Below are 72089 nucleotides of genomic sequence, written 5' to 3'. Positions count from 1 at the left end.
TGGTCTTGAGGAAGCTACGCATTATAGAAAAACGCATTGACCTGTAACCAGTGGAGGTTTCCTGGTACATTACATGCCCCCCACATTGTGTGGAATACTTCACCCGGTATATGGGAGTAAGGGATATGCTGCACTAGGACCTCATCCTATGTTTCACTGTTCTCAGAGTGATTTTATTATGTTTATGTCTTTGAGTTGATGTTATACCAACATATGTTTATAAAATAACATTTTTGGGATGTGAGGGTGATTTGGTGTGACATCTGTCACCTCATTGATCGCTAGTGTTTGTATGGGCTGATCTGATTGGCTAGGCGGGTGTCTCTTTCCCCCCTCAACTGTATAGCTCTCCTGAAGGCTGTGCGCTCAGTGGCAGAGCAAGGCTGAAATCCCTGTAGAGGAGTAGAAAAAAAAAATGTTTTGACATTTTATGCTACAAGTGTGTTAGGTCTCAGGCTTGTGCCACTAAAGTCCGCCTTTGGCAGAACTGGGGTTCTGAATACTTTGTTTGTTTCAACCTCTCACCACAGTACCCCCTACCAAATGATTTGGAGCAGTGCACAAAGCAAGGTCCAGAAAGACATGTATGAGCGAGTTTGGGGTGGAGGAACTTGACTGGCCAGCACAGAGTCCTGACCTCAACCCAATAGAACACCTTTGGGATGAGTTAGAGCAGAGACTGCGAGCCAGGCCTTCTCTTCCAACCTCAGTGCCTGACCTCACAAATGCTCGTCTGGAAGAACGGTCAAGCATTCCCATAGACACACTCCTAAACCTTGTGGACAGCCTTCCCAGAAGAGTTGAAGCTGTTATAGCTGCAAAGGATGGGCCAACTCAATACTGAACCCTACGGACTAAGACTTGGATGCCATTAAAGTTTATGTGTGTGTAAAAGCTGGTGTCCCAATACTTTTGACAATATAGTGTACTTATTTTTTTTTTTGCTGAACACCTAGCAGTATTTGAAAATGTTGGGCAGGGGATGGGGATGTTGTCTCCCATTAGCATGTGGCCACCAGAGCAAGAAGTGAGGGAAAAGTCTCTCCAATGTGGACATGGGTTAAGAACGTGAATTTCCAACCTTTCCCTACTCTACCGAAGCTTAAAATAAAGTTGTTACCGATAATAAAAAAGTATGTTACGTACTGTACCTAACTATTTGTAAAGATATTTTTAGCCTCTACATTGATAGGCCACCTTCAGCGCTTGCCTAAATAAATATTGAACATGTGTACCCAAGGTGGAACGCTCGCGGTGACTTCACAAGGAGTGAGTGGAACGCATGCCGGAAGCCACACCGCCGTCCACTCTATCTCCGCCCCGTGATTAGTCATGAACAGGGTTTTTAACTACATGTTATAAGCCCATGGATGGGCAATAAAGATCTTACTATAATACACTATCAGGAGCTTCTCTTCTTTTGCCTTTTACCCGCATTGCGAACGAGGAGGATTGGAGAGGCTGCACAGCAACCATTGTCTCTGGATGGAATGACCACATTGGATACAACAGATACCATTTCCGGTCAGCGCTGCATGGTCTTGATGTTACATGGCAGTCAAGATCAACATCTTCTGGTGAGTGGCCCATTCATAACCACCTTTGGATTTATTTAGTCGGTGAAGCCTAGTCAATAGTCATTGCATGGCTGGAGGGGAAGACCATCTGTAGCACCTGCACTTTATGTTTGCAAGGAACTTTTTCTATTTTGCACAAGAAATTTATCATGTCTGCATTGGACTAATTTTTTACAGACTTTTATTCACTTCCTTTGCCTATATATTTACATCAGCATGATTTATTAATATATATATTATAGACGCCCTCAGTGGAAGTCCTTGATGACGAAACGCATCAGGGCGTGAGTGCGCGGTCGCCATAGTGACGCTGGATGCCAAGCCGAGCCATGCTACAAGCTCCGGACGGTTTGAGGCAGCACGGTTAGCGGTGCAGAGAGACAGCGTTCATGCATTTGCAATGCCTCCATTACTTGCCCTCTTGTAAGTAGATTTGGGATGGGAGCAGGGAATGGTGTTTTATCTGTGGTACCCAATAAATATACAGAATTACGCTATGTGTCCCCGCTCTACATTTGTTTTGATTCCATGACACGCTCTCTGTGAGTGGATTCTAAGGAGGCTGGATCTGGATACCACAGCATAATAGATGTGATGCCGGTGTAAAGAGGTTTCTCAGAGTTTGACAGGCGTCAGTTGTACTACAGTCCGGTGAGTGCGCATTGTGAGGGGGAGCACGGTGATTGGTGGAGGTTGTTAGGGAGACTTGGGATCCCTTCACACCCTCCCTCCTGCATGTTCTCTTATTACTCGGACTGTGGTTGTCTTACTATCTGGAACCGTTAAACACTCTGGCGGTGATGCAAGTGGCATCATAGGAGAATTACACTGATTCATGTATGGTGTAACAAGCACATTGAAGCGCTGCTAGTGTCATAGACTCATTCATGCTCTCTAGAGTGATTCTGTTACACCTTTTTTGCATATATATGTATATAATTCATATATATTTTCATATATTATACATGTATTTTTCTCACCGTATACTTCTTTCTCAACCACGGAGCACAGGAATAAGTATTGTCACGGTTGTTTTATTCATTTATGCACATATGCACTTTATATGCAATTTATATTCTATGTAATCACATTGAGTACACACGCTCAATATTTATTTAGGCAAGCGCTGAAGCTAGCCGTTCAACGTAGAGGCTAAAAATATCTTTTCATGCACCCTTTTTTACTTCAGCTGCTGCACATACATAGGAATATTTATATAGGAGATCACTTTTCAGCTTTTATTGGTCTTAGTGGCATTTTCTAGTGGCGCGAGGGATATACCTAATTTCAGGTATATTTATATATCACTATTTGTGCCTATGCGGAAACTATGTCACATACCTACATACCAACTGTGAAATATATTATTGTACCATTTTGCCTTCCTATTGAACAAAATAAATAATTTATTTACACACTTAAGCGCTGGAAGATTTTACCCCCCTTCATGACCAGGCCATTTTTTGCTATTCAGCACTGCACTACTTTAACTGGTAATTGCTCGGTCATGCAACGCTGTACCCAAACCAAATTTATGTAAATTTTTTCACACAAGTAGAGCTTTCTGTTTGTGGTATTTGATCACCGCTAGCTTTTTTATTTTTTACGATATAGATGAAAAAAAAATAAAATTTGAAGAAAAAAAAAAAACATTGTTTACTTTCTGCTATAAAACATATCCAATAAAAAAGATTTAAAAACTTGACATTCTTCTTAGATTTAGACCAAAATGTATTCTGCTCAATGTTTTTTTATGAAGAAAATCCCAATAAGTGTATATTGATTGGTTTGCGTGAAAGTTATAGCACCTACAAACTATGGGATATCAGGGATCCCCAAACTATGGCCCTCCAGCTGTTACAGAACTACATGTCCCATGAGGCATTGTAAAACTCTGACATTGACAGACATGACTAGGCATGATGGGAATTGTAGTTCCTGAACAACTGGAGGGCCATAGCATGAAGAGCCCTGGTATAGATACTGGAATTTGTATTTTTGAATGTTTTTTATACTATGGCGGCGATCAGCAACTTATAATGGGACTGTGACAGTGTGGCTGTCAATCTGACACCTAGTGACCCTCCTAGCCAGTGTCTGTTAGCGCCAGATTGCCTGACACCCTATCGAAGTCACACTATAAGTCGCTGATTGCCGCCATTAAAATATAGCGTCTATAGCTGCGTAACTTCCAGTATGTATCCCAGAGTTTGTAGACTGCATAACTTTAACACAAACCAAATAATATACACCTATAGGTATTTGGGACAGAGAAAAGTGCAGCCCTATAAATAAATAAATAAAAGTCCAAAGTCTAATAAGAATAAAAGTTCAAACGTAGAAGGGAATGCGTGGGTTGATCAGGTAGAGATCCAGAAAGAGCCACCACCAACACCAAACACACTGCCTCTTACCCCAAATAGTGGACCTCCTGTAAAGAAGGTCAAACTGGCTGGTAAAATCTCAGCAATTGGAGCCCCGAACTCCATTTATTCCTCAGAGATCCCTCTCAGATAGCAAAGAATCCTCTTTGTTTTAATCCAGAGACTTTGGTGTCTCACTGACGAAACGTGTAGGGAGGAGGTTAGACATGTGACGTCATCGCGCACCTGGACGTAGCTGCCTTTTTCTACTTTGGAAACGATTGGTTTCCTGGAAACCATCATGTTTTTATTTCTACTGCAATGTGAGTTTATCTTCAGATTACTTTTAATAAATTCCACATGTTTGAACGTACTACTCCATAAGGGGTTCGTTCCCTTTCTGAAATGGGAATATCCTCAGCGATTGGAGCCCCAAACTCCATTCATTCCTCAGAGATCCCTCTCAGATAGCAAAGAATCCTCTGCATTCTAATCCAGAGGCTTTGGTGTCTCATAAATGCAGAAAGGGAACACTCATGGGGTAGTACGTTCAAACCAGTGGAATTTATTAAAAGTAATCTGAAGATAAACTCACATTGCCATAGAAATAAAAACATGATGGTTTCCAGGAAACCGATTGTTTCCAACCTAGAAAAAGGCAACTACATCCGGGTGCGCGATGACCTCACACGTCTAACCTCCTCCCTACGCGTTTTGTCAGCGAGACACCAAAGCCTCTGGATTAGAACAAAGAGGATTCTTTGTTATCTGAGAGGGATCTCTGAGGAATAAATGGAGTTTGGGGCTCCAATCGCTGAGGATATTATAATGCCAGTTTGACTTTCTTTACAGGAGGTCCACTATTTGGGGTAAGAGGCAGTGTGTTTGGTGTTGGTGGTGGCTCTTTCTGGATCTCTACCTGATCAACCCTCGCATTCGCTTCTACATTTGAAGTTTTAATCTTATTAGACTTTTGACTTTTATTTATTTATTTATATAGCGCTGCACTTTTTCTGCAATTGTTATCTTATGCTAGTAATCCTGCATACATGTGCTAGCAGCTTGATTATTTGAGATATGAGATATCTATGGGATCATTTGATATATAAGCCAATTATGTCAATCTAGCGCAGCTTTTTGATAACTTTATTGGTATTTTTGTTTACCAAACACATGTAGCAGAATACATTTTTGCCAAAATTCATGAAGAAATTGGATTTTATTGTATATGTTTAATATACAAAAATAAAATTTACAGCATTTTTGGTCTTTTTTTGTTCATTTAATAAAAAAGCCAGTGGTGATCAAATACCGCGAAAAGAAAGCTCTATTTGTGTGGAAAAAAAAAATTATATAAATTTAATTTGCATACAGTGTTACATGACCGTGCAGTTTCCAGGTTTTTTTTTTTTTTAAATCAAGTAACTTTTTTAATGAAAATAGGAGACATCTTAATACACAGATAGCACAATGCCCAGTTAAAGCAGCATAGTGCTAAATAGCAAAAAATACCCTGGTCATGAAGGGGGTAAAACCTTCCGGGGATCAAGTGGTTAATGTGCATTAAAGCACAATAAAGAATTCTTGTTCTCTTATTCTGAATTTCCCCTTAGAATAGTGGAATAGACTTTGTTACATAGGTTTACTACCTCTCATTTCTCATTAATTCCCTTTGCAATTTATTATCATCTAGAAAAACATAATGATATACAGTATATATGACATGTGCAATTTTTTTTTTTTTATTTATTTTTTTTTTTTTTATGTGTTCGTTTTTAATACCACAAAATTAGAAGGCAGGTTTTGATGAATTGATGGATGCATTTGTTCTGTTATTTTCCTTTTTTTTTTTTTTTTTTTTTTTATTTATTTATTTATTTATTTATTTATTTTTCATCTGATAATTACATTCTAGCTCTGGGGTTTAGATATGCTTAAGCCTTGTTTTTTTTTGTTTTTTTTTTTATAATATGGTCTTCCTTAAGACTTCAAAAGCCAAAACACTCCTACAAATTAAAGTGACAAAAGAAGTCATTATTTATTGTCTAGTGCTAAAACTCGCAAATGATAAGAAGATTAGCATGACAATAAATATCATTCCATTTTCCTGTCTCCTGCAGCTCTACGCAATGCTCCGGTGTGCCTTGATAATTGTTGGGTTCATTTTCTTTCCAGTTGGTGTAGTAGATCACCCCACCAGAAGGATATCTGTAAATCCCCTTTGTCTCAAGTTCATTAATTCCGAGATAGGCAGGTGAGATATCGTATTGGTTTCTGATGGACGTTACGGCTTCATTCTCTTCAGCATTCCTTGGAGAGGCCAATTGACCTCCTGCCTTTTCGCACCTTGATTTAGCATTATAATAAGGGGCGCGGGTGCCATCTGAAACGTAGATCTTGTCACCACTTACAGCTCTTCCCTTGAAAAATAAAAATGCTGCAATAGAAAAAAAAATGAGAAAAATTATATTACCACAAGGCCTACTATGATGTCCAAGTATCTTCACTATGCGTAAAATATCAAGTGTTGGAGGTGATAGGCTGGCATTTAAGTCATCCTGTTGCTATGCCCTGCTTTTAGGTCATGGCCCAACACATCATTAACAACTTACCGACCGCCCACAGTATACATTCCTCTGAGGACGTCAGATGTGACAAAACACATAGGGCGGAGCCACATACACACCACTGCGCATGTGCAGCGGCATGATGCCCATCTTTGTTGTGGGAAGCCTGGCCTGTTGGCATTTGCCGCATCTGATACATGCCTGATATCTCGGTAAATATGCGAGTGCGTCTTTTTATATTGATAGGAGGAATTGGTTTTTACAACATCACACTCTTGGAGTGCTTCTCTTATATTGGGCCCGGTGCCACTTTGGAACAATTGCTGAGCCACCGGTGTTTGATTGCTATAGCTGTTTGTTCACCATTCGTAAAGTGACCTTCCTGCCTACCTAGGATGTCGGATTGTCTTTGTAAGATAAGTGATGTTGACCACTCTTATCAGGGGGTCACACGATATCTGGTAAGCAGTACATAAGAGTGAAGGGTATGACCAGGCTTTTCTAAGGATTTCTTTTCCACCACGGTTGTGGGATCACTGAAACTGGAACCTTCGGGGCAGTGCTGGGACAAGGTCATCCAGCGCCAAGGGCAGGGATGCCAACCTGCGCCCTCACTTCCCTTAGGGTTAGGGTCAAGGCGCCCCCCCATCTCTGCATAAAACCATTGCGCCCAGGGCAACCGCCCCACCTGCCCAACCATTGTCCCAGGCCTGCTTCGAGGTTTCTTTTAGACTTTATTTGATTACTTGGGAGTTTATTTATTTATATATGTTGTATAACACTTAAGCGCTGCACTGTTGTTTTTATTATATATACATAATATGTAGAATTAGTTTTTCAGTGTTTTTTTTTTTTTGTGTGCTTTTTAGCTGTAGCATTTTTTATCTTTTTTTTTTAAAAAAATTTTTAGCAAACTATACTCCTAAAAAAGCTTATGGCTCGAAAACGCTGATGAACGCATTATAGCCACGTTTTCAGCGTTTTTAACCCTTTATCAGAGTTAGAGCATTTTTTATAGCTGAAAATCTCACTCAAAAACCAACTAGTTAACAACAAAAATATCCAGAAAAATGCTTTTTAAAAAAAGTTATAAATTGATGTGCATTTAATGAGTGAAATAAGTATTTGACTCCTTCCCAAAACATTACTTAATACTTGGTGGCAAAACCCTTGTTGGCAATTACAGAGGTCAGACGTTTCTTGTAGTTGGCCACCAGGTTAGCACACATCTCAGGAGGGATTTTGTCCCACTCCTCTTTGCAGATCCTCTCCAAGTCATTAAGGTTTTGAGGCTGACGTTTGGTAACTCGAACCTTCAGCTCCCTCCACATATTTTCTATGGGATTAAGGTCTGGAGCCACTCCAGGACCTTAATGTGCTTCTTCTTGAGCCAATCCTTTGTTGCCTTTGGCGTGTGTTTTAGGTCATTCTCATGCTGGAAGGAGGTTCTCACCCAAGATTTGACGATACATGGCCCCGTCCATCGTCCCTTTGATGTGATGAAGTTCTCCTGTCTCCTTAGCAGAAAAACACCCCCAAAGAATAATGTTTCCACCTCCATGTTTGACGGTGGGGATGATGTTCTTGGGGTCATAAGCAGCATTCCTCCTCCTCAAAACACTGCAAGTTGAGTTGATGCCAAAGAGCTTGATTTTGGTCTCATCTGACCACAACACTTTCACCCAGTTCTCCTCTGAATCATTCAGATGTTAATTAGCAAACTTCTGACGGGCCTGTACATGTGCTTTCTTGAGCATGGGGACCTTGCGGACGCTGCAGGATTTCAGTCCTTCAAGGAGTAGTGTTGTACCAATTGTTTTTTTGGTGACTATGGTCCCAGCTGCCTTGAGATCATTAACAAGTTTAACCCGTGTAGTTCTTGGCTGATTCCTTACTGTTCATATGATCATTGAAACTCCACGAGGTGAGACCTTGCATGGAGCCCCAGACCAAGGGAGATTGACAGTTATTTTGTGTTTCTTCCATTTGCGAATAATCGCACCAACTGTTGTCATCTTCTCACCAAACTGCTTGGCGATGGTCTTGTAGCCCATTCCAGCTTTGTGTAGGTCTACAATCTTGTCCCTGACATACTTGGACAGCTCTTTGGTCTTGGCCATGGTGAAGAGAATGGAATCTGATTGATTGCTTCTGTGGACAGGTGTCTTTTATACAGGTGACAAGCTGAGATTAGGAGCACTCCCTTTAAGAGAGTGCTCCTAATCTCAGCTCGGTACCTGTATAGAAGACACCTGGGAGCCAGAAATCTAGCTGATTGATAGGGGATCAAATACTTATTTCACTCAATAAAATGCAAATCAATTTATAACTTTTTTGAAATGTGTTTTTCTGGATATTTTTGTTGTTATTCGGTCTCTCACTGGTAAAATAAACCTACCATTCAAATTACAGACTGATCATTTCTTTGTTAGTGGGCAAACGTACAAAATCAGCAGGGGATCAAATACTTTTTCCCCTCACTGTAGGATAACATGCTGGGGAGTTTTCTGGCTGCAGAAAAAAACTCCCGAAGCCAAAAAAAAAAACAGCTGTAAAAACATCCAGTGTGCATGAGGCTTAGTGGTAAATGAGAGATCTGGGGTCTTTTTGACCCTAGATCTGTCAATAAAGAGGACCTGTCTTACCTGTTCTATTACAAGGAGTGCTTACATTCTTTGTAATAGGAATAAAGGTGATAAAAAAAAAAAAGAATAAATAAAGGGACAATGTAAATATAAAATAAATAATAATAAAAAAAGTAAAGGGCCAAATCCCTCCGTGCTCATGCGCAGAAGCGAACGCATATGTAAGTCGCGCCCGCACATGTAATGTATCACTATGATTGTTAGAGCGAGAGCAATAATTCTTGTACTAGACTTCTTCTGTAACTCTAAAAAGGTAACCTGTAAAAATTTTGAAAGCTATGGAGATTTTTAAGTACCGTCGTTTGTCGCTATTTCATGAACGTGCGCAATTTTAAAACATGTCATATTAGGTATCTATTACTGGGCGTTACATTATGTCATCTTTCATATTATACAAAAAAAAATTGGTAACCATTGTGTTTTTTTTTTTTAAATTCATTAAAATAGATTTTTTTCCCCAAAAAATTGTGTTTAACCACTTGCCGACCGCCCGCCGCAGTTTTACTGCGGCAGGCTGGTTCGGCTGCGCGAAACGACGTAGCTCTACGTCAGTCACGCACGTGGTGCTGAGGGGGTGATCACACGCCTTCGCTGGCGCGCTCCTGCCCCCACTAGGCAGTGGGGATGCCGATCCATGGGTCTTGAGGCCGCGATTCCCCCTGGGCACCCGCGATCACTCCTCACTGAGAGAAAAGGACGGTCGGATGTTGTAAACACAGCTGACTGTTCTTCTCTCTGAAATCATCACAGAGCCCCTGTGATCCTTCTATATAGGATCGCAGGTCTCTATGCTCATTTCACAAGCCCAACCCCCATACAGTTAGAAAACACCCCCTAGGCTCACACTTAACCCTTTGATCCCCCCTGGTGTTAACCCCTTCCCTGCCAATGTCATTATTACAGTAACAGTGCATATTTTTAGCACTGATTACTGTAGTAATGTCACTGGTCCCCAGAAAAAGTGTCAAAAATGTCAGTCAGTGGTCCGATCTGTCCGCCGCAATGTCTCAGTCTGGCTAAAAATATATAAATAAAAATGACATAAATCTTTCCGCTAGTTTGTAGACGCAATAATTACCAAAAATATATAGCAGAAAAAAATTAAAAACCAAAATTTTTCATCCTTTTTTGGCCAATTTGTAATTGGCCAAAAAAGGATGAAAAATTTTGGTTTTTAATTTTTTTGGGGGATGTTATATAGCATAATGTGAAAATAAAATTTGCAGAGGTGATCAATTACCACCAAAAAGAAAGTCCTATTTGTGGGGAAAAAGGGACTTCAATTGTATTTCTGTACAGCGTCGCACGACCGCACAATTGTCAGTTAAAAGAACGCAGTGCAGAATCGCAAAAAATGGCCTGGTCATTAAGGGGGCAAATCCTTCCAGGCCAGAAGTGGTTAAAAGACTGCTGTGCAAATACAGTGTGACATGAAATTTTGCAACAATCACCATTTTATTCTGTAGGGTCTCAGCTAAAAAAAATATATATATATATATATATATATTTATTTATATATAGATATGGATAGATAGATATAATTTTTTTTCTTTTAGCTGAGACCATAGAGAATGAAATTATATATATATATATATATATATATATATACTGTATGTATATTATACATATATTATATGTTTATGTTATATGTTTGGGGGTTCTAAGTAATATATAGGGAAGGCATGGTGGGGAAGGTAATATTGGGCGTATGCTATAGGCCCCCAAACCAGAGGGAGGAGGGTGAGGCGGACCTCATATTACAGATAGGATTGGCAGCAAGGATGGGAAATGTCATTATAATGGGGGACTTTAATTATCCTGATATAGACTGGGCAGAAGGAACCGCGCATTCAGCCAAGGCTAGGCAGTTCCTAAATGTTTTGCAGGACAATTTCATGGGTCAGATGGTGAATGCACCGACAAGAAACAATGCGGTACTTGACCTACTGATTACCAACGATACAGACCTGATCACGGATATAGAAATACGGGACAACTTAGGAAACAGTGACCATAGGTCAATAAGTTTCAGTATTAATTACAGTAATAGGAAGCAGAGGGGTAATATAAGGACGCTGAATTTCAAAAGAGCCAATTTCCCTAAACTGCGCTTGCTGCTAGAAAATATCAATTGGGATAGAACCCTGGGAACAAAGAACACGGAGGAAAAATGGGAGTGCTTCAAGAGCAAACTAAACAGGGGGATTGGCCAGTGCATTCCAAAGGGAAATAAATTTAAAAGAGGAAAAATAAACCCTGGGTGGCTAAACTCCAACATAAAAATGTATATTAGTGCTAAAGAAAAGGCCTTCAAAAAATACAAGACTGAGGGGTCATTGGCAGCATTTAAGCATTACAAAGAGTGTAATAAGAAATGTAAAGATGAAATCAGGGCGGCTAAAATAGAACACGAGAGACATATAGCGGAGGAGAGTAAAAAGAACCCCAAGAAGTTCTTTAAGTATATAAACAGTAAGAAAGCGAGGCCAGAACACATTGGCCCCATAAAAGATGATAAAGGAAAAATGGCCACTGAGGACAGAGAAAAGGCGGAAGTGTTAAATCATTTCTTCTCTTCAGTCTTCACAAAGGAATCGGGGGGCTACACGAACCCAGCTTGTAAGGCCGAACTAAATAATACACCTCAGGAAGTGCCGCCATGGTTAACAGAAGATAGACTTAGAGCTAAACTAGAGAAACTTAACATAAATAAATCGCCGGGACCGGATGGCTTGCACCCGAGGGTTCTTAATGAGCTCAGCCAGGTGATTGCCAGACCATTATTCTTGATCTTTAAGGATAGTTTACAGACGGGTATGGTTCCAGCTGATTGGAAAAAAGCCAACGTGGTACCAATATTTAAAAAGGGGCCGAGATATATCCCGGGTAACTATAGGCCGGTCAGCCTAACATCAGTAGTCTGCAAGATTTTGGAGGGGATGTTAAGGGACCACATACAAGACTTTAGTAATGAGAACGGTATTATAAGTAGTAATCAGCATGGATTCATGAAAAATCGTTTGTGCCAAACCAATCTATTAACCTTCTACGATAAAGTGAGCTGCCACCTAGATAAAGGTAAGCCTGTGGATGTGGTGTATCTGGACTTTGCAAAGGCCTTTGACACCGTTCCCCACAAATGATAAGGTGAGTACCTGGATAGAGAACTGGCTCCAGGGGAGAGTCCAGAGGGTGATGATTAATGGGGAGTACTCGGATTGGGCGGGTGTGGAAAGTGGGGTCCCCCAGGGTTCTGTCCTGGAACCAATCCTGTTTAATTTGTTCATAAATGATCTAGAGGAGGGGATATCGAGTACAATCTCAGTATTTGCAGATGATACTAAACTAGGCATGCCAATATCTTCTATGCAGGATGTGGAAACCTTGCAAGCGGCCCTGAACAAAATAATGGGGTGGGCAACTACATGGCAGATGAGGTTTAATGTTGAAAAATGTAAAGTAATGCACTTGGGGGCCAGAAACCAGAAAACAAGCTACTCACTAGGGGGGGAACCTCTGGGTGAGTCTAGGATGGAAAAGGACCTGGGGGTACTGGTAGACAACAAGCTTGGCAGTGGCATGCAATGCCAAGCTGCCGCAAGCAAAGCCAACAGAATACTTGGATGTATAAAAAAGGGGATTCACTCCAGAAATAAAGAGATTATTCTTCCACTCTACAAGACTCTGGTCCGGCCACATCTGGAGTATGCTGTCCAGTTCTGGGCACCAGTCCTCAGGAAGGATGTGCTGGAACTGGAGAGAGTCCAGAGAAGGGCAACAAAAATAATTAGGGGAATGGAGGACATCAGCTATGAGGAAAGACTACAAGCACTGAACCTATTCTCTCTGGAGAAGACGATTGAGGGGGGATATGATATCAATGTACAAATACTGTACTGGTGACCCGAGCATAAGGAACAAACTATTCAGAGAAAGGAGATACAATAAGACACGTAGCCACTCACTAAAACTTGAGGAAAAGCGGTTTAACCTTAAAGTGCGTAAGGGGTTCTTCACTGTAAGAGCGGTAAGGATGTGGAATTCTTTTCCACAAGCAGTCGTATCAGCAGGGAGCATTGATAGTTTCAAAAAACTGTTAGATGGACACCTTAAAGACCACAACATACAGGGGTATACAATGTACGGCTAAAAGCAAACACACACACACATCATAGGCTGAACTGGATGGACTGGTGATGTCTTTTTTCAACCTCACTAACTATGTAACTAAGTAACTATATATATATATATATATATATATATATATAGAGAGAGAGAGAGAGAGAGAGAGAGAGAGATAGATAGATAGATATGTAGAATTTTTTTTTCTTAGCTGAGACCCTAGAGAATAAAATTATATTTATATATATATATATATATATATATATATATATATATATACTGTATGTATATTAATGTTTGGGGGTTCTAAGTAATTTTCTAGAAAAAAAAAAATTAAAATTGTAAACTAAAAGTTGATGTTTTCAGTCTGTACCTATCTACGTATACTGGAGATTTATGGATCCACGTAAAATTCCCATGAGATGTCTAATGATTATATGCAGCAAAATGAAAGTCATCCAAGCATAAAGAACCTGACGTATTAACATATTCTTACTAAGAGAGAAGTCTCCATGGTACAATTCAGATTCAGTCTCTTGGCTCAGACTCAAACCTGATTGGTCTCTGAGGAAGAAAGTAAGTTGGTACAATCAGACCCTAAAGTGCCCATCTAAATTGTTTCCAACTCTTCATTTTGTTCTTACCCGATTGTTGTCTTTTTAGCTGTCTATCCATGGCTTCGAGTCTCCAATTGTGATCTTCACATTCTGGGGAAAGAGAAGTTGATACTGTTGAAGGATCATCATCATAAGAGTAATAAAGTCTTCAGTTGTGTGTGTGTGTGTGTGTGTGTATATATATATATATATATATATATATGTATATATATATATATATATATATATATATATATATATATACAAATTTTTATTAAAATAGTTTAAATAATATATCACTAGAAACTGCTGTGCACTATGTCATGATACTTGATATTATAATACAGAAGTGTCAAACTCATTTTCATTGAGGGCCACATCAGCAAGCATTAATTGTTGCCCTCAAAGGGCCGGCTGTATCTGTAAAACTAGATGTCCAGAGCAACCCACCCACCCCCCCTTACATCAGATGTCAAGTGACCCTCCCACCTCAACCATCAGAAGTCAAGAGTCCACCACCCTCCCTTACATCACAGTGCACCCCCCTTACCTTGTGCTGCTGCCGGGAGAGAGCTGGAAACCAATAATTGCAGGGTATGGGGAAGGACCGGAGGAGAGCAGGAGTCAGCTGAATGTGGAGACCAGGGGAGGCCGAGACGAGGGGGTGCTGAAGCTACAAAGGGGCGCAGGATCTGTAGGAGGAGTTCTGTCCTCTCTACTGCCGACTGCTGAGACGGGGGGTAGAGCAGTGCTGTATTTTGGCCTAGGCCAACAAGGCCCAGGCCTAGGGTGGCACTTTGCAGGGAGGCAGCAAAAAAACCACCCCCCTCCACCTGAGATTCTATTGGCCCTTGGTTGCTAGAGCTGTCTCTCTCTCCCTCTCTCACCCATCCCCCCTCTCTCTCTCTCACCTCCTCTCACCCATCCCTCTCTCTCTCTCTCCCATCCCCCCTCTCTCTCTCACCCCTTCTCTCTCTCTCTCTCTCTCTCACCCTCTCTCTCTCTCTCACCCCCCCCTCTCTCTCTCATCCCCCTCTCTCACCCCCCTCTCTCTCTCTCTCTCTCTCTCTCTCTCTCTCTCACACCCCCTCTCTCTCTCCCATACCCCTCTCTCTCTTATCCTCTCTCTCTCTCTCTTTCATCACTCCCCTCTTTCTCTCCCTCGGTCCCTCACCCACCCCCTCTCTCTCTCTCACCCCCCTCTCTCTCCCTTCCTCACCCACCCCCCCTCTCTCTCTCTCCCTCAACCACCCCCCTCTCTCTCTCCCACCCCCTCTCATCCCCCCCTCTCGTGAGATCTCATGAGTTCATGCTGGGACTTGTAGTCCTTCGATTTTGGAGGGAGTCACATCCATTAAAAAAAGGAGTGGGGCAAATTTACATAAGAGGAGGTGGGGGGCACCCAAGTCTTGCCTAGGGCAGCACAAAACCAAAATACACCACTGGGGTGGAGATGAGCCTCTCCATGGCTGCACAGAGAAGCGCAGTTCAGTCCTCCCCACTGTTTCTGGCTTCTGGAACAAGGTGGGGGCGGGAACAAGGGGGGTGCCACAGCTGTACAAGAGGTGTGAGGGCCACATGAAACGGCCTGGAGGTCCGGATTTGTGTTTGACACGTGTTATAATACATGGATAAAAAACAGTGCAGCACTTAAATATCTCACACAAAATAAGTGAAAAACGAACAAGAAAAATAGGATTCATTTCCTTTGTGATAACAGTGACTTTTGTGTCAAAATAAGTAAAATGAAAGTTCCCAAGTCTCCAGAGTCCAAATGGTTAGGTAAGAACTGAAAGTCCCACAAGCCGTGTTTGAAAGAGGAAAATCACAGGAAAGAGAGGCCCGGAGTAAAGGAAAGAAGAGACATGGACGGAGGGCCGGCATGACAGGGGTTAAAGGGGTTTGGGACAAGGAGGAGTTTTCAGCCCAGTACGATAGAAAATATAAGTGGTGGGACTTTTAATTGGTGTTTTGGACAGGAAGGGGTGGAGCTACAGGGAGAGGTCAAGCTAGGGACCTCAGGAAGTCTTCAGTCGGAGGAAATCTGCATTGGAGAATATTTCCCACCCTCCCTCCCATTTTCTTGTATTTTCTCAATTTTTCTGACTTTTGGTTGTGCGGTCCACCGCCCTTGTTTTTGTTTTTTGTTTTAACAGAGGCTTTCTTTTTTTGGGGTGGTTGTTTGTCATGGCAGCAAGCGGGGTACAAGGTTCTGGTAGGTTAGTATGGTGCAAACTTATACTTGGTAGGGACCCGTCTGAGGTACGGCTCCCAGATGGTGCAAACTTATACTTGGTAGGGACCTGTCTGAGGTACGGCTCCCAGATGGTGCAAACTTATACTTGGTAGGGACCTGTCTGAGGTACGGCTCCCAGATGGTGCAAACTTATACTTGGTAGGGACCTGTCTGAGGTACGGCTCCCAGATGGTGCAAACTTATACTTGGTAGGGACCCGTCTGAGTTTACGGCTCCCAGATGGTGCAAACTTATACTTGGTAGGGACCCGTCTGAGTTACGGCTCCCAGATGGTGCAAACTTATACTTGGTAGGGACCCGTCTGAGTTACGGCTCCCAGTAGTTGGAATGTTGGTACCTGCGACTGGTTGTCTCCGAGCCGGTGCTGTGGCCGCTGGAGGCCTAATTAAGTCGGACTCAGGTACCTCCTTCTTTGATGCCTACCGGGACCTTGGGGCTCCAGTAAAAAACTGGGTTTAACATGTTATTTACCTGTTATGTATACAGTTTATTAATAAAAGGCTGCTATGGTCATTTAACTCCAACCTGTGGTCATGTGGTTATTTATAATGGAGAAGGAGAGTGATGGTCAGAGCAGAATGGAGAGAAATCATCTTTAATCCCCTAGTCAAAAGCAGGGTGTCACCAGAGAAAGCTCTTACCAGAACTCGTGCGACCAATTCAAAAGTGGTCAAATCATGCCCATAATCCAAGGACATAGGTCCACCATCAAGGTTGAAGAAAGCTTCTATCCACCTCCTCCTCCAGGCAACCAAAGAGGGATTGATATCCACTGTCACTAACCCACTGGGACTCCAGTATCCAGGTGCATTAGTAATCCATACGTCATTAAAAAAAAAAGTGGATCGCAGCCATAGTCCACCCCATGTGAAAGGGGCCTTACTGAGTATCTAACTAAATATGAAATTCCTATTGCAGGGGATGGCACATTGTACTTGTATTTTAGTGCAGACTTCTGAACAAAATCAGTGAACCAATAACAGAGGTAACAATAGACTTTTTTTTTTGGGGGGGGGGGGGGGGTTGTGGAACACTGTACTGGACACCACCAGTTTGCCAAGTTGCATTGAATTTTTGACAATTTTACAAATGACAGGGCATGAGTTCACTAGAGCTTCACATGTTGCCACTGGAGTCCTCTTCCACTCCTCCATGATGACATCACGGAACTGGTGGATGTTAGAGACCTTGCGCTCCTCCACATTCCGTTTGAGGATGCCCCACAGATGCTCAATAGGGATGATCGAAGTTCGGTTCGACCAGAATACCCGAACTTCCCGAAAGTTCGGCCCGGATTTCAGAACCCCATTGAAATCAATGGGACCCGAACTTTGGTAATCAAAAAACACCATTTTGAAGCCCTAAAACCCAATAAATGCCCCTAAAAAGTGCCTAGGGTTCTGGGTCATGCCCCAGGGACTATTAATCACACAAAAAAGTTCTTAAAAATTGTCATTTTTGATAGAGAGCCAATTATTGAAAAATTATTGAAAAAAAAAAATGAGATTTCTTTGGATTTAGTGTCTGGGGGGTGTCTAAAAAGTGTACCTGTGAAGTGTCAGCTCTGTAGCATGTCCAGAACCTGAAAAAAAAGTTTGTTTGTATTAGAATTAATATAGAACAGGGATATGGCTCCGCTATTTTCACACCTTGCCGGTTTTGTAGCAAGCGTTTTTTTGGGCATTTTTTGGGGGTCTTTGGAGGCAGGCATAACATCAGAACTTCTGTGTAAGGGTATATATACACACACACTTATATGTATATATACACTTACACATATATAGGTGTGAAAGTAGCAGAACACTATGCTTGCGCTAATGAAATAATTAACACCCATATAGCTTTTCTGCTATAACACCTATATATATGTGTATAAATACATATGTGTGTGTGTATATATACCCCTATACAGAAGTTCAGATGTTTTGCCTGCCTCCAAAGACCCCCAAAAAATGCCCAAAAAAACGCCTGCGCCAAAAACACACCTGGGCGTTTTTGTAGCTGGCGTTTTTTTGGGCATTTTTTGGGCGTCTTTGGAGGCAGGCATAACATCAGAACTTCTGTGTATGGGTATATATACACACACACATGTATGTATATATACACATACACATATATAGGTGTGAAAGTAGCAGAACCCTATGCTTGCGCTAATGAAATAATTAGCACCCATATGGCTTCTCTGCTATAACACCTATACATGTGTATGTGTATAAATACATATAAGTGTGTGTGTATATATACCCCTATACAGAAGTTCAGAAGTTTTGCCTGCCTCCAAAGACCCCAAAAAAATGCCCAAAAAAACGCCAGCTACAAAAACGCCCAGGTGTGTTTTTGGCGCAGGCGGTTTTTTTTGGGCATTTTTTTGTTCAGATGTCATGCCTGACTCCAAACATGTCCTCAAAAAAGCCCTATAAACGCCTGCAGCAAAAAGCAGGGTGACAGGGGAGAAGCCATATCCCTGTTCTATATGTGTCCTAAGAGAAACGATCTTTTCTCTATAGCGGTCACCCTGACATGGAAGGGTTTGGTCACCCTACCATAGCAGTCAGAGTCAGTTAACCCTACACTACACTACGGTCACCCTGGCACTTAACACTTTCCCTACAGAAACTAGATTATTAAATCTAACTATATTGGAAAATAGTACCCTAACTACACTAGATATCCCTTTCCTCACACTAATAATTGCTAAATGACACTTTGAGAGCAGAAGTAACAGAACTGCTTCCCCTCTCTTCCACGTCCCTGTATTACAATGCTAGGAATTTGGCGGGGGCTATCTTATATACTGGGGGTCGTATTCACTAATGATTGGCCTCTGGACCCCCTAGTCACTCCAATCACATTCCTAGCATTCTCCTGCCCCCTCAATTGGCTTTTACTGATGGTTCTGGTCCAATCACAGGCTTTTAAAGCCCATTTCCTGTCCCATTGCATTTTGGTCGTTTCTGGTTGCCGAATTCTGAACTTTTTCAGCAAAAAGTTCTAAATTCGGCCGAACCTCGAACAGTCAATGTTCGGGTCGAACCGATGGTCGACCCGAACCGTTCGATCATCCCTAATGCTCAATAGGGTTTAGGTCTGGAGTCATGCTTGGCCAGTCCATCACCTTTACCCTCAGCTTCTTTAGCAAGGCAGAGGTCGTCTTGGAGGTGTGTTTGGGGTTGTTATCATGTTGGAATACTGCCCTGCGGCCCAGTCTCCGAAGAGAGGGGATCATGCTCTGCTTCAGTATGTCACAGTACATGTTGCCAGTCATGGTTCCTTCAATGAATTGTAGCTCCCCATTGCCGGCTGCACTCATGCAGCCCCAGACCAATGTTTCTCAACTCCGGTCCTCAGGGCCCACTAACAGGCCAGGTTTGCAAGAAAACTGAAATACATCTCAGGTGATATCATTTGCTGCTCAGTGATTGCAGTATTCTAGTCTTCATCTCCCCAAGGTAATACTTAAAATCTGGCCTGTTAGTGTGCCCTGAGGACCGGAGTTGAGGAACACTGCCCCAGACCATGACACTCCCACCACCATGCTTGACTGTAGGCAAGACACGCTTGTCACTCCTTACCTGGTTGCCGCCACACACGCTTGACACCATCTGAACCAAATAAGTTTATCTTGGTCTCATCAGACCACAGGACATGGTTCCAGTAATCCATGTCCTTAGTCTGCTTGTCTTCAGCACAATTTTTTAAAAAAAGAGAGGGGTGTACTCACTTTTGTGAGATACTGTGTGTGTATATATACACAGTATATATATATATAAAAATGCTCGACATAAAAAAGGTATGTAAAATGTTAAAAATATTTCTTTCAATCGATAAATAAATCCATAAATTCAAACAAAAAGTCTATCAAGGGATAGAGTGCAAAAAAAAAATCAAAACTCGGTGCCAGTGATTTGCAATCTTCAGTGATCAACCAATACCATGAGTGTGGGCACACTAGTGCTCCCCCTCTCTCCAAGGTCCACACTCACCAAAAAGAGGAACCCCTGCAGGGGTCATAGGCATCGATCACAGAACTCTATATCTTCTCCTATTAATGCCCAACAGTGGAGACCTCTGATACAGACCACAGATGCCAATCTCTTAAGGTACTCAGTTCCAGTGAATTACCGCAGGTATGCAGAAATGGAAACAGATGTCTCATAGTTTGAATCCATAAAAAAGACTTTTTATTCCAAACCAAAATGTAAATAATACTCACAAACAAACCAGGGACAGAAAGGAGCTGCTGCTCCTGATGATGTCATATCGACGAAACGCGTAGAGCTTCATTATGTCACTTCGTGTTCCGGAATCAGTGTTGTTTCTGTCCCTCTTTTGTTTGTGAGTATCACTGATATTTTTTCAAGGTAGCTGGAAAGCAGATTAGGCATTTTCCTCCCTCCGGCCTGCAGGGGGTTAACTAACCTTAGTCTCAACGGCATCGCCGAGGCATAGAGACGGGATCCCTCCTGCCCGATCCTGCCAGGAAGACGACACTGCACACAGCCAATCACAGGCAGTGAGAGTGTGAAGCTGCGGATCGGAAAATGTCTCACTGCGTGTGATTGGTGGAGTGCAGTGTCCTCTTCCTGGCGGGATCAGGGAGGCAGGATCCCAAACAAGCCCGAGCCCATTCCTACCGAGGAATAAAAAGGGTCTGGAGAGAGGAATGAGGAGCTTTTTTTGTAGTTTGTGATCTGTGAGTACAGGGATAAAAGGGGGACTCTGATGGGGACACCTGATGTAAGGGGGGACTCTGATGGGGACACATGATGTAAGGAGGACTCTGATGGGGACAACTGATGTGAGGGGTGGAATCTGATGGGGACACCTGATGTAAGGGGGCACTCTGATGGGGTGCACAGATGTAAGGGGGGACTCTGATAGGGACACCTGATGTAATGGGGGACTCTGATGGGGACACAGATGTAAGGGGGGACTCTGCTGGGGGACACCTGATGTAAGAGGGGACTCTGATGGGGACACGTGAAGTAAAGAGGGAATCTGATGGGGACACACGATGTAAGCAGGGACTCTAATGGGGACACAGATGTAAGGGGGGATTTTGATGGGGACACCTGATGTAAGGGGGGACTCTGATGGGGACACATGATGTAAGAGGGTACTTTGATGGGGACACCTGATGTAAGGGGGGGGACTCTGATGGGGACACCTGATGTAAGGGGGGACTCTGATGGGAACACAGATGTAAGGGGGGACTCTGATAGGGACACCTGATGTAATGGGGGACTCTGATGGGGACACAGATGTAAGGGGGGACTCTGCTGGGGGACACCTGATGTAAGAGGGGACTCTGATGGGGACACGTGAAGTAAAGAGGGAATCTGATGGGGACACACGATGTAAGCAGGGACTCTAATGGGGACACAGATGTAAGGGGGGACTCTGATGGGGACACCTGATGTAAGGGGGGACTCTGATGGGGACACATGATGTAAGAGGGTACTTTGATGGGGACACCTGATGTAAGGGGGGGGACTCTGATGGGGACACCTGATGTAAGGGGGGACTCTGATGGGAACACAGATCTCAGGTGGGACTCTGATGGGGACACGTGATGTAACGGAGGACTCTGATGGGGACACATGATGTAAGGATGGACTCTAATGGGGACACAGATGTAAGGGGGGACTCTAATGGGGACACCTGATGTAAGGGGGACTCTGATGGGGGACACAGATGTCAGGTGGGACTCTGATGGGGACACGTGATGTAAGGGGGGACTCTGATAGGGACACATGATGCAAGGGTGGACCCTGATGGGGACACCTGATGTAAGGGGGGGACTCTGATGGGGACACATGATGTAAGGGGGACTCTGATGGGGGACACATGATGTAAGGGTGGACCCTGATGGGGACACCTGATGTAAGGGGGGGACTCTGATGGGGACACATGAAGTAAGGGGGTACGCTGATGGGGACACAGATGTAAGGGGGCACTCTGATGGGGGACACTTGGTGTAAGGGGAGACTCTGATGGGGACACTTAATGTAATGGTGGACCCTGATGGGTACACCTGTTGTAAGGGGGGACACTGATGGGAACACAGGTGTAAGGGAGGACTCTGATGGGGACACATGATGTAATGGGAGACTCTGATGGGGACACCTGATGTAAGGGGGACTCTGGTGCAGGCACCTGAACTAAGAGGGGATTTTTATGGGGGCACATGATGTAAGGAGGGCTCTGATGGGGGCACTTGATGTAAGTGGGGATTTGGTGTGGGCACCTTATGTAAGGAGGACTCTGATGTTGACACCTGATGTAAGGGGTGACTCTGATGGGGACACCTAATGTAAGGGGGGACTCTGATTGAGACAGCTGAACTAAGAGGGGATTCTGATGGGGACAACTGATGTAAGGGAGACTCTAATGGAGGCACCTGATGTAAGAGGGACTCTGATGGGGACACCAGAACTAAGAGAGGACTCTGATGGGGACACCTGATGTAAGGGGGGACTCTGATTGGGACATCTGTACTAAGCGGGGACTCTGATGGGGACATCTGAACTAAGGAGGCACTCTGATGGGGACACAGATGTTAGGGGGACTCTGAGTGGGACACTAGATGTAAGGAGGCACTCTGATGGGGACACAGATGTTAGAGGGACTCTGATTGGGACACTAGATGTAAGGGGCGCTCTGATGGGGACTCCTAAACTAAGGAGGAACTCTGATGGGGACATCTGATGTAAGGGGGACTCTGATGGGGACACAAATTTAAGGGGGCACTCTGATGGGGACACAGATGTAAGAGGGACTCTGATGGGGACACAGATGTAAGAGGGACTCTGATGGGGACAAAGATGTAAGGGGGCACTCTGATGGGGACACAAAATGTAAGGGGGACTCTGAAGGGGACACCTGAACTAAGGGGGAACTCTGATGGGGACACCCAATGAAAGGGGGGCACTCTGTTGGGGACAACTGATGTAAGGGGGGACTCTGAAAGCAACATCTGAACTAAGGGGGACTCTGATGGGGACACAGATGTAATGAGGACTCTAAAGGGGCCACATGATGTAAGGGGGGACTCTGATGGGGACATGTAAAGTAAGAGGAGAGTCTGATGGGGACACCTGATGTAAGGGGGGACCCTGATGGGGACACAGATGTAAGGGTGGACCCTGATGGGGACACTGATATAAGGGGGGACCCTGATGGGGACACAGATATAAGGGTGGACCCTGATGGGGACACCTGATGTAAGGGGGGACTCTAAAGGGGACACAGATGTAAGGGGGGACTCTGATGGGGATACAGATGTAAGGAGGGACTCTGATGGGGACACCTGATGTAAGGGGGACTCTGGTGCAGGCACCTGATGTAATGGGAACTCTAATGGGGGCACATGATGTAAGGGAGACTCTGATGGGGACACCTGAACTAAGGAGGCACTCTGATGGGGACACAGATGTAAGGGCGGACTCTGATGGGTACACTAGATGTAAGGGGGCACTTTGATGAGGATACAGATGTAAGGGGGACTCTGATGGGGACTCCTGAACTAAGGAGGGACTCTGATGGGGACATCTGATGTAAGGGGGGACTCTGATGTGGACACAAATTTAAGGGGGCACTCTCATGGGGACACAGATGTAAGAGGGACTCTGATGGGGACACAGATGTAAGAGGGACTCTAATGGGGACACAGATGTAAGGGATTACTCTGATGGGGACACCTGAACTAAGGGGGCACTCTGATGGGGACACTGATGTAAGGGGGCACTCTGATGGGGACACAGATATAAAGGAGCACTCTGATGGGGACACTGATTTAAAGAGGCACTCTGATGGGGACACAGATGTAAGGAGGCACTCTGATGGGGACACAGATGTAAGGGGGCACTCTGATGGGGGCAGAGATGTAAGGGGGCACTCTGATGGGGACAGAGATGTAAGGGGGCACTCTGATGGGGACACAGATGTAAGGGGGCACTCTGATGGGGACACAGATGTAAGGGGGCACTCTGATGGGGACACTGATGTAAGGGGGCACTCTGATGGGGACATCTGATGTAAGGGGGCACTCTGATGGGGACACTGATGTAAGGGGGCACTCTGATGGGGACACAGATGTAAGGGGGCACTCTGATGGGGACACTGATGTAAGGGGGCACTCTGATGGGGACACAGATGTAAGGGGGCACTCTGATGGGGACACTGATGTAAGGGGGCACTCTGATGGGGACACTGATGTAAGGGGGCACTCTGATGGGGACACAGATGTAAGGGGCACTCTGATGGGGACACAGATGTAAGGGGGCACTCTGATGGGGACACTGATGTAAGGGGGCACTCTGATGGGGACACTGATGTAAGGGGGCACTCTGATGGGGACACAGATGTAAGGGGCACTCTGATGGGGACACTGACGTAAGGGGGCACTCTGATGGGGACACAGATGTAAGGGTCACTCTGATGGGGACACGGATGTAAGGGGGCACTCTGATGGGGACACTGATTTAAAGAGGCAGTCTGATGGGGACACAGATGTAAGGGGGCACTCTGATGGGGACACAGATGTAAGGGGGCACTCTGATGGGGACACAGATGTAAGGGGGCACTCTGATGGGGACACTGATGTAAGGGGGCACTCTGATGGGGACACAGATGTAAGGGGGCACTCTGATGGGGACACAGATGTAAGGGGGCACTCTGATGGGGACACTGATGTAAGGGGGCACTCTGATGGGGACACAGATGTAAGGGGGCACTCTGATGGGGACACTGATGTAAGGGGGCACTCTGATGGGGACACTGATGTAAGGGGGCACTCCGATGGGGACACAGATGTAAGGGGGCACTCTGATGGGGACACAGATGTAAGGGGCACTCTGATGGGGACACAGATGTAAGGGGGCACTCTGATGGGGACACAGATGTAAGGGGGCACTGATAGGGGAATTGCAGTAGTCAAGGCGCGAGATGACCAGGGAGTGAAAGACCAGGTTTAGGTACAAAGTATCTTTCATGCTGATCCCTGTATCAGACTTTGTTTGTAAAAGAAAGTAAAGTTTTTTCAGAGTAATTTTAAAAAAGGTTTTGTTAAAAAAAAAAAAAAAACGGAAATAACTTTGCCAAATAATATTTACATTGTTTACATCAGATAAAAAAAAAAACAATGTACCCACCACGGGGCTTAACCACTTACCAACCGCCTAACGACGATCCACTTTAAGACCGCTCACGTTGCTGCTACTGCAGCACAGTGGCAGCCCTGGATTCCTCCCTGTCTCGGCGGCGCGCGTGCGCCGCTGGAGGCTCGCTCTCCCTGTGTTTAGACACAGCGGGAGTTGAGCCGGAGGAGTAGAGGTGACGAACGCCATCTCTCTTCCCTCATCGTCGGGGAAAGAGTGAGAAAATCCGCCCGCTTGTGTAAACAAAGCAGGCAGATCTTCTCTGTGACAGGCAGGGACAGATCACAGGATTCAGCATAGCTGAACCTGCAATCTCTGTCTGTGTCACACAACCCCCTCCCCCCACACACGTCAGTAAGCATGAGGCATACATTTAACCCCTTGATTACCAACAGTGTTAACCCCTTCCCTGCCAGTGTCATTATTACAGTAACAGTGTATATTTTTAGCACTGATTACTGTAGTAATGTCACTGGTACCCCCAAAAGTGTAAAAAATGTCAGTTAGGTGTCCGATCTGTCCACCGCAATGTCGCAGTCCTGCAAAAAAATCGCAGGACTAGTAAAAAAAAAAAAAAAAAAAACAATAAAAATGACAAATCTTTCCCGTAGTTAGAAAACGCGATAACTTTTGCGCAAACCAATCAAAATACGCTTTTTACCAAAAATATGTAGCAGAAAACAAATTGGCCTAAAATGTTGATTTTTAATTTTTTTTTGGGAATGTCATATATCAGAATGTGAAAAATATTGTTTCTTTTTTCAAAGTTGTCGCTCTTTTTCTCAAAAATGTAAAATCGCAGAGGTGATCAAATACCACCAAAAGAAAGCTATATTTGTGGGGGAAAATGGACATAAATTTCATTTGGGTACAGCGTCACACGACCGCTCAATTGCCCGTTAAAGTAACGCATTGACGAATCGCAAAATATGGCCTGGTCAGGAATAGGGATGATCGAACGGTTCGGGTCGACCATCGGTTCGGGTCGACCATCGGTTCGGCCCGAACATTGGGTGTTCGAGGTTCGGCCGAATTTAGAACTTTTTGCCCAAAAAGTTCAGAATTCGGCAACCAGAACCGACCAAAATGCAATGCTTCAGGAAATGGGCTTTAAAAGCCCGTGATTGGACCAGAACCATTAGCAAAAGCCAATTGAGGGGGCAGAAGAATGCTAGGAATGTGATTGGAGTGACTAGGGGGTCCCTAGACCAATCATTAGTGAATACGCCCCCCAGTATATAAGATAGCCCCCGCCATATTCCTAGCATTGTTATACTGGACATGGAAGAGAATGGAAGCAGTTCTGTTAATTTTACTTTAAAAGTGTCATTTAGCATTTATTAGTGTGAGGAAAGGGATATCTAGTGTAGTTAGAGTGCTCCTTTACACTTTAGTTAGCTTCAAAAATTTAGTTTCTGTATGGAAAGTGTGAAGTGTCAGGGTGACCGTAATGTAGTGTAGGGTTAACTGACTGCTATGGCAGGGTGACAGAACCCTTCCATATCAGGGGACCGTAGTGTAGTGTAGGGTGAACTGACAGTGACTGCTATGGCAGGGTGACCAAACCCTTCCATATCAGGGTGACCGCAATAGAGAAAAGCTACTTTCTCTGAAGTCACTTTCGTTTCTGTAATATGGCTTCGCCGCCGACAGCATTTTTGGCTGCAGGCGTTGCTAGTGATTTTTTGAGCACATGTTTCGAGTCAGACATGACATCTGAACATGTGTATAGGGTGTATATATACACACCCATGTCTGTATATATACACCTGCACATATATAGGTGTGAAAGGAGCAGAAAAAACTACTTGCGCAAATGAAATAATTAACACCAATATATTTCTGCTCCTATCACACCTATATATGTCTAGGTTTGTAAATACATATAAGTATGTGTGTATATACACCACTATACACAAGTTCAGATGTTTTGCCTGCCTCCAAAGAACCCAAAAAAATGCCCAAAAAACGCTAGCGTCAAAAAAAAAAAAAAAAAAAAACGCCCAGGTGTGTTGTTGCAGGCATTTTTTGGGGGTTTTTTGGAGGCAGGCAAAACATCTGAACTTGTGTATAGTGTACCTGTGAAGTTTCAGCTCTGTAGCATGTCCAGAACCAGAAAAAAAGATAATTTTTCATTAGAGCAGGGATGGTGGGACCCAACTTTTACACCTATATGATCTTTTTTTGGGGGTTCTGGACATGCTACAGAGCTGAAACTTCACAGGTACACCTTTTAGACCCCCCAGACACTAAATCACACAAAAAAAAAGTTCTTAAACATTGTCATTTTTGATAGATTTTTGATAGAGAGCCAATTATTGAAAAAAAAAAATTCTTTGGATTTAGTATCTGGGGGGTCTAAAAAGTGTACCTGTGAAGTTTCAGCTCTGTAGAATGTCCAGAACCATAAAAAAAAGATTGTTTGTATTAGTGCAATTATAGATCTGGAATATGGCTTCTCGCTTTTCACACCTTGCCGATTTAATAGCAGGTGTTTTTTTTTTTGGCATTTTTTTGGGTTCTTTGGAGTCAGGAAAAACATTTGAACTTGTGTACAGTGGTACTGTATACACCAGTTCAGATGTTTTGCCTGCCTCCAAAAACCCCCAAAAGATGCCAGCAAAAACACACCTGGGCGTTTTTTTTTTTTTTTTGGCGCTAGCGTTTTTTTGGGCAGTTTTTTGGGTTCTTTGGAGGCAGGCAAAACATCTGAACTTGTGTATGGTGGTATATATACCACTATACACAAGTTCCGATGTTTTTCCTGCCTCAAAAGAACCCAAGAATTTTTTTTTTTTAAAAACAGTGTAAAAATAAAAAATATTTAAAAAAATAAATAGAAAAAAAAATTAAAGCGCCCTGACCTGTTAGCTCGCGCGCAGAAGCGAACCCATATGGAAGTCCCGCCCACATATGTAAACCGTGCTCAAACCACACATGTGAGGTATCACCGCGATCGTTAGAGCGAGAGCAATAATTTGAGCCCTAGACCTCCTCTGTAACTCTCAGCTGGTAACCTATAGAAATTTTTAAAATGTTGCCTATGGGATTTTTAAGTAACAAAGTTTGTCGCCATTCCGCGAGCGTGCGCAATTTTGAAGCACTACACGTTGGGTATCTATTTACTCGGTGTAACATTATCTTTCACATTATGGGAAAAGATTGGGCTAACTTTACTGTTTTCTTATTTTTAATTAAAAAAAGTGATTTTTTTCCAAAAAAATTGCGTTTTGAAGATTTATAAGAGTATATATATAATGTTTGGGGGTTCAAAGTAGTTTTCTAGCAAAAAAAAATTGGTTTTAGCTTGTAAACACCCCGTGTCAAAAATAGATCCGGTCTTAAAGTGGTTAAACCTTTCCCAGTACTTCAAAGCAAGAAAATAAATAAATTGTTTAAGCTTCACTTTAACCATACAGTTCATATCTTCCATTTATAGACATGATCTCAAAAAGATAATTTAAAATTCAAAAATCTTGAGCACAATGCTCCTTCCTACCTGAATCTGCACAGTCTCCTGGTAGCCCTAGGAAATCTCGTCGTCCACGTCGACCTGAAAATTTAGGATTTCCAATCCTTCCTGTTTAAATATAGTATAAAAATTAGCAAAGTATGAAAGTGAGACGACCCTGGGCACCGTTGTTTAGTGCCCAGACTCACCAGCCTGTAGGTGGGGTGCAGTGTAGTGCGGAGGAAGGAACTCACACTGGCAGGTGGAAGGAAAACTTGCACTGAAGTAATGCAGTAACAGCTCACAACAAACCTTGGTGGGTAGGCCACTTAGCCAGGCACACTCACAGGTCCAGTAACATGACATGAGCAGATTTCAGCTTTAATGACAGCATCTGTTGAGAGGGGCAGAATGTGGCCTGGCCTTCCAGCACCCAATCTGAAAGATGTCCAGAGAAGCAGAGTCCCTACTCTTTCCCTCCTCATCAGGAACCTTTTCCTTAATCTAGTACTGTCCCTAGCAGGCAGGGTTTTGTGTAAGTCAAATATGTAAGCAATAAATAGGCTCTGCCTGACCCAAGATGTCACATGGGGTGGCAGCATCCAGTAGGAAAGCTCCCCTATTGACCCAGAAAACCATAGAGGAACCTGGTACCTCCTGACTTCCTCTCCAACAACAGTGTTGCGGTGAGTGCCACCTGCTGTGGAAAACATAAACTGCACCTGTCTACAAGCCCCTCATTACCCCCCACCCCCTTTCACATTCTCCATGAATTTAAAAAAATCTCTCCAGGTACAATCACATTACTGATTCTCTCAACCATTTTATGTAAAGAGTATATAATATATACAGTATCTCACAAAAGTGAGTACACGCCTCACATTTTTGTAATTCATTTATTATATCTTTTCATGTGACAACACTGAAGAAATGACACTTTAAACAATGTAAAGTAGTGAGTGTACAGCTTGTATAACAGTGTAAATTTGCTGTCCCCTCAAAATAACTCAACACACAGCCATTAATGTCTAAACCGCTGGCAACAAAAGTGAGTACATCCCTAAGTAAAAATGTCCAAATTGGGCCCAATTAGCCATTTTCCCTCCCCGTTGTCATGTGACTCATTAGCGTTACAAGGTCTCAGGTGTGAATGGGGAGCAGGTGTGTTAAATTTGGTGTTATTGCTCTCACTCCCACACTTTAAGTTCAACATGGCACCTCACGGCAAAGAACTCTCTGAGGATCTGAATAAAAGAATTGCTGCTCTACATAAAGATGGCCTCGGCTATGAGAAGATTGCCAAGACCCTGAAACTGAGCTGCAGCACGATGGCCAAGGCCATACAGTGGTTTAACAGGACAGGTTCCACTCAGAACATGCCTTGCCATGGTCGACCAAAAAAGTTGAGTGCACATGCTCAGCTTCATATCCAGAGGTTGTCTTTGGGAAATAGACGTATGAGTGCTGCCAGCATTGCTGCAGAGGTTGAAGGGGTGGGGGGTCAGCCGGTCAGTGCTCAGACCATACGCCACACACTGCATCAAATTGGTCTGCATGGCTGTCATCCCAGAGGGAAGCCTCTTCTAAAGATAATGCACAAGAAAGCCTGCAAACAGTTTGCTAAAGACAAGCGGCCTAAGGACATGGATTACTGGAACCATGTCCTGGGGTCTGATGAGACCAAGATAAACTTATTTGGTTCAGATGGTGTCAAGCGTGTGTGTTGGCAACCAGGTGAGGAGTACAAAGACAAATGTGTCTTGCAGTCAGGCAAATTGGTGGGAGTGTCAGGGCCTTGTGCTGCCGGCACTGGGGAGCTACAGTTCATTGAGGGAACCATGAATGCCAACATGTACTGTGAAATACTGAAGCAGAGCATGATCCCCTCCATTCGGAGACTGGGCCGCAGAGCAGTATTCCAATATGATAACAACCCCAAACACACCTCCAAGCCAACCTCTGCCTTGCTAAAGAAGCTGAGGGTAAAGGTGATGGACTGGCCAAGCATGTCTCCAGACCTAAACCCTATTGAGCATCTGTGGGGCTTCCTCAAACAGAAGGTGGAGGGGTGCAAGGTCTCTAACATCCACCATCTCTGTGATGCCATCATGGAGGACTGGAAGAGGACTCCAGTGGCAACCTGTGAAGCTCTGGTGAACTCCATGCCCATGAGGGCCCAATTTGGACATTTTTACTCAGGGGTGTACTCACTTTTGTTGCCAGCGGTTTAGACATTAATGGCTGTGTGTTGAGTTATTTTGAGGGGACAGCAAATTTACACTGTTATACAAGCTGTAACTATTTTACATTGTAGCAAAATGTCATTTCTTCAGTGCTGTCACATGAAAAGATATAATAAAATATTTACAAAAAAGTGTGGGGTGTACTCACTTTTGTGAAACTGTAAATATTAAACCATATTGATGTAAAACCCCAAACTATTCAAGAGTCCCTTTAAGATATATGCAATTATACCTTGTTGTTCGGTCTCTCTATCTGTCTCGGCATCACTAAACACTTCCGATTCCGTGTCTATCTTTAAGTTCGGCATCCCTAAAACCATGTGGATAAAAAGTAGACCGAAAATCTGCAGCGTTTTCATTTTCCAAATACAGCCAATCTACAGAGCAGGGGAAAAACAATCACTCAATTAAATGTATGCAAATATGCCCACCTAATTATCAAACGAACTTGCCCTTGCTGTGCCCATAAAATACTAATTGCTGTCATGAGAAAATTATTGGCAAGGATGTGTTCCAAGTCATTGACCAGTTGGGGAGTTTTCACTTCCTGTCCTGGAGACAGACCAGAAAAACTCCCCAGTGTGATAGGAAATCCCCTCTTTTGGCAAAACAGGTGTCTCCATTAGAGTATCTTTTTTTTTTTTTTTTTCGGATCTCATATCACTTTAAGTGGCGGTTCACACTACCGCGGAACGACTTCGAAGGTGACCTGTGAAGTCGCGTGCACTGCGACTTGCACGGACTTCATATAATGAATGTCAATGCAAGTCGCTCCAATGTCGCCCCGAAGTAGTACAGGAACTATTTTCTAAGTCGGAGCGACTTGAGTCGCTCCTATTAGAACGGTTCCCGTAGCACTGCATGGACCGCAACATGTCAGGCTGACCAGTCGCCTGACAAGTCCCGGTAGTGTGAACCGGCACTCAGTCCTGGTGACGATGGCCACCATGGCAAATAGACTGAATCTCCCCAGGGGGAGATACAGCAATAACACATGAAAGTGGTTTTCACCCTTCCCGACTCTATCCAAAACAAAAAATAAAATGAAAAATATTGTCATGGAGAATTGAAGCATATTCCCATCAACCAAAAACTGGTCAACTGAAAAAAAAAAAAAAAAAAGATCTGAAATAATTTTGGCAGCTAGACTTACCAATACATAGAAATAAATGAATTAAGACATATAAAAAAGGTGCTCATTCAAATGGTACCTGATCTTAGAGTGGCACTCACCAAGGTAGACACAAGAGACCTGACCAAGGCAGACACCAGAGACTTGACCAAGGTAGACACAAGAGACCTGACCAAGGTAGACACAAGAGACCTGACCAAGGTAGACACAAGAGACCTGACCAAGGTAGACACAAGAGACCTGACCAAGGTAGACACAAGAGACTTGACCAAGGTAGACACAAGAGACCTGACCAAGGCAGACACAAGAGACTTGACCAAGGCAGACACAAGAGACTTGACCAAGGTAGACACAAGAGACTTGACCAAGGTAGACACAAGAGACCTGACCAAGGCAGACACAAGAGACTTGACCAAGGTAGACACAAGAGACCTGACCAAGGTAGACACAAGAGACCTGACCAAGGTAGACACAAGAGACTTGACCAAGGTAGACACAAGAGACCTCACCAAGGTAGACACAAGAGACCTGACCAAGGCAGACACAAGAGACTTGACCAAGGCAGACACAAGAGACTTGACCAAGGTAGACACAAGAGACTTGACCAAGGTAGACACAAGAGACCTGACCAAGGTAGACACAAGAGACTTGACCAAGGTAGACACAAGAGACCTGACCAAGGTAGACACAAGAGACTTGACCAAGGTAGACACAAGAGACCTGACCAAGGTAGACACAAGAGACCTGACCAAGGTAGACACAAGAGACCTGACCAAGGTAGACACAAAAGACCTGACCAAGGCAGACACCAGAGACTTGACCAAGGTAGACACAAGAGACCTGACCAAGGTAGACACAAGAGACTTGACCAAGGTAGACACAAGAGACCTGACCAAGGTAGACACAAGAGACCTGACCAAGGTAGACACAAGAGACCTGACCAAGGTAGACACAAGAGACCTGACCAAGGTAGACACAAGAGACTTGACCAAGGTAGACACAAGAGACTCAACCAAGGTAGACACAAGAGACCTGACCAAGGTAGACACAAGAGACCTGACCAAGGTAGACACAAGAGACCTGACCAAGGTAGACACAAGAGACTTGACCAAGGTAGACACAAGAGACTCGACCAAGGTAGACACAAGAGACCTGACCAAGGTAGACACAAGAGACCTGACCAAGGCAGACACCAGAGACTTGACCAAGGTAGACACAAGAGACCTGACCAAGGTAGACACAAGAGACTTGACCAAGGTAGACACAAGAGACCTGACCAAGGCAGACACAAGAGACTTGACCAAGGTAGACACAAGAGACCTGACCAAGGTAGACACAAGAGACTTGACCAAGGTAGACACAACAGACCTGACCAAGGTAGACACAACAGACCTGACCAAGGTAGACACAACATACCTGACCAAGGTAGACACAACATACCTGACCAAGGTAGACACAACAGACCTGACCAAGGTAGACACAAGAGACCTGGAGCAGATGAAGCAGAAGACCCAAGGTGGTCATCTATATATACTGATTTATCTGACTACGTGCCCATTTCTACCTGAAAACTAAGTAAATCAAAAACAGGAAAAGTAAAAGTTTAATGTTTCCAGAGAAATGTTTTGGGTTTACCATAAAATGGAGAAGATCTACAATTATTAAACTTTATGTACATAACCTTATACAAAGAGGACAATACCAGAGAAATGGACTTTAGGAAACTTGTCACTGTGAAAATTTACTTAACAGTATTGCACAAGTAATCACTTTTTTGGTAACATACAAACTGTCATGCAGGACAGATAGACAACAAAAAAGAAGAAGAAAGATAGGACCAAAAAACATAATTGAGCATGCAAAGTTCCTTATATAAATGGATAAATCACTTAAAAATGATGGTGTAATTCTTTAAACATTCAGTTTAACCACAGTTGGCATTGAAAGCAAGATACTTAACAATAAGCACCACATTGCATCAAATTTGTGCATTGCATTGTGGGGGAGGTACTTATGCTTTCTAAATGAAATACATCTATTTAATTTAGATTTCCAATCTTTTTTGGTTGGTGGAATAGCAGATACCCATTTTGGAGCTAGCATATTCTGTGCTATAAAGAGTGATCTTGAAACCTATAAGGTTAAGTTATCATCCAACACAGTGGAGTCAACATGGCCTAGGATATATGTTAGAGGATCAGGATTCAGGGTAATACTATAAAGGCAATTTAAAGGAGAACTCCACAGCTAAAAAAAATGTTCTCATTTTGTCTAGGGGCATACTGAAAGGCTATACTTACCCAATCCTTGGATCCTCTGAAAAAGCGTGCTCCCCCGTGTCCAAAGGTGGACTGTTTCTGCCGTCCTCACGTCCATAGCCGATCTATGGGCATGATGACTTCAGGAACAGTCCATTCAAAAGACCCTAGTGTGCAGGGGGGGGGGGGGGGGGCAGGAGAGGTAGGGACTGGTATTGTGCTCAGGAAATTGATGGATTATGTAAGTATATCTCTGCTCTAAAATCCCCAGACAAAAACCAAAAACAAGTAGAAAAACTGCATGGGAAAAACATTTTTTTGCTCAGAGCTTTTCTTTAAGGTTGTGATGATCTTGCCCCAATACCTCCTAAATTTTGGATATCTCCATAATAAATGTATAAGGTAGATTCCGTTTGAGTTAGAGTATCAAATAGGGTTGAGCGGACACCTAGATGTCCGTGTTCGACGGGTTCGGCCGAACTTTAAAAAAAAGTCCGGGTCCGTGTCCCGGACTTTTACCGAACTTTTCCCGGACACCGAACCCCATTGAAGTCAATGGGGACCCGAACTTTAAGGCACTAAAATGGCTCTAAAACACCAAAGGAAAGGGCTAGAGTGCTGCAAATGGCAGCAAAACGTAATTAAGAGCATGGCAAGTGCTCTGCAAACAAATGTGGATAGGGAAATAACTTAAAACAACAAAAAAAAACAGAAAAATAAAACAATGTTCTTCTTCATCTCTGAAGGACGAGGCCCATATGGAGTAGGAGGGAGGTTGAGGTGGTGGTGGATGTGGCGGTGACATAGGCGTGCGCACAGGGTGTGCTGGGTGTGCCTGGGCACACCCTAATCACCTAGGGCACATAGCATTGCCAGTGAGGAGATGGGAAAGATCTCCCTGGGACCTGCTCTGCTCTATTTCTCCTTGCCTACAGGTACATGGCCCCGATACATTACTCTCCCTGCTGGCAAACACATGCATGTGTATTTCAACTTTGGGGTGCACACCTTAATGCAATAGGCTGCGCACACCTATGGGCGGTGTAGGTGGAAGCGGCGGTGGAGGAGGACCAGGGCCGGATTAACAGCATCATGGGCTTGGTGCTGAGGATTTTGAAGGGCCTTAGGGCCGTGCCTTGCCATGCACCCAGAGGAGGAAGGGTGCAGCCATGCATGCCTAATTCAACATGGGATGCTGTCTCTGAAGCCCATAAACACATCCATGCATCGCCAACTGTCCCTCCTTGTCCGGCCTTCACGCTGTGTGGGGAGGTTCTGAGGGTGCTGCCTGGGGAAGCGAGCATAGAAGCCAGACTTCTGTGTTTACAAGTGACAGAAGAGCGGTAACAGTGAATATGGCCAACCCGGGGCCTATATAAAAGGTAGGGGCCTGGAGCTGCAGCTCCAATAGACCCTACATTAATCTGGCCCTGAGGAGGAGGACGAGGTAGCCAACACTGCTTCTTTTCACAAATTTTAAATGAGGGTACACCCCAAAAGAGTGAGAAAGAGCAAAAATGGAACAATGGGTGGGTAAGGTCGGTATCCATTGCTATTCTGCATAAGGTACGGAAAAGTCCCGTGGGATCCATGCCTGGTTCATTTTAATGAACGTGAGCTTGTCCACATTGTCTCTGGACAGGCGGCTGCGCTTGTCTGTTATAACGCCCCCAGCCGTGCTAAATACCCGTTCAGATAATACACTGGCTGCAGGGCACGCCAGCACCTCCAAGGCGTAAAGGGCAAGCTCAGGCCATGTGCCCAATTTGGAGACCCAGAAGTTGAAGGGGGCAGACCCGTCATTCACTACATGTAGGCGTGTGCACACATACTGCTCCACCATGTTGGTAAAATGCTGCCTCCTGCTAAGACGTTCCATCTGAGCTGCTGGTGCTGCTGTTTGTTGTGGCGTGCTGACAAAGCTTTTCCACATTTCGGCCATGCTAACCCTGCCTTCTGAGGTGCTGGCGGTGCCCTGGTTGCGTTGGCGACCTCCTCCTCCTCCTCCTCTGCCTTGTGCTTCCACTGTGGCCCCGCTGTCAGATGGGAATGCCAGCAGCATGGCGTCTACCAGCGTGCGCTTGTACTCGCGCATCTTGCGATCGCGCTCCAGTGAGTGAATTAAGGACGGTACGTTGTCCTTGTAACGGGGATCCAGCAGCGTGGCCACCCAGTAATCAGCACAAGTTAGAATGTGGGCAACTCGGCGGTCGTTGTGGAGACACTGCAGCATGTAATCGCTCATGTGTGCCAGGCTGCCCAGAGGCGACGAAAGGCTGTCCTCTGTGGGAGGTGTATGGTCCGTGTCCTCTGTATCCCCCCAGCCACGCACCAGTGATGGCCATGAGCTGGCCTGGGTGCCACCCTGCTGTGAACATGGTTCCATCTCCTCCTCCAGCTCCTCCTCCTCCTCATCCTCCTCATCCTCCAGAACTGTGCCCCTGCTGGACAATTGCGTCCCTGGCGTTTGCGTGTGCAGGAACCCACCCTCGGAGCCCCTTGCGAATGACTGCCCTGAAAGCCTTGGAAATGTTACCTCTTCATCCTCCTCCTCCTCCTCATCCTGTGCCACATCCTCTTCCATCATCGCCCGAATTGTTTTTTCAAGGAGGCATAGAAGTGGGATAGTTAAGCTGAGAACGGCGTCATTGCCACTGGCCATGTTGGTGGAGTACTCAAAACAGCGCAACAAGGCACACAGGTCTCGCATGGAGGCCCAGTTATTGGTGGTGAAGTGGTGCTGTTCCGCAGAGCGACTCACGCGTGCGTGCTGCAGCTGAAACTCCACTATGGCCTGCTGCTGCTCGCACAGTCTTTCCAGCATGTGCAAGGTGGAGTTCCACCTTGTGGGCACGTCACATATGAGGCGGTGAGCGGGAAGGCCGAAGTTACGCTGCAGCGCTGCCAGGCGAGCAGCAGCAGGGTGAGAACGCCGAAAGTGCGCACAAACGGCCCGCACTTTCTGCAGCAGCTCTGACATATCGGGGTCATTTTTAAAGAACCTCTGCACCACCAAATTCAGCACATGCGCCAGGCAAGGGATGTGCGTCAAACCGGCTAGGCCCAGAGCTGCTATGAGATTTCGCCCGTTATCGCACACCACCAGGCCGGGCTTGAGGCTCGCTGGCAGCAACCACTCATTTGTCTGCTGTTCCATGCTCCTCCACAACTCCTGCGCGGTGTGTGGTTTGTCCCCCAAACAGGCAAGTTGTAAAACTGCCTGCTGTCGTTTACCCCTGGCCGTGCTGAAGTTGGTGGTGAAGGTGTTACGCTGTCCGGATGAGGAGGCGGTAGAGGATGAGGAAGCGGAGTAGGAGGAGTTAGGAACAGGAGGCAAACTGAAGCGCCCTGCAATCCTCGGTGGTGGAAGGACATGCGCCAAATTGCTATCCGCCTCAGGCCCATCCGCCACTGCATTTACCCAGTGTGCCGTTAGGGAGATATAACGCCCCTGACCGTGCTTACTGGTCCACGTATCCGTAGTTAGGTGGACCTTGGCACAGATGGCGTTGCGCAGTGCACACCTGATTTTTTCCCCCACTTGGTTGTGCAGGGAAGGGATGGCTTGCCTGGAAAAGTAGTGGCGGCTGGGCACGACGTACTGTGGGACAGCCACCGACATAAGGTTTTTAAAACTGTGCGTCTCCACCAGACGGAATGACAGCATTTCAAAGGCCAATAATTTTGAAATGCTGGCATTCAGGGCCAGGGATCGCGGGTGGGTAGGGGGGTACTTCCTCTTCCTCTCAAGTGTTTGGGAGATGGAAAGCTGAACGCTTCCACGGGACATTGTGGAGATGGTTGTTGGTGACCCAGGTGGTGGTGTTGCTGACAGATCGTCTGTTTGCGGGGTGGCAGGTGCCGGTATCACTACAGATGTGGCTGGAGCGGCCGAGACTGCAGCAGAAGAGGAAGCAGGATGAGCCAGAGACGTTTCTTGGTTTTGAAGGTGTGTACTCCACTGCAGCTCGTGCTTTGCACTTAGATGCCTGATCATGCAGGTTGTGCTCAGGTTGAGAAGGTTCATGCCTCGCTTCAAGCTCTGATTGCACAGGGTGCAAACCACTCGTGTCCTGTCATCAGCACATTTTCTAAAGAACTTCCACGCTAGAGAACTCCTTTGAGCTGACTTTGGTGCGCTCGTTCCCTTGCTGCGTTGGGCAGTAGCGGGCGTAGTGTCTAGGGCACGGCCGCTCCGCTTCTGCACCCTGCTCCCTCTTCTGCTGTGCTGGTGGCTCTGTGCGACCACCGCCTCTTCCTCCAAACTACTCAGTTCACCTGCATGACGTTCATTCCATGTGGGGTCGAGGACCTCATCGTCCTCCACATCATCTTCCACCCAGTCTTCACCCCTGCCCTCCTTGTCGGTCTCCACAATGCTGAACGCCGCAGCAGTTGGCACCTGCGTTTCGTCATCATCGGAGACGTGCTGCGATGATCCTTGCATGTACTCATCTTGAGGAATAAGTGGTTGGGCATCGCTGCACTCAATCTCTTCCACTTCTGGGGCAGGGCTAGGTGGATGGCCCTGGGAAACCCTGCTGACAGAGTCCTCAAAAAGAATAAGAGACTGCTGTATGGCTTGGGGCTCAGACTGCTGGCCTGATTTGCAAGGGGGTGAGGTGAAAGACGGTTGGACATTGGCTGCAGGTGCCAACTCTGACCTTTCTGCAGTAGACTGGGTGGGAGACAATGTGAAGGAACTGGAGGCACTGTCAGCAGCAAACCAATCTACTATCGCCTCAACTTGTTCTGGCCTCATCACTTCTAGGGGCGTTTGATGCCCTACCAAATACTGATGCAGGTTCTGTCGCCTACTCACACTTGAGGAAGGTGTTTCACTTGTGCGTGTAGCTGGCACAGATCGACCATGTCCTCTCCTTGCAACAGGAGCTCTACCAGCAGCACCACGACCCAGGCCACGGCCCTTATTTGACGGTCTCCTCATATTTCTGTAATTTAAGATCTTGCCCTAGAAAGGTTTTTATTGAATAGCGGAATAGAAAATATGATCCAAAAAAAGTGTATGTATATCACACGTACACAACCACACTAGGCCCCAATTACTATTGTTTGTACCCCTAAAAGGCTAGATGAGGAGTAGGGGGAGTATGGAACAGGCAGCACCCTCAAACCTTCAGAAGTATGAGATGAACCCCAACAACTTGGAAAGGTGGATCTCTCTCACACGTACCGACACAGACTATCCCGCAATTCAATTGATCCTCAAAGGTTTTTATTGAATAGCGGAATAGGAAATATGATCAAAAAAAGTGTATGTATCTCGCACGTACACAACCACACTAGGCCCCAATTACTATTGTTTGTACCCCTAAAAGGCTAGATGAGGAGTAGGGGGGGTATGGAACAGGCAGCACCCTCAAACCTTCAGAAGTATGAGATGAACCCCAACAACTTGGAAAGGTGGATCTCTCTCACACGTACCGACACAGACTATCCCGCAATTCAATTGATCCTCAAAGGTTTTTATTGAATAGCGGAATAGGAAATATGATCAAAAAAAGTGTATGTATCTCGCACGTACACAACCACACTAGGCCCCAATTACTATTGTTTGTACCCCTAAAAGGCTAGATGAGGAGTAGGGGGAGTATGGAACAGGCAGCACCCTCAAACCTTCAGAAGTATGAGATGAACCCCAACAACTTGGAAAGGTGGATCTCTCTCACACGTACCGACACAGACTATCCCGCAATTCAATTGATCCTCAAAGGTTTTTATTGAATAGCGGAATAGGAAATATGATCAAAAAAAGTGTATGTATCTCGCACGTACACAACCACACTAGGCCCCAATTACTATTGTTTGTACCCCTAAAAGGCTAGATGAGGAGTAGGGGGGGTATGGAACAGGCAGCACCCTCAAACCTTCAGAAGTATGAGATGAACCCCAACAACTTGGAAAGGTGGATCTCTCTCACACGTACCGACACAGACTATCCCGCAATTCAATTGATCCTCAAAGGTTTTTATTGAATAGCGGAATAGGAAATATGATCAAAAAAAGTGTATGTATCTCGCACGTACACAACCACACTAGGCCCCAATTACTATTGTTTGTACCCCTAAAAGGCTAGATGAGGAGTAGGGGGGGTATGGAACAGGCAGCACCCTCAAACCTTCAGAAGTATGAGATGAACCCCAACAACTTGGAAAGGTGGATCTCTCTCACACGTACCGACACAGACTATCCCGCAATTCAATTGATCCTCAAAGGTTTTTATTGAATAGCGGAATAGGAAATATGATCAAAAAAAGTGTATGTATCTCGCACGTACACAACCACACTAGGCCCCAATTACTATTGTTTGTACCCCTAAAAGGCTAGATGAGGAGTAGGGGGAGTATGGAACAGGCAGCACCCTCAAACCTTCAGAAGTATGAGATGAACCCCAACAACTTGGAAAGGTGGATCTCTCTCACACGTACCGACACAGACTATCCCGCAATTCAATTGATCCTCAAAGGTTTTTATTGAATAGCGGAATAGGAAATATGATCAAAAAAAGTGTATGTATCTCGCACGTACACAACCACACTAGGCCCCAATTACTATTGTTTGTACCCCTAAAAGGCTAGATGAGGAGTAGGGGGGGTATGGAACAGGCAGCACCCTCAAACCTTCAGAAGTATGAGATGAACCCCAACAACTTGGAAAGGTGGATCTCTCTCACACGTACCGACACAGACTATCCCGCAATTCAATTGATCCTCAAAGGTTTTTATTGAATAGCGGAATAGGAAATATGATCAAAAAAAGTGTATGTATCTCGCACGTACACAACCACACTAGGCCCCAATTACTATTGTTTGTACCCCTAAAAGGGTAGATGAGGAGTAGGGGGGGTATGGAACAGGCAGCACCCTCAAACCTTCAGAAGTATGAGATGAACCCCAACAACTTGGAAAGGTGGATCTCTCTCACACGTACCGACACAGACTATCCCGCAATTCAATTGATCCTCAAAGGTTTTTATTGAATAGCGGAATAGGAAATATGATCAAAAAAAGTGTATGTATCTCGCACGTACACAACCACACTAGGCCCCAATTACTATTGTTTGTACCCCTAAAAGGCTAGATGAGGAGTAGGGGGGGTATGGAACAGGCAGCACCCTCAAACCTTCAGAAGTATGAGATGAACCCCAACAACTTGGAAAGGTGGATCTCTCTCACACGTACCGACACAGACTATCCCGCAATTCAATTGATCCTCAAAGGTTTTTATTGAATAGCGGAATAGGAAATATGATCAAAAAAAGTGTATGTATATCACACGTACACAACCACACTAGGCCCCAATTACTATTGTTTGTACCCCTAAAAGGCTAGGAGTAGGGGGAGTATGGAACAGGCAGCACCCTCAAACCTTCAGAAGTATGAGATGAACCCCAACAACTTGGAAAGGTGGATCTCTCTCACACGTACCAACACAGACTATCCCCCAATTTAACTGATCCCCAAAGGTTTTTGATTAAATAGCGGAATAGAAAATATGATCCCAAAAAAGTGTATGTATATCACACGTACACAACCACACTAGGCCCCAATTACTATTGTTTGTACCCCTAAAAGGCTAGGAGTAGGGGGGAGTATGGAACAGGCAGCACCCTCAAACCTTCAGAAGTATGAGATGAACCCCAACAACTTGGAAAGGTGGATCTCTCTCACACGTACCAACACAGACTATCCCCCAATTTAACTGATCCCCAGAGGTTTTTGATTAAATAGCGGAATAGAAAATATGATCCCAAAAAAGTGTATGTATATCACACGTACACAACCACACTAGGCCCCAATTACTATTGTTTGTACCCCTAAAAGGCTAGGAGTAGGGGGAGTATGGAACAGGCAGCACCCTCAAACCTTCAGAAGTATGAGATGAACCCCAACAACTTGGAAAGGTGGATCTCTCTCACACGTACCAACACAGACTATCCCCCAATTTAACTGATCCCCAGAGGTTTTTGATTAAATAGCGGAATAGAAAATATGATCCCAAAAAAGTGTATGTATATCACACGTACACAACCACACTAGGCCCCAATTACTATTGTTTGTACCCCTAAAAGGCTAGGAGTAGGGGGAGTATGGAACAGGCAGCACCCTCAAACCTTCAGAAGTATGAGATGAACCCCAACAACTTGGAAAGGTGGATCTCTCTCACACGTACCAACACAGACTATCCCCCAATTTAACTGATCCCCAAAGGTTTTTGATTAAATAGCGGAATAGAAAATATGATCCCAAAAAAGTGTATGTATATCACACGTACACAACCACACTAGGCCCCAATTACTATTGTTTGTACCCCTAAAAGGCTAGGAGTAGGGGGAGTATGGAACAGGCAGCACCCTCAAACCTTCAGAAGTATGAGATGAACCCCAACAACTTGGAAAGGTGGATCTCTCTCACACGTACCAACACAGACTATCCCCCAATTTAACTGATCCCCAAAGGTTTTTGATTAAATAGCGGAATAGAAAATATGATCCCAAAAAAGTGTATGTATATCACACGTACACAACCACACTAGGCCCCAATTACTATTGTTTGTACCCCTAAAAGGCTAGGAGTAGGGGGAGTATGGAACAGGCAGCACCCTCAAACCTTCAGAAGTATGAGATGAACCCCAACAACTTGGAAAGGTGGATCTCTCTCACACGTACCAACACAGACTATCCCCCAATTTAACTGATCCCCAAAGGTTTTTGATTAAATAGCGGAATAGAAAATATGATCCCAAAAAAGTGTATGTATATCACACGTACACAACCACACTAGGCCCCAATTACTATTGTTTGTACCCCTAAAAGGCTAGGAGTAGGGGGAGTATGGAACAGGCAGCACCCTCAAACCTTCAGAAGTATGAGATGAACCCCAACAACTTGGAAAGGTGGATCTCTCTCACACGTACCAACACAGACTATCCCCCAATTTAACTGATCCCCAGAGGTTTTTGATTAAATAGCGGAATAGAAAATATGATCCCAAAAAAGTGTATGTATATCACACGTACACAACCACACTAGGCCCCAATTACTATTGTTTGTACCCCTAAAAGGCTAGGAGTAGGGGGAGTATGGAACAGGCAGCACCCTCAAACCTTCAGAAGTATGAGATGAACCCCAACAACTTGGAAAGGTGGATCTCTCTCACACGTACCAACACAGACTATCCCCCAATTTAACTGATCCCCAGAGGTTTTTGATTAAATAGCGGAATAGAAAATATGATCCCAAAAAAGTGTATGTATATCACACGTACACAACCACACTAGGCCCCAATTACTATTGTTTGTACCCCTAAAAGGCTAGGAGTAGGGGGAGTATGGAACAGGCAGCACCCTCAAACCTTCAGAAGTATGAGATGAACCCCAACAACTTGGAAAGGTGGATCTCTCTCACACGTACCAACACAGACTATCCCCCAATTTAACTGATCCCCAGAGGTTTTTGATTAAATAGCGGAATAGAAAATATGATCCCAAAAAAGTGTATGTATATCACACGTACACAACCACACTAGGCCCCAATTACTATTGTTTGTACCCCTAAAAGGCTAGGAGTAGGGGGAGTATGGAACAGGCAGCACCCTCAAACCTTCAGAAGTATGAGATGAACCCCAACAACTTGGAAAGGTGGATCTCTCTCACACGTACCAACACAGACTATCCCCCAATTTAACTGATCCCCAAAGGTTTTTGATTAAATAGCGGAATAGAAAATATGATCCCAAAAAAGTGTATGTATATCACACGTACACAACCACACTAGGCCCCAATTACTATTGTTTGTACCCCTAAAAGGCTAGGAGTAGGGGGGAGTATGGAACAGGCAGCACCCTCAAACCTTCAGAAGTATGAGATGAACCCCAACAACTTGGAAAGGTGGATCTCTCTCACACGTACCAACACAGACTATCCCCCAATTTAACTGATCCCCAGAGGTTTTTGATTAAATAGCGGAATAGAAAATATGATCCCAAAAAAGTGTATGTATATCACACGTACACAACCACACTAGGCCCCAATTACTATTGTTTGTACCCCTAAAAGGCTAGGAGTAGGGGGAGTATGGAACAGGCAGCACCCTCAAACCTTCAGAAGTATGAGATGAACCCCAACAACTTGGAAAGGTGGATCTCTCTCACACGTACCAACACAGACTATCCCCCAATTTAACTGATCCCCAGAGGTTTTTGATTAAATAGCGGAATAGAAAATATGATCCCAAAAAAGTGTATGTATATCACACGTACACAACCACACTAGGCCCCAATTACTATTGTTTGTACCCCTAAAAGGCTAGGAGTAGGGGGAGTATGGAACAGGCAGCACCCTCAAACCTTCAGAAGTATGAGATGAACCCCAACAACTTGGAAAGGTGGATCTCTCTCACACGTACCAACACAGACTATCCCCCAATTTAACTGATCCCCAAAGGTTTTTGATTAAATAGCGGAATAGAAAATATGATCCCAAAAAAGTGTATGTATATCACACGTACACAACCACACTAGGCCCCAATTACTATTGTTTGTACCCCTAAAAGGCTAGGAGTAGGGGGAGTATGGAACAGGCAGCACCCTCAAACCTTCAGAAGTATGAGATGAACCCCAACAACTTGGAAAGGTGGATCTCTCTCACACGTACCAACACAGACTATCCCCCAATTTAACTGATCCCCAAAGGTTTTTGATTAAATAGCGGAATAGAAAATATGATCCCAAAAAAGTGTATGTATATCACACGTACACAACCACACTAGGCCCCAATTACTATTGTTTGTACCCCTAAAAGGCTAGGAGTAGGGGGAGTATGGAACAGGCAGCACCCTCAAACCTTCAGAAGTATGAGATGAACCCCAACAACTTGGAAAGGTGGATCTCTCTCACACGTACCAACACAGACTATCCCCCAATTTAACTGATCCCCAAAGGTTTTTGATTAAATAGCGGAATAGAAAATATGATCCCAAAAAAGTGTATGTATATCACACGTACACAACCACACTAGGCCCCAATTACTATTGTTTGTACCCCTAAAAGGCTAGGAGTAGGGGGAGTATGGAACAGGCAGCACCCTCAAACCTTCAGAAGTATGAGATGAACCCCAACAACTTGGAAAGGTGGATCTCTCTCACACGTACCAACACAGACTATCCCCCAATTTAACTGATCCCCAAAGGTTTTTGATTAAATAGCGGAATAGAAAATATGATCCCAAAAAAGTGTATGTATATCACACGTACACAACCACACTAGGCCCCAATTACTATTGTTTGTACCCCTAAAAGGCTAGGAGTAGGGGGAGTATGGAACAGGCAGCACCCTCAAACCTTCAGAAGTATGAGATGAACCCCAACAACTTGGAAAGGTGGATCTCTCTCACACGTACCAACACAGACTATCCCCCAATTTAACTGATCCCCAAAGGTTTTTGATTAAATAGCGGAATAGAAAATATGATCCCAAAAAAGTGTATGTATATCACACGTACACAACCACACTAGGCCCCAATTACTATTGTTTGTACCCCTAAAAGGCTAGATGAGGAGTAGGGGGAGTATGGAACAGGCAGCACCCTCAAACCTTCAGTATGAGATTGTGTTCACTGTACCCCACAAAGATTGAGTTCACTGCACCCCACAATGATTGTGTTCACTGCACCCCACAAAGATTGTGTTCACTGCACCTCACAAAGATTGTGTTCACTGTACCCCCCAAAGATTGTGTTCACTGCACCCCACAAAGATTCTGTTCACTGTACCCCACAAAGATTGTGTTCACTGCACCCCAAAAAGATTGTGTTCACTGCAACCCAAAAAGGATGTTGTTCACTGCACCCCAAAAAGGATGTTGTTCACTCCACCCCAAAAAGATTGTGTTCACTGCACCCCACAAAGATTGTGTTCACTGCACCCCAAAAAGATTGTGTTCACTGCACCCCAAAAATGATTTTGTTCACTGCACCCCAAAAAGGATTTTGTTCACTGCACCCCAAAAAGGATGTTGTTCACTCCACCCCAAAAAGATTGTGTTCACTGCACCCCAAAAAGATTGTGTTCACTGCACCCCACAAAGGATTTTGTTCACTGCACCCCAAAAAGATTGTGTTCACTGCACCCCAAAAAGGATGTTGTTCACTGCACCCCAAAAAGGATTTTGTTCACTGCACCCCAAAAAGATTGTGTTCACTGCACCCCACAAAGGATTTTGTTCACTGCACCCCACAAAGATTGTGTTCACTGCACACCAAAAAGGATTGTGTTCACTGCACCCCAAAAAGATTTTGTTCACTGCACCCCAAAAAGATTGTGTTCACTGCAGCCCAAAAAGATTGTGTTCACTGCAGCCCAAAAAGATTGTGTTCACTGCAGCCCAAAAAGATTGTGTTCACTGCAGCCCAAAAAGATTGTGTTCACTGCAGCTCACACACAGAAAAATGGATGTGGATCACTGACACCTGCCTATCTCCAATCCCACACCACACAGCAATATCGATTGTAGTTTGTAGAACACAGTTTCCCTAAAATTCAGCAGACTCTGTCCCTAACAGGATTGAGAAGAGATCGTAGATCAGGATTGAGTGCAGATTCACCCCACCCCCCACACAGCAATATCGATTGTAGTTTGTAGAAGACACTGACCCTATAATTCAGCAGACTCTATCCCTAAAATGCCTACAACTCGCCCTGCCTAAACACTCCGACCTGTCCCTCAATTCTATCCGGACACAAATGGTTTTTTCCTGCCTATCTTTCCCTAATCAGCAGCCAGCACGTTGATGTGTGCTCTGTCCCTGAATCTAAGCAGCATAATGACGCCGCTGCGGCTGCCTCGAACTTATAAAGACTTGGTCACATGCTTCAGACGGCCAATCACAGCTACTGAGACATTTGCAGGCATGGCTGGGATGGCTTAAGGCACACCAGTTAAACGATTGTTGATTGGCTGTTGAAAGCCCGCCATGAAAAGAGCGCCAAAGCATGCAAAACCCGGAAATAAAACGACCGAACACGGATTTTTACCCGAACATACAGTAAAGTGTCCGTGTCCGTGTTCGGGTACAAAAAATCCAATTATTCGGTACGAACACGAATAATACAGTCCGTGTTCGCTCAACACTAGTATCAAATAGGGGCACAGAAGAGAAGGGGATGGAAGGAGTCAGACGTTATCTATGAAGAGCATGGTGTAATATTTTAAAACCATTTTTGGTTTTTAGTTGAATTCGAAGCAAAATTATTGAAAAAATTTAAACTTTCTTCTGAATAAAGATTAAAAAGCATCATGACTCCCATCCTCTCACACCTCTAAAAGCCCCCATGTGTGTGGGGTGCAACTCTCCCAGCCAGCCATGTGTTGGGGTTGGGCTGTAATAAAGTATACCCATGGGTTAGTGGATGACAGTCCTCCCTGGTAGTTAGGTTTTTGTAAGAGTTCTAACTTCATCTTAGGGGTTTAAAATTTGCCAAAGGTAATGGCCAGATCAGGTCACTAAAAAGTGAGGGAACTTAGTTACATAGTTGGTAAGGTTGAATAAAGACAATACTCCATCCAGTTCAACCTGTGTCTGTGTTCGTGTAGATAATAATTTCCCATTACCCTGTATAGTGTGTTCATTAAGATGCACGTCCAAGAGTCTTTTTAAAACTATCAATACTTCCTGCTGACACCACTGATTGTGGAAGAGAGTTCCACATCCTTAATCGCCCTGAAAAACCCCCTACGCAGCTTAAAGGCTTCTTCTCCAATCTCATTGTGTGGTCCCGTGTCCTCTTACACTCCCTGAGACTGAATAGTTATCTACCTACACTGGGATCACCATTGAGATATTTGTATAGCGCTATCATATCTCTTCTCAAGCATTTCTTCCAGGGCTTTTTTTCAGCGGGAACGCGAGGGAACGCAGTTCCAGCACCTCCAGTCTGAATGTATGCAATGGCAAAGGGGTGCTGGGGTCAGTGGGGTGAGCTGAATAGCCTATTGATGCTGGTTGCTGGGGGATCCATTGTTGCTGGGGTGAATCTATTGTTCTATCGTTGCTGGAGGGCATTTTGTTGTGGGGGGGGGGGATAATGTTGCAGTGGAGGATTTATTGTTGCTTGGGGAAACTATTGTTACTGGGGGGCTATTGTTGTTGGGGGGGTCTATTGTTGCAGGGGAGGATTTATTGGGGGGGGGGGGGGCGATTGTTGCAGGGGATGATTTATTGTTGCTGGGGGGATCTATTGTTTTGGGGGGGGGTCTATTGTTGCTGATTCCAGGGAATCTATTTTACTGCTTTTCTAGTTATCATTAACAAATTCTATACAAATTACCTAGAACCGCAACATGATACTTGGTTCTGTATTCTCTAAAATGGGGGGTACTGGGAGGTGGGTAGAGGGTGGAACCGATGGACAGCGCTCGGAGGTGGGTAGGAGGTGGAGACAAGGGGTGACTCAGAAGAGGGGAGCCCTGGTCTATTCTATAGGGAGAATAGATTTAGTGCTCGTATTCCTTCCTCAGAATCGAGGTCCTCCAGTCCCCTTATTATTTTGTTGCCCTTCACTGAACTCTCTCCAGTTCCAACACATCCTTTCTGAGGACTGGTTACCAGAACTGGACTTTATACTCCAGATGTGGCCGAAGCAGAGGCTTATAAAGTGGCAGGATGATTGTTTTATCTCTGGAGTATATCCCCTTTTATTGCATGCTAATATTCTGCGGGTTTTGCTTGCAGCAGCTTGATATTGCATGCTATTGCTCAGTCTGCCTTCTACTAGGACGGGCAGATCCTTCTCCATCCTGGAAGATCCCCAGAGCTTCTCCCTCTAGTGAGTAACTTGCGTTCATATTTTTAACCCCCAAGTGCATTACTTTACATTTTTCAATGTTAAACGTCTTTTGCCAGGTAGTCGCCCACTCCATTAATTTATTTAGGTCCCCTTACAATTGGAATCACCGGCAGAATTCCAAATTGTGCTAAACTCATAGCCAGTTATTTGATGGCACCCCAAAATTTTGCAGCGATTGTTATGCCTCAGAATTGCTTGGCAATCGTGGCAAAATACACATTTAAAAATCTTGCAAAGCACGTCACCTAAAAAGATTGTAGATGGGGTTCAGATTGGTGTGGCGACAATAACACATACAGTCCCAGTGGGATTAAGTAACATTTATTGAAATAATGCAAAGGTAGTTCACAAACACCGGGTGGGAATGCAGCCCAGCCGGGAACACTCACAGTTCCAACAGCGTGTAGGAAGCAGGTCTCAGATGAACTGACAGCATCTGTAAAGAGGGGCGGAATGCATCCTGGCCGTCTTGAGCCCAAGCAGGCAGATGTCCAGAGAGGTTGCGAACCCTGCACTTTCCCTCCTCATCAGGAACCTTTCCCTACCGCTAGTACTGTCACTAACAGATGGGGTACTTGTCCTTACTCTATTTACTTGCATTAAGCACACCAAGCCTAGGGGCCAGGGTCTTAAATACCCTTTGCCACATCTAAGTTGGTTGCCAGAGTTACATGGGCATTCAGCATCCAATCGGATTGCTGCCACAGTGACTCAGGAAACCATAGAGGAACCCTGTTCCCCTTGACTTACTCTCCATTTGCAGTGTTGCTGTGAAAGAGCGCCACCTGAAGTGGAGAAAGAAGACTGCACCTGCCTACACTCTCCCCCTTTAACAGATGCTGTTCTTGGCATCGCAATACAGTAAGAGCATCATAGCAATAAAGTGCAACAGGGACAAAGTTAATGCATGACAATAAAAAAAACTTTAAACAACATAGTCCAAATATCTAGCAGGAAGTTGCCCGTGGTTAGATCGCAAAAGGGCAAAAGGGTTAGATCGCTTTTAGCCTAGTCACTTGGCAAAGATTCCTTTTCAGGTAGTGACTCAGGGGCATCCTCAGATGTATCAGTACAGTCCGTTGTACTGGACGCAGTTTTAGGGTCTCCTGGACTCCCAGCACAAGAACTGTTAGTCTTTAAGACTCAGAAGTAAGTGTAGGCCGAAGGCTCGAGCACAAAGGGAGGCAGGAACCAGTCAGTTGGCGCTTCATGCACCAGGGGAAGAATCAAATGCCTTCCAGTCATCGGTTGGCCTCCTGGAGCAGTCACCACCCAGCACACAAGATCTTATCTGCAGTCACTTTTTCACGGGGGCCAGCAGGGGTGGAAAAGGCTGCCAACCACCCGGTATGCTCACACCTGGGCTCCAGTTGCTCCCTCGTATGTGCTTAGTGTTCTGTATCAACGCCCAGTCCCCTGGTCGCAGTGGCAGCTCTTTCAGGACATGATTGGGAGCCATCTCTTTGGGCTTGCCCAACACCAAGTGTTTGGTCTTTTGCATTCGCTCCCAATGCCCCTGTACCCAAGAACTGGGCTGTGACAAACATGACAGGGACTTTTGGAGGAGACTGCAGGCTAGCCTCTTGTCTACTGACTGTAGCACTCTCCTAGGTAGGTGCTAGAGAGAGAGTATACTGTAGTTTTGAGCTCTGTCTGATTACCAGAGGAGCTGCAGGTAAATGTATATTGTTCTCTTCCTACCAGAGAGCAGGATCTGTTAGTGAGGTCTGCTCACTATTCATTCATTCTGGATAGTGTTACACGCTGGTCCAATAGGGAGGCATGTTGGCCAGTGGGAGGAAACCTGACGAATGGGTGCATAGGCATTTTTTTACAGTCCTGATGATTGGCAGAGGACAGGTCGCCTCGGTGCATTCTGGGATAATGTATAAAAGTCAGGAGCACATGTGCTGAGGAGTCTTTCGTTGGAGAACGGAGTCCCGGAGGGAGGGGGTGGCTGCATCCTCCTTTGTAGAGGTGCCATGCGGACGCTGGAGGTTGTCCTGAGGACCAGAGGAGTGGTTGAGAGGAGCTGAACCCAGAGGTCCAGGGAAGCTGACTGAGAGGGGGAGACATTGGAGACCCTATGGCTGTAGTATCGTGAGTACAGGGACTCGCGTCAAGGGGCCTGACCTGAGGGGGGCCACCCCTGCTCCTAGGATAGTCAGTGGACAGGTGTCAGCAGATAGAGAGGATACTAGGGAGAGTGTCCTGAAGATAAGAGATTGTCCACCAAGTCCTCTTGATGGAACCAAGAGACTTCATTCCTATTCATCCAAAGTGGCAGGATGAATTAACAGCCTGGCTGTTCCACATCTAAAAGCAAGGTAGAGAAGATATAAGTCCTCAAATACTGTGAATAGTTAATTGGAGTATCCCACCATTTCCTTCTCCTATCCCCATTATAAAATGAACAAAAAAACAAACAAATACCCCTGGACTGTTTATTGAAGTGTGAGCTAAGAGGGATAAGGAAATTACATTTGCTTATAGCCATGTGCTGGCCTCCTCTTACCCAGTGATGTGAGGGGCGGCCAGCTCTCCATCATTACATGCTTGTAGAGATCCTTGTGTCCTTCTATATACTCCCATTCCTCCATGTAGAAATAGACAGTGACATCCTGACACGTTATAGCAGTGTTTCTCAACCTTTTTCCAGTCGGGGCGCCCTTGAAAAGTATTTTCAGCCTTGAGGCACCCCTGCCCAAGGTTTGATTCACGTTACTGTGTATCGCAGAACATGCGCAGAATCGTGCTCATTCCTGATACACAGACAAATGCTCTGCTCTTTAGGGGTGCCATTAATTCTTACTGGCACCCCACACTTTGGCAAACATGGGGTGCTTTGTGTGCGGCACAAGTTTAAAAAAAAGGGTTTAGGGAATTCTTTCCCTGCATTTCTGCTGGTAGGGAAGCCCATTGAAGCCCTACATGCAGTACACATCCACACAGGGCTTGTTCACGTCAGGTTGGAGGGGCAGTAAAACCACATGGTTGAGCTGTCTTTACTACCCTCAGCTGCTCCCCCTTTAACTGCAAAGGCAGCATCTGGGGATGTACACATGTAGTGGCTGCAGCTGGAGGTATACCCAGGGTGAATGGGGCTGCACTGCAACCACCCTGAAACTGTGTGCATGGTTGCGGTGTGGTGGTGCTGCATTTCCGGGCTTAAAACAGGTGGTGAGAAGCAAGAGGGGGCTCGATCCGGTGTACGCTCAGCACAAGCAGCAACAACACAGTCGCAGGCTAATGACCCAATCTGAAGGAAAAGGAATCTTGATTGGGCATTATATCTTTGAAGATCTTCTCATATTCTTAAGCCCTTGTATTATTGAAGAACATCCAGAGGTCCCCTATGGTGATTAAAAAAGAAGAATAGCGCACACATGCAAAAGAAATTATTACCAAATTTTCAAGACAATCCATAAATAAAAATGGGGGTTTGGTCCCACCATATGGCCATATAGTGCTCAAGCCCACCACTGCGTCAAAGTACCCCATTATCAGTGGGTACTACACTATCCATGAAAAAGAGATGAATCCAGCCTTTCTAACCCTTGGAGATAATACTCCTTGCTAGGAAAGATGTGCAAATGCACTACAGGGGACTCCTCCTATATCCACTTGATAGTAGACACTGATAGAGTACAGGTGTGTGTGGGGGGTAGGTGAGGGTTGCTCAACCTCGGTAGTCTGGTCAGACCGAATAGATAATAAACAAGCAAAAAATTTTGGGGGAGCATACCCATGTATTTCTAAAGCTGCTGCAGCTATGAACCAAAAGACATGTGTATTAAAAAAGAAGAATACCGCACACATGCAAAAGAAATTATTACCAAATTTTCAAGACAATCCATAAATAAAAATGGGGATTTGGTCCCACCATATGGCCATATAGTGCTCAAGCCCACCACTGCATACCATGCTGCTATAAAGAGGCGGGGATGACGTGATGACGCCAAAACGCGTATAGCGTCATCACATCACATGCGCCTAGCTGACACGCATATCCGGTCCCGTGGAACGCACGGCGTCCCGGAAGTGCGCGATCGAAGGGGGTTTTCTTTCTGCTCGTGATATACATGCATACTGTGAGTATTATTTTTTGAAATTCAATAAACGTGACAGACAATACTACTCTATGTGAGGCCCTTTCTTCCCCACATACATCTGCGGAGTACATATACGGTGTACAGTGCAAGTGGACCCGGGCAGGCTATAGGACAGCGTACAGGGTAGAGAGGATTGGTTGGAGAGTCCTTCCAATAGCCGGAGGCATCTGAGGCGATACTATATCCAAGGCTTGTCACCCCTGCAGGGGTAATTATTTCTGGTGAGTGCGGCATAGGGGACATGGGGAGCCCTCGAGTGATCACCATAGCCAGCACCTTAAGGAATTACTGGAACACCTGCACTGAAGTCACTTTATTGGGAAATTTTTTCTCTTTTTGGGACAGTCATCTGTTTACTCTGTGGATCATATACTATCGGACATTTACTGTGAAATTGTGCATACTATATTCCATTAATCCTTGATCCCACGGACTGAAATTGGTTCTCATATTGCCATATATTTATATCTATATATTTATTCCTGCACCCACCCCAGGTTTACTGTGTGGAAGTCCCTGCTGTTTTTTTATATATATTTTTTATATATATTTTTGATTTTTCAATATTTCTAATATTTTATATTACATACTGAGGATTTTGTGGCACCCCATTTGTTTATGACACACCCACTGGTTATTCTTATTTTTGATCGTTGCTCTTTGTATCGACTTAATTTCATCACATTTATACACAGATTCACTTTTATATCACCCACTTGTTGAGGTTTTACATTTTCTGATTTTTTGATAATTGTTGAATATACACATATTTATTTGCACCTCAGCACTTTTCATACTAGACCACTGATTAATAATTTTTAGTAGTGTGGGAGTTTTTTTCTCCATCATACATTTTTTGGATACGTGTGCATTACACATTTTTAATATCCATTTATATGTTATTTATCCTATTGGTCATTCTATTGCACTATAGCACTTTTTTACACCAGGGCACTGACTATTTATTTGCACCTAGCACTCTTTATTCTAACCAATCAGGAAGCCATAGGCAGCGCCATTTCCTCCCTTTATTTGTATAGTTGTATATATACCAATTATACTGGTGTAATAGGGGATTAATCATTATAAACCTAATGCTTAAGTGTTGATCGGGGTAGAGGGAAGTCCCTATGGCCAGCATGAGGACCAAGAAAGGAAGAAAGAGAGAAGAGAAGAAAAGAGGAAGAGAGGATTGGGAAGGGGGGGGGGGGGGAGTCCGAGGGTAATGGGGTAAAGGGGGGGAGATTCCCTGGTATAGGCGGTAGTAGTACGTGACAGGTAATCTGATGTATTCTATCGTCTAATCCTCGTTCCTGTTGCTGATATTGTTGTACTCTTGTGAGTATTTGAAGATTATCCAATCTTTCCAAATTTTTGTGTATCTGGTTGGGGAATCATGTACCGTGGATATGAGCTCTCCCATCATTGAGATTTCGTCAATTTGGGTAAGCCAAGCACGGAGGGATGGGGTTTTAGAGGTGCCCCATAGCCTCGGTATGCAAAGTTTGGCAGCGTTTATCATGATCATGGGAAGAGATTTGAAATATCTGGGTGGAGAGTTAGGGTGGTAATGGAGCAAAAATTGAGCTGGATGTAATTGTAGATCCTGTGATGTAGATTGTAGATCCTGTGATTCCAGCACTCTTTTCCGCAAACCTACTGCCGGGAATCTTATACTTCATGCCAACAGTTCACATCCAGCTTCCCTAATTCGGTCCATTCCGTTCGGGCAATATTTGCGTCTAAGACGTAACTGTTCTACAGACCAACTATTCTTACAGGAGGCCCACAAATTGAGAAATAGGCTCCTGTTGAGAGGCTATTCTGGGACTTGTCTTAAAAAAGCCTTTAAAAAAGCCTATACTAAATCCCGACAACATTTACTTTTCAGTGCAAAAAAGCCCAAAGACAACTCTACTCCACAAGATCAAGTACGTATCGTTACATGTTATGCACAACAACATCTTGAAGTCCAAAAAATCCTAGCTAAACATTGGCACATCCTCCAAATTGACCCCTCCTTGAAACCATTCCTTGCCTCTAACCCCTCTATTACATACAAAACGGCAAAATCAATCAGTGACATCTTAACTTCAAGTGAATTTAAAGGGGAATGTAGAGGGGACCCCTGCAAAAGATTCGGAACTTACAAGTGTGGAGGATGTTCTTATTGCCAATACATAAACATACAACCACACTTCAAACTTCCTAATGATATGATTTTTAGACCAAAACATTATGTTAATTGCCAGACCATCGGCGTGGTCTATTTACTTTCTTGCCCATGTGGTTGTTTTTACGTCGGAAAGACGAAGCAGGAGCTCTGGAAGAGAATCTATAAACATATCCATACCATGAAGACTAGTAATCCTGACTTTCCCCTGGGCAGACATGTCAGAGATGTCCATCGAAAAGTCTTTCCTCCAGTAAAATGTTTGGCGCTAGATCGCATTCATCCCAGCCCGAGAGGTGGTGACTGGGATAAGACCTTGTTCCAGCATGAGACTCGCTGGATCATGGCCTTAAAGGTCACCTCCCTCCCCCCCCCCCCCCCCCGGCTTAAACAAAGTCATTAGTTTTCGTCCATTCCTGGAGGGTTTTTCCTCCGGAGGATGGTTTAACGAATAAACATTTTTTTTTACAATTTTTATTTATTTATTTATTTTTTTATTTTTTTTGTATGGTCATATACCCTTTTGATGCATATCTACATATTTATGCATGTTCGTACATGTAGATGCACTTAGACGCATGCATACTCAAATTATACTCAGATTATACATATTGTTACATTATTTGATATATATTTAATTTATTTGTATAAGTGTACATTATTCATTTGCTCATTATGTGATACATCTGTTTTTTATAATATTTTTTATAATTTTTTTTTCCCAACACCTTTTCATTTCCATTTCATGTTTACTATCTATATTTATTATTTTTATTTCATTATATTTCATTTTATTTTATTTCATTTTATTCTCTTATTTCTTTTAATTCATTCCATTTCATTGTTCTTTTTCGCTCACTTTTCCTTTCCTTTTTCCCTCTTTCTCTCTCTTTCTTTTTCCTATTCTTTTGCTTCTTTCTAGGTGGTCCTTAAATTGTCTCCACCCGGTGCACCCAGGGGGGTTGACATTGATGGATGTTAGCGCGCTGGGTTCAGTGCTGTATTCTGGCCTAGGCCAACAAGGCCCAGGCCTAGGGCGGCACTTTGCAGGGGGGGCAGCAAAAAAATATTTAATTATTTGTATAATGACTATGGGCTTCCTATTTAATATACAAAAAAGTGAAATAATCCTAAAATTACACTCAGTGGCAGAAAACACAAGTCCAAATATCTTAAAAGAGTAATCTTACTAAACCGGTGACATAAGACTGTACTAATGGGCACTGATAAGGCTGCACTGGTGGCCACTGATGGGGCTGCACTGGTGACCACTGATGAGGCCACACTGATATGCTGCACTGATGGGCAGTAAACAGGTGGCACTGATAAGGCTGCACTGCTGAGGCTGAACTTATGGGAACTGATGAAGCTACACTGATGGGCACTGATAGACTGTGGTTATGGTCTATGGTTTACAGATGACAGGGTGGGTCATAATCAGGAAGGGGTGTGGCCTTTACAGGAAGGGGTGGGTCATATTTAAATTAGGGGTGCACAAGTTTAATCATGCCTAGGGCAGCATAAAACCTAAATATACCACTGGCTGGGTTCCTTCCATTCCGGCCGCACCCCGTCAGTATATTAACTGCGGCGGTCAGCCTCTCCTGGGCAAAGTGACGTAGGGCTACGTCGCTCGCCCACGAACCTCTAGGGGGCGAGCGCGCACTGCCGGAGGCGTGCTCCCGTCCCCGCTTGTTAACGGCCATCCCCCCGTGAGTGACCGGCGGCTCGGATGTCCGCCGGTCACTCGCGATCTCCCGCTGGAGAGGGAGAAAGGCAGGCGACTGATGTAAACAAAGCTGCCTGTTATTCTCCCTGGTGTAACTGCAGAGATCATACGATTCTGCTATGTAGGATCGTATGTCTCTGTGGTTACATCACAAGCCACGCCCTCCCACAGTTAGAATCACCCCCCTAGGGATACATTTAACCCACTGTTTACCAATAAAATTAACCCCTTCCCTGCCAGTGTCATTTTTACAGTAACAGTGCCTATGTATAGCACTGATTAATGTAGTACTGGTACCCCCAAAAGTGTCAAAAATGTCAGTCAGGGTTCCGATCTGTCCGCCGCAATGTTGCAGTCCCACAAAAAAAAATAAATAAATAAAAAAATTGCAGATCGCCGCCATTACTAGCTAAAAAAAAACAATAAAAATTATATAAATCTTTCCCTTAGTTAGTAAACGCAATAACTTTTCCAATCAAAATACGCTTATTGCGATTTTTTTTTTGCAGAAGACAAATAGGCCTAAAATGTTAAAAAATTTTGATTTTTACATTTTTTTTTTGGGGGGGGGGGGGGGATTTCATATAAAAAAAAATGTGAAAAATATTGTTATTTTTTTTAAAATTGTCGCTCTTTGTTTATAGCGCAAAAAGTAAAAATCGCACAGGTGATCAAATACCACCAAAAGAAAGCTCTGTTTGTGGGGAAAAAAAGGACGTCAATTTAATTTGGGTACAGCATTGCACGACCGCGCAATTGTCTGTTCAAGTCACGCAGTGCCGAATCGCAAAATAGGCCCTGGTCTTTGAGCAGCCAAATCCTCCGGGGCTTAAGTGGTTAAATCTGCCCAGCAACAAATTTTCCACCACCAAAAAACAAAAAGCATAAAAAACGCAAATCGCTGCAAAATCGAGGTAAAAAAAAAAACGTCGAAAGCACAGCAAAAAAGCACTACAGAAATGCTCAAAAGCAACATGCATAGGTGTGAATTGAGCCTGACAACGAAAAGATTTTTTTCTTTTAGGATAAAGGTCTTACATAAATAAATAAAAGCTGATCATTGCAAGCACCCCTTCAGTGGTAAATGGTTTGCCTCAACACTCAAACTGCTACATCTTGTTTTTTTTTTTTTTTCTTATATATTTCAATGATTTTTATTGATTTCTTATTTTTCAAACAAAGGAGAAAAATAAAATAAAAAGGGAGCAGAAACAAAAAAAAAAAAAAAATATTACATTACATTTCAATAACATTGTATCTATATACCTAAACATGGTATACCACAACCAATCTCAAGTCTATGTAAAATCCAATTATACGTGGACTTTAATAATGCACTTGTTGCTGAGAGTTGCCCACCGGATCTCTCAATATAACCAGGTGGGTTCTCCCTATTACATAAATCACCCACACTACAGCACCATTTAGTAATTAATAAGGAGAGGGGAGAAAAAAAAAAAAAGGGGGGGAAGAAACCATAAAGGTAACCATCAAATCTCAATAAATATTTTGAAAATTAAACTATATATTCCCTTAAATGGGCTTAAATATATAGTCCTCTCAGCCATATTGCCCAACTCTTATCAAATTTAATACAAGAAGAATTATTTAATGCCAATAATCGTTCATACTGATAATTCTCCTGTACTTTTTTTTAAACAGACTGATTACTGTGTTCTATTGACATGTTGGCCTATTTATGTGTAGAACTGTATTGAATCGCATTGTACTACTTGGCTGAATATGCCCTGCGAGACAATTACCCCTGTTGCAATATTTCTTTATTTCCTCCTTTTTAGTTACCGTATAATACGACTGGGCATATAAGACGACCCCCCTAATTTTCAAGTTAAAACATAGGGCTATACTCGCCGTATAAGACTACCTACTTTCCTAAGACAGGCAACACCATTGAAAAACATCAGATTTCTCATAGATCTCCAAAGGTACCACAAGTACTGTTATACATGTAATCTCTCATAATATCTCCAAGGTACCCTAAGTATAAGTATTAATGGTAGATGTAATCTCAAGACGCTGGCTGTGCGGGAATCCTGTACCGGTATACCATATGTACCGCAGCTTCGGCTACATACAATATACCGCGCTGAGCCAATCACGGAGAGCGATGTATTTGATTATTTAATGCAAAACCTGCTCGGATTGGCAGAGTCAGAGAGGCGGGCTGATGTTACTCCACCAATCCGAGCAGGCTTTGCATTCAATACTACGGTTCATACAGTATTCCGGTACAGGATTGCCACACAGCCAGCGTCTTGAGAGATTACCTCTACCGGTAATACTTATAGTTAGGGTACCTTGGAGATATTATACTCGGCGTATAAGACGACTCCCTATTTTTGGAGGATTTTTTTGAGGTTCAAAAGTAGTCTTATACGCCAGAAAATACAGTACCTGCAGTTGCAGGATTTAATACCTCTAAAATTTCAAGAGAAACTTACTAAAAAAAATCACGATGACCTCCTTACGTATTTTCCATCCCTAGGTGCCCCTCATTCTCAAGTTCCAAAGTTGGGAGGTATGCATAACCCTCCTCAGGCCTTACAGCAAATGACCCCGATAGCAGCCCCACCCAGCACAAGTTTTGTTTCCAGAAGACCTTCCCAACTTGAGCTTAGGAGAAGGAAGAGTCCACACACCGACAGACATTTTACTCTTTTTTGGAACACAGTTGATTCCCACTTGATTTATAGTACATTCCTTGAGTTGCAAACAGATAGAGAACAGCAGAGATGAGAGCCAGGTCCAGGAGGAGCCCATACCTTTAGGGGTTTTGCCAGAGACCTTCATCCCAAGCCAAAGGGATATGAGTAGTTCCATGAGTCTTGTACCCCATTTCCTTGCTTCCCCCCTAACGGAAGCCTCAAAGAAGTTAGAGCCTAATGGCACTGCAAGTACCGGCTCGGCTCTACTCGGCCATGCTTGTCCCGGTTTGCTTTTCCACTGCTGGTACCGCATGGTACGGTGTTGGAACGGTTCGGTACGGTATGGTTTGCTTTTCCACTAAAGTAGTACTAAAGTTAAGTGGGTGGGATAACAACGATTCTCTGACCAATCAGTGGCTAGTAGTGACTGCATGCAAAGGATTATGGGATATGGTACCGGTATGGTACCTCTTGGAACCACAATCGAGGTGGTACTGTTTTTGAGAGCCGTACCATTCGGTTCCATGCAGTGGAAAAGCGCCGCCGTACCGTACCGTTCCTACACTGTACCATGCAGTACCAGCAGTGGAAAAGCACAAAAGCGAGCCGAACCGTTTGGTTCCATGCAGTGGAAAAGCGCCATAACATACACTATATTACCAAAAGTATTGGGACGCCTGCCTTTACACACACATGAACTTTAATGGCATCCCAGTCTTAGTCCGTAGGGTTCAATATTGAGTTGGCCCACTCCTTGCAGCTATAACAGCTTCAACACTTCTTGGAAGGCTGTCCACAAGGTTTAGGAGTGTGTCTATGGGAATGTTTGACCATTCCTCCAGAAGCGCATTTGTGAGGTCAGGCACTGATGTTGAACGAGAAGACCTGGCTTGCAGTCTGCTCTCCAATTTATTTTAAAGGTGTTCTATCAGGTTGAGGTCAGGACTTTGGCCGGGCAAGTTTTTCCACCCCAAAATCGCTCATCCATGTCTTTATGGACCTTACTTTGTGCACTGGTCCAAATCATTTGGTGGAGGGAGTATTATGGTGTAGGGTTGTTTTTCAGGGGTTGGGCTTGGCCCCTTAGTTCCAGTGAGGGGAACTCTTAAGGCATCAGCATACCAAGACATTTTGGACAATTTCCTGCTCCCAACTTTGTGGGAACAGTTTGGGGATCAGTGCACAAAGTAAGGTCCATAAAGACATGGATGAGCGAGTTGGCAGTGGAGGAACTTGGGGATGGCCCCTTCCTGTGCCAACATGACTGCACACCAGTGCACAAAGCAAGGTCCATAAAGACATTGATGAGTGAGTTTGGGGTGGAGGAACTTGATTGGACACACTCCTAAACCTAGTGGACAGCCTTCCCAGAAGAGTTGAAGTTGTTATAGTAGGAAAGGGTGGTCCAACTCAATATTGAACCCTACGGACTAAGACTGGGATTCCATTAAAGTTAATGTGCGTGTAATAGCAGGCGTCCCAATACTTTTGGTAATATAGTGTATATAACTACATTTTTAACAAATTGTGAAGAAACATTCACCAACCCATTTCCTTTCAAATGCTAAGATCACCTATAGTCCTATTTAGTAGGTTCAGTTAGTCGTTGCTTGCCTTATCAAAAGATTATTTCTGATTGGTTGTTTTGGCTTACTGCCACCATCCATTATTTCTCTTCGCTGGATTACAGAACATTTCTGATAGTGTTACATATTTAGAAGAAACCTCAAAACTGGAGATACAATGATAAACCGTAAATAAGATGTAATTTTTAATATAGTCACATGTATTTAACGTTTTTCAGGAGAGTAACAGAACACAATCATCAAAATGTATTAAAGTGGTTGTAAACATGAAATATGCAAAAAGCTTATCCCTCTATAGTGTGTACTTGTCTGAGTCCAGAGCACTAAGTGTCATTTCCGTCTGCTGCCTCCTTCCTCTGTTATGTGTATGAGTAGCTTCTGACAAGTTTTCCTAAAACCAAGAGATACAAAGGTGACAGAGGAGGGAGCACCAGCACACAGCCTGTGTTTGGCAGCCTCAGCTCTGTTCCTGTGAGCTGTGTGAAGGGGTGTGTGTCTGTTCCCTCCAATCAGCTCTCAAAGCTATCCTTGCTGAGCTCTGCAGAGTGTTAACTCAGTTCCCCACCCCCTGCTTTCTGAAACCTCAGACAAGCTGCAAAAATTCTGGACTTTGAACGCCGGTAGAGAAGAGATTGCTGCAGATAAACAGGTACAACTTATGTAGGAGAATTTGTTTCATCTTTGTGTATCACTTGAGACTAGTCACTTCACTGGGTATACATAATGTTTAACAACCACTTTGATGCTTAGTAATTGGAAGCGCACAAGAGAAAAAAGAGAATGTAGCCTCTAAAAGTCTAGTTTTTTGAAAAATTATAAAAGGTGAATTTGAAGGATGCAAGAGGTGCATGGATTTAAAGAATCAGCCTATTTTCACAGATTAAACTCACAAACAAAAGGCCTTCTGCTTCTGCAATTCTCATCATTCCACCCTCCATCAGCCCACATTTCCACACAATCCTCATTGCCACGAAGGTCGTTGGGTTCACCTGGGAGCCAGTTCACGTATTTGACAGGTTCTCCAGACTGATCTCTAAAATCACCCTCTGTCTCGATGTCATTTATACCCAAGAATGTGTCCTTATTAACCCGACTGGTGAGGAAGAAGATGGCTTGGTTTTCTTCAGGGGAACGGGGTACAGCCAACTGACCTCCTCTAGTGGCACAGATGTCTTTGGCCTCGGAATAAGCGGCTTCATAACGATTTAGAACATATTTTTTATTGCTGCTTCTAGAGTTCTCTTTTCCAAATGAAGAAACTAACAGGAGGAAGAAAGGAAAAAGAAAATATTTTCATTATGAGACTTCATGGAACACATAGTAGAAAGTCACATCTGCCACTTTTTATTATGTTAAAGGGATCCTGTAGGTGGACAACTATGGCAGCCATTGATGATCTCCATCAATTAATTGTCATTTAGAGGGCTCAGCTGCTTAACCGCTTGCCGCCCGCCCACCGTCATATTACGGCGGAGCGGTGGGACCATTGTTCTGACGGTGGCCCATTCAGGCAGGGCAGGCGCGCGATCGTGTGTGTGCCGCCCTGCACTGCTGGTGTCGGTGTGTCCCCGGGACACCCCCCCGTCACCGGCATGGGGGAAACAGCCAATGGGCATGGCTGTTTCCCACGTGATCGGCTGTGTTCCAATGACACAGCCGATCACAATAGAGGAGCCAAGAAGATGGCTGCGCATGCGCGATCGGGAGCGCGCAGCGCGGTCATGTCGGTGGCTCTGTGTTCCCTAGGAACACAGCTAGTTACCGGCAGTAGTAAACAGTCACTGACAGTGACTGTTTACAATGTGATCGGCTGTGAATCCATTCACAGCCGATCACAAAATGTAAACACAGAGCAGTAACTCACTGTTACTAGCTCTTCTCCCCTCCTCCCCTCCCACACAGTTTCCAGTGTGAGGAGAGCAGAGCCAGAAACAGTGAGTTACTGCTCTGTACACCTTGTCACAATGTAAAAGCACAAAAATAAGGTCCCCACACAGTCCTCAGCCCCCCCCCCCCAATTGCACCTGTCACCCAACAGTCACCTCATCAGTGCCCAGAAATTGACACCCATAAGGCTACGTTCACATGTGAGCGTAGCGATCGCGGGCAGAATCACAGCGATTCTGCCCGCGATCCGGAAATCATTGCAAATCACGTTGCCCGTGATTTGCAATAGCACCCCAAAAGCTGTGCGATGTTGCCGCGATTTCCGCCTGCCGAATCGCGGTAACATCACGCAAACAACGCATGAGGCCCAAAAAAGGTACAAGAGCTTCTTTGGGGCGTCATGCTTTGTTTGCGCGATGTTACAGCAATTCAGCAGGCTTTAAAACGATTTGCAATGATTTCCGGAATGCGGGCAGAATCGCGGTGATTCTGCCCGCGATCGCTACTCTCACATGTGAATGTAGTCTAAAGTTCACCGGTCACCAGAGACTGCCATCAGTACCGCCGTGCACCATCGCTCGTCACCCATCGGTGACCATCGCCCGTCACCCTATCAATCACCGTCACCTGTCACCCCATCAGTCATCATCACTTGTCACCCCATCAGTCATCGTCACCTGTCACCCCATCAATCATTGTCACCTGTCACCCCATCAGTGATCGTCACTTGTCACCCCATCAGTGATCGTCATCTCTCACCCCATCAATCATCGTCACCTGTCACCCCATCAGTGATCGTCATCTGTCAACCCATCAATCATCGTCGCCTGTCACCCCATCAGTCATCGTCACCTGTCAACCCATCAGTCATCGTCACCTGTCAACCCATCAGTCATCGTCACCTGTCAACCCATCAGTCATCGTCATCTGACAACCCATCAGTCATCGTCATCTGTCAACCCATCAGTCATCGTCACCTGTCAACCCATCAGTCATCGTCACCTGTCAACCCATCAGTCATCGTCATCTGTCAACTCATCAGTCATTGTCATCTGTCACCCCATCAGTGACCGTCACCTGCCACCCATCAGTGATCATCCGCAGTCAACCGTCACCCGTCACACAGCCCATCACAGCCAGTATGTCAAAAAGGATGTACAGCAGCAAGGAGGCCCTTCAGGTCCTTTCAATGACTGATGAGAGCACCGGGGAGCTTTTTTGACCTGTGCCTATGTAATGTAAACACAGGCACAGAAATGACCCGCTCTCTCCTCCCAAGAACCTTTTTGGATTCATCGAGAGGAGAGAGAAGATCAAACTGTGAGTACTGCACCAAGCACCCACATACACATGTAGATAGGCACATTTAACCCCCGATTGTCACCCCAGTTAACCCCTACACCACCTGTCATTATGGAAAAAATTGGGCTAAATTTACTGTTTTCTTATATTTTAATTTAAAAAAGTGAATATTTTTCCAAAAAATTGCATTTGGAAGACTGCTGCACAAATATGGTGTGATAAAAAATATTGCAACGATCTCCATTTTATTCTCTAGGGTCTCTGCTAAAAAAAATATATATAATGTTTGGGGGTTCTAAGTAGTTTTCTAGCAAAAAAAAATGATTTTAGCTTGTAAACACCAAGTGTCAAAAATAGGCCCAGTCTTAAAAGTGGATAAATGGACAACTTTATGTAAAGTGCTACTTGGATGTTAGGCCTCTGTATGTGGTTAGGCTGTGTAAAAGTGTTACACATGTGGTATCGCCATACTCAGGAGGAATAGCAGAATGTATTTTGGGGTGCAATTTTTGATATGTACATGCTATGTGTTAGAAATATTTCATAAATGGACAACTTTGTGTAAAAAAAAAAGCATTTTAATTTTCTTTCCACAGTTTCCAAAAACTTGTGGAAAAAAATAAAACCTTCAAAAGACTCATTATGACTCAAAAATTATACGTTGGGGTGTTTGCTTTCCAAAATGGGGTCATTTTATGGGGGTTTCAAATGTCCTGGTGCTCCAGGGCCTTCAAAAGTGCGATAGGTTGTCAGGAAATTATATGCGTAATTTATGCTCCTAGAATGCCGGACTGTGCTACTTGGATGTTAGGCCTCTGTATGTGGCCAGGCTGTGAAAAAGTCTCACACATGTGGTATCGCCATACTCAGGAGGAGTAGTAGAATGTGTTTTGTGGTGTAGTTCCAAGTATACATATGCTGTGTGAGAGAAATAACCTGTTAATACGTCAATTTGTAAAATAAAATAAAAAAATCTTCATTTTGCAAAGAATTGTGGGAAAAAATTACAACTTTTAAAAAACTCACTATGCCCCTTATTAAATACATTGGAATGTCTACTTTCCAAAAAGGGGTCTTTTTGGGGGTATTTGTACTTTCCTGACTTTTTAGTGTCTCAAGAAATGAGATAGGCCTTCAGTACATCAGGTGTGATCAATTTTCAATGAATAGCACCATAGCTTGTGGACTCTATAACTTTCACAAAGACCAAATAATATACACTTATTTGGGTTATTTTTACCAAAGATAAGTAGCAGTATAAATTTTGGCCAAAATTTGTGAAGAAAAATTACTAATTTGCAAAATTTTATGACAGAAACAAAGAAAAATGCGTTTTTTCACAATATTTTCAGTCTTTTTTTATTTATAGCACAAAAAATAAAAAGCCCAGTAGTGATTAAATACAATCAAAAGAAAGCTCTATTTGTGTGAAGAAAAGGACACAAATTTTTTATGGGTACAGTGTTGCATGACTGAGTAATTTTCATTCAAAATGTGAGAGCGCTGAAAGCTGAAAATGGGTCTGGGCAGGAAGGGGGTGAAAGTGCACTGTAGGCAAATGGTTAAAGTCCAGATGTCTAATTTGTAGCCTCAGCAGAAACTTGTGTTCATCTAAAGAAGTACTCCAGGACTGCTAAAAATCATCCTTTGTTGTAGGGCGTCACCCGCGTGTCAGGGGTAAATGCTTGTTCTGACGTCAACAAGCAAGAATGCTTTTAGGTTTTCTGGAGTTGGGCTTTAACCACTCAGCCGCTGCTGGGCAAAGCGACGTAGGGCTACGTCGCTCACTCCCGCCGCTCTGATGGTCTGATTGGGTTCAGAACCAATCAGTCATCAGGTCCAGGCCAATGATTTTTGGCCTGGACCTGTTGATCGGTCCTGCCCAATCAGAGACTGACCTGTGCTTGTGTAATGTAAACACAGGCACAGAAATGACCCGCTCTCTCCTCCCAAGATCCTTTTTGGATTCATCGAGAGGAGACAGAGGATCAAACTGAGTACTGCACCAAGCACCCACACACACATGTAGATAGGCACATTTACCCCCGATTGCCACCCCAGTTAACCCCTACACCACCTGTCACAACACACACTGTATACAATATATAGCAGTTTCCTGTATATCTGTTTTAGTGTGACTTGTGACCTGGTTTAGTGCTTGCGGCCATTCCTTTTAGGCTTAGGATACCCTCCCACCCCCCCAATAAAGATTTAACCCCCTGATCAGCCCCAGTTAACCCCTTCCCCCCTGTCACATTGCACACTATATACAGGTAATATAGTGGTTTTCTGTATTTCTGTGATAATGTGATTGGGACTTCAGTTAGCGCTAGCGAGTTAATTTCTGTTCCAAGTAGGTTTAGGGTCCCCGCCACCCCCCCAATAAAGATAAACCCCCTGATCACCCCCAGTTTAGCCCTTCATTGCCCTGTCACAGTGTCACTTTTATAGTGTAAAGTTTTTTTTCTGATCACTATTATTAGTGTCACAGGTGACATTAGTTAGTGTTAGCATCAGTCCAGGACAGCGCAGATCCCCAGCGCATAGTTAGAAATATTAGTTAATCCCTTGATTACCACATACACACACATACACCTCCATTACTAGTATAGTGTTTGAACAGATCAATATCTGATCAGAACTATACTAGCGTCCCCAATACTTTAGGGTTCCCAAAATGCGGTGTTTGCACAATCAGCACTGATTCCTGCCAGCACCTGCGTTTAGCCCCTCCATCCAGCCCACCCCACCCAGGTAAGTGCAGTAATCAATAGAATAATTAGCACAATGCCTCGTGAGGGTGAGCTGCTCGTCTTAGATTCCCGGTGGTCAACGGTATCCAAGGCCCTGATTTTTTTATTTTTTATTTTCCTGGTTGCTAAGCAGTACCTGATTATTTTAATGAAGTTCCTCTAAGGGGGAGAACCTAATATCCGGGTGAAAGGGATATTCCCCCAGGAGCCCCACACATCACTGGATAAGAGGATATTGTACCAAGGCTTGCTACCCCTGTAGGGGTATATACCTCTGGTAAGTGCAGGAGAAATTGGAGGGGTGCACCTGTGTTTCTCACCCATCACCTAAGATTTTGGATCACCTGGATCACCTTAGAACCACTTTAAGACTGTTTGTCACCTTTCAGAGAATATCACTTTTTTATTCATCACTAGGGTTGAGCGGACACCTAGATGTCCGTGTTCGACGGGTTCGGCCGAACTTTAAAAAAAAGTCCGGGTCCGTGTCCCGGACTTTTACCGAACTTTTCCCGCCACCGAACCCCATTGAAGTCAATGGGGACCCGAACTTTCAGGCACTAAAATGGCTCTAAAACACCAATGGAAAGGGCTAGAGTGCTGCAAATGGCAGCAAAACGTAGTTAAGAGCATGGCAAGTGCTCTGCAAACAAATGTGGATAGGGAAATAACTTAAAACAACAACAAAAAAAACAGAAAAATAAAACAATGTTCTTTATCTCTGAAGGACGAGGCCCATATGGAGTAGGAGGGAGGTTGAGGTGGTGGTGGATGTGGCGGTGTCATAGGCGTGCGCACAGGGTGTGCCGGGTGTACCTGGGCACACCCTAATCACCTAAGGCACATAGCATTATCGCTCTGTTTGCCAGTGAGGAGATGGGAAAGATCTCCCTCGGACCTGCTCTGCTCTATTTCTCTTTGCCAGCAGGGAGAGTAATGTATCGGGGCCATGTACATGTAGGCAAACACATGCATGTGTATTTCAACTTTGGGGTGCACACCCTAATGCAATAGGCTGCGCACACCTATGGGTGGTGTAGGTGGAAGCGGCGGTGGAGGAGGACCAGGGCCAGATTAAGAGCATCATGGTCTTGGTGCTGAGGATTTTGAAGGGCCTTAAGGGCCGTGCCTTGGCATGCACCCAGAGGAGGAAGGGTGCAGCCATGCATGCCTAATTCAACATGGGATGCTGTCTCTGAAGCCCATAAACACATCCATGCATCGGCAACTGTCCCTCCTTGTCCGGCCTTCGCGCTGTGTGGGGAGGTTCTGAGGGTGCTGCCTGGGGAAGCGAGCATATAAGCCAGACTTCTGTGTTTACAAGTGACAGAAGAGCGGTAACAGTGAATATGGCCAACCCGGGGCCTATATAAAAGGTAGGGGCCTGGAGCTGCAGCTCCAATAGCCCCTACGTTAATCTGGCCCTGAGGAGGAGGACGAGGTAGCCAACACTGCTTCTTTTCACAAATTTTAAATGAGGGTACACCCCAAAAGAGTGAGAAAGAGCAAAAATGGAACAATGGGTGGGTAAGGTCGGTATCCATTGCTATTCTGCATAAGGTACGGAAAAGTCCCGTGGGATCCATGCCTGGTTCATTTTAATGAACGTGAGCTTGTCCACATTGTCTCTGGACAGGCATCTGCGCTTGTCTGTTATAACGCCCCCAGCCGTGCTAAATACCCGTTCAGATAATACACTGGCTGCAGGGCACGCCAGCACCTCCAAGGCGTAAAGGGCAAGCTCAGGCCATGTGCCCAATTTGGAGACCCAGAAGTTGAAGGGGGCAGACCCGTCATTCACTACATGTAGGCGTGTGCACACATACTGCTCCACCATGTTGGTAAAATGCTGCCTCCTGCTAAGACGTTCCATCTGAGCTGCTGGTGCTGCTGTTTGTTGTGGCGTGCTGACAAAGCTTTTCCACATTTCGGCCATGCTAACCCTGCCTTCTGAGGTGCTGGCGGTGCCCTGGTTGCGTTGGCGACCTCCTCCTCCTCCTTCTCCTCTGCCTTGTGCTTCCACTGTGGCCCCGCTGTCAGATGGGAATGCCAGCAGCATGGCGTCTACCAGCGTGCGCTTGTACTCGCGCATCTTGCGATCGCGCTCCAGTGAGTGAATTAAGGACGGTACGTTGTCCTTGTAACGGGGATCCAGCAGCGTGGCCACCCAGTAATCAGCACAAGTTAGAATGTGGGCAACTCGGCGGTCGTTGTGGAGACACTGCAGCATGTAATCGCTCATGTGTGCCAGGCTGCCCAGAGGCAACGAAAGGCTGTCCTCTGTGGGAGGTGTATCGTCCGTGTCCTCTGTATCCCCCCAGCCACGCACCAGTGATGGCCATGAGCTGGCCTGGGTGCCACCCTGCTGTGAACATGGTTCCATCTCCTCCTCCAGCTCCTCCTCCTCCTCATCCTCCTCATCCTCCAGAACTGTGCCCCTGCTGGACAATTGTGTCCCTGGCGTTTGTGTGTGCAGGAACCCACCCTCGGAGCCCCTTACGAATGACTGCCCTGAAAGCCTTGGAAATGTTACCTCTTCATCCTCCTCCTCCTCCTCATCCTGTGCCACATCCTCTTCCATCATCGCCCGAATTGTTTTTTCAAGGAGGCATAGAAGTGGGATAGTTAAGCTGAGAACGGCGTCATTGCCACTGGCCATGTTGGTGGAGTACTCAAAACAGCGCAACAAGTCCCACAGGTCTCGCATGGAGGCCCAGTTATTGGTGGTGAAGTGGTGCTGTTCCGCAGAGCGACTCACGCGTGCGTGCTGCAGCTGAAACTCCACTATGGCCTGCTGCTGCTCGCACAGTCTTTCCAGCATGTGCAAGGTGGAGTTCCACCTTGTGGGCACGTCACATATGAGGCGGTGAGCGGGAAGGCCGAAGTTACGCTGCAGCGCTGCCAGGCGAGCAGCAGCAGGGTGAGAACGCCGAAAGTGCGCACAAACGGCCCGCACTTTCTGCAGCAGCTCTGACATATCGGGGTAGTTTTTAAGGAACCTCTGCACCACCAAATTCAGCACATGCGCCAGGCAAGGGATGTGCGTCAAACCGGCTAGGCCCAGAGCTGCTATGAGATTTCGCCCGTTATCGCACACCACCAGGCCGGGCTTGAGGCTCGCTGGCAGCAACCACTCATTTGTCTGCTGTTCCATGCTCCTCCACAACTCCTGCGTGGTGTGTGGTTTGTCCCCCAAACAGGCAAGTTGTAAAACTGCCTGCTGTCGTTTACCCCTGGCCGTGCTGAAGATGGTGGTGAAGGTGTTACGCTGTCCGGATGAGGAGGCGGTAGAGGATGAAGAAGCGGAGTAGGAGGAGTTAGGAACAGGAGGCAAACTGAAGCGCCCTGCAATCCTCGGTGGTGGAAGGACATGCGCCAAATTGCTATCCGCCTCAGGCCCATCCGCCACTGCATTTACCCAGTGTGCCGTTAGGGAGATATAACGCCCCTGACCGTGCTTACTGGTCCACGTATCGGTAGTTAGGTGGACCTTGGCACAGATGGCGTTGCGCAGTGCACACCTGATTTTTCCCCCACTTGGTTGTGCAGGGAAGGGATGGCTTGCCTGGAAAAGTAGTAGCGGCTGGGCACGACGTACTGTGGGACAGCCACCGACATAAGGTTTTTAAAACTGTGCGTCTCCACCAGACGGAATGACAGCATTTCAAAGGCCAATAATTTTGAAATGCTGGCATTCAGGGCCAGGGATCGCGGGTGGGTAGGGGGGTACTTCCATTTCCTCTAAAGTGTTTGGGAGATGGAAAGCTGAACGCTTCCACGGGACATTGTGGAGATGGTTGTTGGTGACCCAGGTGGTGGTGTTGCTGACAGATCGTCTGTTTGCGGGGTGGCAGGTGCCGGTATCACTACAGATGTGGCTGGAGCGGCCGAGACTACAGCAGAAGAGGAAGCAGGATGAGCCAGAGACGTTTCTTGGTTTTGAAGGTGTGTACTCCACTGCAGCTCGTGCTTTGCACTTAGATGCCTGATCATGCAGGTTGTGCTCAGGTTGTGAAGGTTTATGCCTCGCTTCAAGCTCTGATTGCACAGGGTGCAAACCACTCGTGTCCTGTCATCAGCACATTTTCTAAAGAACTTCCACGCTAGAGAACTCCTTTGAGCTGACTTTGGTGCGCTCGTTCCCTTGCTGCATTGGGCAGTAGCGGGCGTAGTGTCTAGGGCACGGCCGCTCCGCTTCTGCACCCTGCTCCCTCTTCTGCTGTGCTGGTGGCTCTGTGCGACCACCGCCTCTTCCTCCAAACTACTCAGGTCACCTGCATGACCTTCATTCCATGTGGGGTCGAGGACCTCATCGTCCTCCACATCATCTTCCACCCAGTCTTCACCCCTGCCCTCCTTGTCGGTCTCCACAATGCTGAGCGCTGCAGCAGTTGGCACCTGCGTTTCGTCATCATCGGAGACGTGCTGCGATGGTCCTTGCATGTACTCATCTTGAGAAATAAGTGGTTGGGCATCGCTGCACTCAATCTCTTCCACTTCTGGGGCAGGGCTAGGTGGATGGCCCTGGGAAACCCTGCTGACAGAGTCCTCAAAAAGAAGAAGAGACTGCTGTATGGCTTGGGGCTCAGACTGCTTGCCTGATTTGCAAGGGGGTGAGGTGAAAGACGGTTGGACATTGGCTGCAGGTG

Source organism: Pelophylax lessonae (assembly GCF_965119305.1).
Source record: "Pelophylax lessonae genome assembly, chromosome: 9".
Classification (NCBI taxonomy): domain Eukaryota; kingdom Metazoa; phylum Chordata; class Amphibia; order Anura; family Ranidae; genus Pelophylax; species Pelophylax lessonae.
This window is presented reverse-complemented; position numbering follows the sequence as displayed.